Below are 72089 nucleotides of genomic sequence, written 5' to 3'. Positions count from 1 at the left end.
GTGCCCCCACCCCACCACACCGATCGCCCCCCAGCCCCCCTATCTGTCCGGTACACTGCTCCGGCTCCCCTCCGTCCTGTGCTCCGCTCCCCCCGTGCTCATGTCCGCTCCCCCCGTGCTCCAATCACCCCCCGTGCTCCGATCCACCCCCCCTGCTCCGTTCCACCCCCCCGTGCTCGGTTCCACCCCCCGTGCTCCGTTCCACCCCTCCCGCACTCCGATCCACCCCCCCATGCTCCGATCCCCCCCCCCCGTGCTCCCCCCCACCCCATCATACTTACCGATCCTGCCGGGGTCCGTCCGTCTTCTCCCTGGGCGCCGCCATCTTCCAAAATGGCGGGCGCATGCGTAGTGCGCCCGCCGAATCTGCCGGCCAGCAGATTCGTTCCAAAGTGCATTTTGATCACTGAGATATAATCTATCTCAGTGATCAAAATACAAAAATAATAAATGACCCCCCCCTTTGTCACCCCCATAGGTAGGGACAATAAAAAAATAAAGAATTTTTTTTTTCCACTAATGTTAGAATAGGGTTAGGGGTAGGGTTAGTGGTAGGGTTAGGGCTAGGGATAGGGGTAGGGCTAGGGTTAGGGTTTCGGTATGTGCACACGTATTCTGGTCCTCTGCGGATTTTTCCGCAGCGGATTTGATAAATCCGCAGTGCTAAACCGCTGCGGATTTATGGCGGATTTACCGCGTTTTTTCTGCGCATTTCACTGCGGTTTTACAACTGCGATTTTCTATTGGAGCAGTTGTAAAACCGCTGCTGAATCCGCACAAAGAAGTGACATGCTGCGGAATGTAAACCGCTGCGTTTCCGTGCAATTTTTCTGCAGCATGTGTACAGCGATTTTTGTTTCCCATAGGTTTACATTGAACTGTAAACTCATGGGAAACTGCTGCGGATCCGCAGCGTTTTCCGCAGCGTGTGCACATACCTTTAGAATTAGGCTATGTGCACACGGTGCGGATTGGCCGCTGCGGATTCGCAGCAGTGTTCCATCAGGTTTACAGTACCATGTAAACCTATGGAAAACCAAATCCGCTGTGCCCATGGTGCGGAAAATACCGCGCGGAAACGCTGCGTTGTATTTTCCGCAGCATGTCAATTCTTTGTGCGGATTCCGCAACGTTTTACACCTGTTCATCAATAGGAATCCTCAGGTGAAATCCGCACAAAAAACACTGGAAATCCGCAGAAAATCCGCAGGTAAAACGCAGTGCCTTTTACCCGCGGATTTTTCAAAAATGATGCTGAAAAATCTCACACGAATCCGCAACGTGGGCACATAGCCTTAGGGTTAGGGTTGGAATTAGGGTTGTGGTTAGGGTTAGGGGTGTGTTGGGGTTAGGGTTGTGGTTACGGGTGTGTTGGGGTTAGGGTTGTGATTAGGGTTATGGCTACAGTTGGGATAAGGGTTAGGGGTGTGTTGGAGTTAGAATTGAGGGGTTTCCACTGTTTAGGCACATCAGGGGTCTCCAAACGCAACATGGCGCCACCATTGATTCCAGCCAATCTCGTATTCAAAAAGTCAAATGGTGCTCCCTCACTTCCGAGCCCTGACGTGTGCCCAAACAGTGTTTTACCCCCACATATGGGGTACCAGCATACTCAGGATAAACTGCGCAACAATTACTGGGGTCCAATTTCTCCTGTTACCCTTGTGAATCAAAAAAAATGCTTGCTAAAACATAATTTTTGAGGAAAGAAAAATGATTTTTTATTTTCACGGCTCTGCGTTGTAAACGTCTGTGAAGCACTTGGGGGTTCAAAGTGCTCACCACATATCTAGATAAGTTCCTTAGGGGGGTCTAGTTTCTAAAATGGGGTCACTTGTGGGGGGGTTTCTACTGTTTAGGAACACCAGGGGCTCTGCAAACGCAACGTGACGCCCGCAGACCATTCCATCAAATTCTGCATTTCAAAAGTCACTACTTCCCTTCTGAGCCCCGACGTGTGCCCAAACAGTGGTTTACCCCCACACATGGGGTATCAGCGTACTCAGGAGAAACTGGACAACAACTTTTGGGGACAAATTTCTCTTGTAACCCTTGGGAAAATAAAAAATTCTGGGCTAAATAATTATTTTTGAGGAAAGAAAACGTATTTATTATTTTCACGGCTCTGCATTATAAACTTCTGTTAAGCACTTGGGGGTTCAAAGTGCTCACCACACATCTAGATAAGTTCCTTTCGGGGTCTAATTTCCAAAATGGGGTCACTTGTGGGGGGTTTCTACTGTTAAGCCACATCACGGGCTCTGCAAACGCAACGTGACGCCCGCAGAGCATTCCATCAAAGTCTGCATTTCAAAACGTCACTACTTCACTTCCGAGCCCCGGCATGTGCCCAAACAGTGGTTTACCCCCACATATGGGGTATCAGCGTACTCAGGAGAAACTGGACAACAACTTTTGGCATCAAATTTCTCCTGTAACCCTTGGGAAAATAAAAAATTCTGGGCTAAATAATTATTTTTGAGGAAAGAAAACGTATTTATTATTTTCACAGTTCTGCATTATAAACTTCTATGAAGCACTTGGGGGTTCAAAGTGCTCACCACACATCTAGATAAGTTCCTTTTGGGGTCTAGTTTCCAAAATGGGGTCACTTGTGGGGGGTTTCTACTGTTTAGCCACATCAGGGGCTCTGCAAATGCAACGTGACGCACGCAGAGCATTCCATCAAAGTCTGCATTTCAAAACGTCACTACTTCAATTCCGAGCCCCGGCATGTGCCCAAATAGTAGTTTACCCCCACATATGGGGTATCACCGTACTCAGGAGAAATTTGACCCCAATATTTGTTGTCCAGTTTCTCCTGTTACCCTTGGGAAAATTAAAAAATTCTGGGCTAAATAATTATTTTTGAGGAAAGAAAACGTATTTATTATTTTCACGGCTCTGCGTTATAAACTTCTATGAAGCACTTGGGGGTTCAAAGTGCTCACCACACATCTAGATAAATTCCTTTCGGGGTCTAGTTTCCAAAATGGGGTCACTTGTGGGGGGTTTCTACTGTTAAGCCACATCAGGGTATCTGTAAACGCAACGTGACGCCCACAGAGCATTCCATCAAAGTCTGCATTTCAAAACGTCATTACTTCACTTCCGAGCCCCGGCATGTGCCCAAACAGTGGTTTACCCCCACATATGGGGTATCAGCGTACTCAGGAGAAACTGGACAACAACTTTTGGGGTCAAATTTCTCCTGTTACCCTTGGGAAAATAAAAAATTGCAGGCTAAAAGATCGTTTTTGAGAAAATTAATTTTTTTTTTTATTTTCATGGCTCTGCGTTATAAACTTCTGTGAAGCACTTGGGGGTTCAAAGTCCTCACCACACATCTAGATTAGTTCCTTTGGGGGTCTAGTTTTCAAAATGGGGTCATTTCTGGGGGATCTCCAATGTTTAGGCACACAGGGGCTCTCCAAACGTGACATGGTGTCCGCTAATGATTGGAGCTAATTTTCCATTTAAAAAGCCAAATGGCGTGCCTTCCCTTCCGAGCCCTGCCGTGCGCCCAAACAGTGGTTTACCCCCACATATTGGGTATCAGCGTACTCAGGACAAACTGGACAACAACATTTGGGGTCCAATTTCTCCTATTACCTTTGGCAAAATAGGAAATTCCAGGCTAAAAAATCATTTTTGAGGAAAGAAAAATTATTTTTTATTTTCATGGCTCTGCGTTATAAACTTCTGTGAAGCACCTGGGGGTTTAAAGTGCTCAATATGCATCTAGATAAGTTTCTTGGGGGGTCTAGTTTCCAAAATGGGGTCACTTGTGGGGGAGCTCCAATGTTTCGGCACACAGGGGCTCTCCAAACGCGACATGGTGTCCGCTAACAATTGGAGCTAATATTCCATTCAAAAAGTCAAATGGCGCGCCTTCCCTTCCGAGCCCTGCCGAGTGCCCAAACAGTGGTTTACCCCCACATATGAGGTATTGGTGTACTCAGGAGAAATTGCCCAACAAATTTTAGGATCTATTTTATCCTGTTGCCCATGTGAAAATGAAAAAATTGAGGCTAAAAGAATTTTTTGTGAAAAAAAAGTACTTTTTCATTTTTACGGATCAATTTGTGAAGCACCTGGGGGTTCAAAGTGCTCACTATGCATCTAGATAAGTTCCTTGGGGCGTCTAGTTTCCAAAATGGGGTCACTTGTGGGGGAGCTCCAATTTTTAGGCACACGGGGGCTCTCCAAACGTGACATGGTGTCCGCTAAAGAGTGGAGCCAATTTTTTATTCAAAAAGTCAAATGGCGCTCCTTCCCTTCCAAGCCCTGCCGTGCGCCCAAACAGTGGTTTACCCCCACATATGAGGTATCAGCGTACTCAGAACAAATTGGACAACAACTTTCGTGGTTCAGTTTCTCCTTTTACCATTGGGAAAATAAAAAAATTGTTGCTAAAAGATAATTTTTGTGACTAAAAAGTTAAATGTTCATTTTTTCCTTCCATGTTGTTTCTGCTGCTGTGAAGCACCTGAAGGGTTAATAAACTTCTTGAATGTGGTTTTGAGTACCTTGAGGGGTGCAGTTTTTAGAATGGTGTCACTTTTGGGTATTTTCAGCCATATAGACCCCTCAAACTGACTTCAAATGTGAGGTGGTCCCTAAAAAAAATGGTTTTGTAAATTTCGTTGTAAAAATGAGAAATCGCTGGTCAAATTTTAACCCTTATAACTTCCTAGCAACAAAAAAATTTTGTTTCCAAAATTGTGCTGATGTAAAGTATACATGTGGGAAATGTTATTTATTAACTATTTTGTGTCAGATAACTCTCTGGTTTAACAGAATAAAAATTAAAAATGTGAAAATTGCGAAATTTTCAAAATTTTCGCCAAATTTCCATTTTTATCACAAATAAACGCAGAATTTATTGACCTAAATTTACCACTAACATGAAGCCCAATATGTCACGAAAAAACAATCTCAGAACCGCTAGGATCCGTTGAAGCGTTCCTGAGTTATTACCTCATAAAGGGACACTGGTCAGAATTGCAAAAAACGGCAAGGTCTTTAAGGTCAAAATAGGCTGGGTCATGAAGGGGTTAAAGTTTGCAACAAGCCACCTGGGAGACACACCAAACATGTGAAAGAAGGTGGTCTGGTCAGATGAAACCAAAATCAAACTTTTTGGCAACAATGCCAAACGATATGTTTGGCGTAAAGGTAACACAGCTCATCACCCTAAACACGCCATCCCCACTGTCAAAAATGGTGGTGGCAGCATCATGGTTTGGGCCTGCTTTTCTTCAGCAGGAACAGCGAAGATGGCCAAAATTGATGGGAAGATGGATGGAGCCAAATACAGGACCATTCTTGAAGAAAACCTGTTGGAGTCTGGAAAAGATCTGAGACTGGGACAGAGATTTGTCTTCCAACAAGACAATGATCCCAAACATAAAGCAAAATCTACAATGGAATGGTTCACAAATAAACGTATCCAGGTGTTAGAATGGCCAAGTCAAAGTCCAGACCTCAATCCAATCGAGAATCTGTGGAAAGAGCTGAAAACTGCTGTTCACAAACGATCTCCATCAAACCTCACTGAGCTCGAGCTGTTTGCCAAGGAAGAATGGGCAAGAATTTCAGTCTCTCGATGTACAAAACTAATAGAGACATACCCCAAGGGACTTGCAGCTGTAATCGCAGCAAAAGGTGGTGCAACAAAGTATTAAATTAAAGGGACTGAATAATATTGAACGGCCCACTTTTCAGTTTTTGATTTTCCACAAAAATGTAAAATAACCAATAAATTTCATTCAACTTCACAATTGTGTTCCACTTGTTGTTGATTCTTCACCAAAAATTTACATTTGGTACCTTTATGTTTGAAGTGTTAGAATCTGTTTAGTTGGTGACTATCCACCATTTTCTTGTGGAGTTCAGGCTGCCGGTCTTTTTCCTCTGGTGCTGGGTTTGTCTTGGGTCATGTGTGTGTATCACTCTTTATTAACCAGCACCTGCCTCCCAGTCCTTGCTGGACAACAGTGTTAATCTGCTTGAGCTCTAGCTTGGTGCTTTGCTTTGTGTTCTGTGTGTGTTATTTGTGCAGTGCTGGTACCTCTGGTTCTGGTAGCCTTAGTTTCTGTTTTCTATTGGTTTCTGCAACCTTCTCTATGTTTTCTATTAGGAAGTGACCCGTTTTTGCACCCAGTCCTTAGGTCTTTTAGGGAACCCCTTCTCCTTATCTATAGGTCTTTGCTTGAGATTAACCTAGGATCGTCGGTGGGTCTATTCGCAAGGAATGGATCGGCCACTCCATCATAGGGATCCAGCCTAATCATAGTGCAGGGTCAGTTCCCCCCTTCTACCTTAGTCCTGTGTTGCAGATCCGTAACATGAAGCATGATATGTGAGAAAAGGTTGAAAAGTTCCCGGGAGCTGAATACTTTCGCAAGGCACTGTATAAGGTGCACATAAACATTCTTTACGGTGCACTCATGAAAGGAAATTGCCCACCATAAGTAAAGAGAAGAAAAAAACAGATATTATTACTTATCTCAGGAAAAAGTCTTCACAGTTAGATGACCAATCTCTTTGTCCAACGTTTTTCTCCTCACCACTCCTGGGGTTCGTCAGAAGGACCTTGATGGGTCAGCAAGGGCATTGTTCCCTTGTGGTTAGGGGGAGCAAAACACTGGATTACTGGCCCCCTGACCTATCAAGGTCCTTCTCTACCAAGAGTTCCCTGATGAACCCCAGGATTGGTGGGGAGGAACGCATTGGGACAAAGGGATTGGGCATCTTATCTACAACTTATTTATTTTTCTATACATAAAAATCACTAATGAAAGACTGATGGTAAAAACGAAATACTGATTAAACTCTGATTCAAAACACTGACAATAGTACCTTTTTTGCATAAATGAAAAGTCACTGATATCTGTACGAGGTCTACGACTGTGCTGGAATCCTTAATATAAAGCTTTTGTGCGGGTTTATACTCGCACAATACATGTACATCTCTAAACCTTTTCTGCAACCTGAATTTTATTACCGACGAGCTTTAGCAGGAAACAGAATACCAGCGAAAGATATCACAAAAAGTCATGTCAAAAGGTATATATTCTTTCTTAGAAGGGAGCATGGAGGTTTGCTGCTAAAACAGCGTTTTATGCCAAGTTCACGTTCAACACATGTCAGCGTATTATAGTGCACCTATCCATCACTCTGGACCTTTTGTGAATGTACCAAATCTGACAAGTACAACATTTTTCTGAGACAAGACTCTCTAATCCTATTACTCATTCATCAGCGTGTGGATGATAGGGGGAAACCAGATCGAACTCAGCCAAAAAGAGCAGCCAGGAGCTTTCTCCAGCACTGTGATGCTCAGCTTAGCCGGGGCACAATAGGTGTGTAATTTAAGGTTTTTGTTGAGCTCAAATCCAATCACATACTTGAGTGGAGGATCATAGTCAAACACACGCAAAGGGAATGAGATAATTCCTGCCTCACACAACCACACAAACCAGCCTTTGATTTGATCAACCTTCCACTCAGAGCTCCTTTCTATCTCCGTTCCTCTCTCGTATTGAAATCTTTCTTTAACAGTCTCAGGAAAGCATCTCTGGGGTAGCGTGAAATGAGGTGACTCTGTTGTATGTTCATTATTTTTCTCTAATCCTGATGAGACGTTTTCAGAGAATTTAGAATTGAGATCTATTTTTTTTTTTCAGTTGGTTTAAAAATAAGGTATTTTTTAAAAGGCAATAATCAAAACATTTTAAAACACCTCCAGATCCATTCTGGACATTGCAATATCATCATTTTGGTTACTAATTTCAGTGCTTATTACATATTATATTTGACGTAATGTGGACCTAAACTCTTAATATTGGGATATGAGTTTTTCTAAAGAAAGTGAAGCATCCTAAAATTTTGTTGCTTATCACTGTCTTTTGATTTAACTTTTAAAAATAATCTGCCATGCATGTGTCCATTAGGAATAGCTCTATTTCTGGCTATTATGTGACTTGCAGCCTGAAATTTTCACAAATTTTGCTCTCTTAATTCTTAGTTCTCTCCCAGCTAACAGGTGGAGACTAGCTTTTATGAATTTTCCATACTAATCACACTCGGATACAAAGGTTTCCAGCTCTCGTTCTGTTTAGGAAATGTTCAGGAGCAGCTTAAAGACTACATACGATAGTACTAAGCACTGTAGCTGTGAATCAAAATCACTAACTAACTGTAGCTCAATCTGTCGGTCCCTTCTTGTTTTCTCATTCATTTCTTTACTTTTCCTCCTCTTCCCCTTTTCAAAGACTTTAATTGCTTATTGTAACTTGATACCTCACTTTGCATACTTTTGTTTGTGTGTTATTTTTTTTTACTTTATAAGTAAGAGTAGACTGCTGCACCTTACTACTTAGTGGGACATCCTGAAAAACATATAGATCGTTTTATATTCTATTGGAACATGTGCCACTATGGCTTTTGGCTCAAACGTTGGGAGATTTTTCTATATACCAAACATAACAGAAAAACACAAGGAAGAGAGCCTTAAAGTGGGTATATACCTTAATTATCCATTGGATAACAGTTAGTCTTCCCTACCCTCTTATAAACAATCACTTATTTTCCTAATGGAGAAAGGGTCATTAGTAGAGATGGACAAACCCAAACAGCAAGTTTGAGGTCCGTATTGGACACTTAGTGTCTGTGCACGGACCCCGAACACTGATTTCTCAAGGAAGTTTGTGTTACTGTTTAGGTTCGGCACCCCAAACATTAGCTGTTTCCCATCTGTATTACAGCATGAGAAACACCTGGTGCTCTGATCAGTGGTAAATTAGTTATCGCCAGTCAGAGAGCTGCGGTTCCCATGCTGTCAGATGACAGCATGAGCCAGCAGCTGTGATCGGCAGTAAAAAGGTTATCACCAGTTACAGGCATCGGCTGATGAGCGAGTACCATGCAGCTATTCCTGAGACTAAGTCCAGGTTTTGCTCTACTGAGCATGCTCTTGGATCGACTTCTCGTTGGTGGTTGTCCGTCACATGGTCAGGTCCTGGTCTGGCTACGGATTGGCTGGTGAGCAAGGTTCTGTCAGATTGACAGAAACTATAAAAGGATTCTTGGCGCACCCTTCTGTGCGCTAAGATCATTCACGTTTGGTGTGTGTGTGGAACCCCACGGTAGTATGGACTCTGCTGTATGAGCTCAGGGCAGGCTCAGTGTCTTTAGAATTACGGCTTATCCGGAGAGGAGCTTGTGTGTATGAATTCAGGTCAGGTGCTAGTGCCTTTAGAATTCCAGCTCCTCCGGAGAGGAGTTCTGTGTGTGATTGGAGTCCTCTACCGGTTCCCTTGCCTCAGTGAGATAGCAAACTCCTGTGAAGTCAACAGGGATCTTGTTGGCATCTAATCACTCTGCGGCTGTATGCCTATAACACAGCTCTGCTGCATAACATCTTTCCGTCGCTGTGTGAGATGGGCACAGCCACGTGCTTCTCCACTGAGTGACGCTAACTCTGTCACGCTCGCTGCAAGTCTCGCCATTGTCCTTTTAGATGCAGTTTATCATCTCTGCACAGTGGACCCCGGGTGGCAAGCGCACTTCATTATTATAATTTATTTAATATGTTCCGCCCACCCTAACACCCCCATCCTAAAAATAGCAACCCGCAACTGCCTCAGAAAAAGCGCATATTTTAAATGCGCTAATTTTGGCACTTTGCCTGTCTCTTCACACTTGCCCTGGTGCAATGGCAAGTGAGGTAATAGACACACCCAATACTAACCCCATAGTTAGAAAAACGCATGTAGAATAAAATCCTTTAAGTGAAATAATGACACAAACTCCTTTATTTGAAAAAAAATAAATAAAACAGCAGTTATACTCACCTCTACACCTAATCGATTGAAGCCTATGTCCCCTGTAAAAGAATAAAAGTAATAAACAACCATATTCCCCACCTGTCCATTGTGAAGAAAATCCATATCTGTCCCACGAAGATCCAGGATGATTTGCCGGTGCAGTAGCAACGTGGAGCTTGTCAACAGTTACTATTGCGCATGCGCAGGCGGCGCCATCTTTGTGGAGGACATTTTTTTCTTCTCCAGCAAGATGGCACGGCCGATGTCAGCGCAACAGCAGCTATCGGATCGCTATACAAACCGATAGCTGCTACTGCGCAGGCGCCCTGGGTGCCATATTCAAAATTACTTTTTTTTTCTCACTCAAGTAAATCTTCAAAAGGGATTATTAAGTGCATAGTAACCTTGCGATTATGCTGCAGCGCAGGTGCCACAGCTGGCTCTTGCCTGCAGAAGCATTTTTGTTATATTCAGTATGTGATGGTATTCATTATGCAAACTAGGGGCAGGTCAATGAGGGATCAGTGACCTGTCAGCAGCCTGTATTATGAATACTTAATTAGAGCACCACATACACCAATCCCGCCTTAGGACACGAGCATATCATTAGCACAAAACTCAAAATAAAGATTAAGAAGCAACAACAAGACAATTTCATCAATCAAGGTATCATTGTAATCAGTAACACGGCGTCGACCTGACACTGTGGGTAGGTTACTATGCACAACCCTGCTGACAGGTTCCCTTTAACCCATTTGGGATGGACAATGGCCCCCAGTTCACTAATATCTGAGGTTTGCAAGTTAGCCATCAGCATCAACTCCCACCAAATATTTTTTTATTCAGTTCAAATCAGGTGACTGTGATGGCCATTACAGAATCTTCTAGGACTTCTGAAACCAAGCCTTTAGGATTATTGTCCTGTTTGACATTCCAATTACGCCCTAGCTTTGGCTTTTCACAGAAGACATTATGTTTTCTCCTGATACTTGATTGAATCTATCTAGCCCTCCACATTCTGCAAGTTTCCAATACCCTAGGACATCACAGAGCCACCGTCATTCTTCACTGTAGGCAGGGTTTATTTTCAGTATATATTTTATTAGTCATTATCAGGCAAATCATTGATCCATAGTCCCAAAATGTTTAAGTTTTGCTTCATCTCTTAAGTCACAGAAATGTTGGGGTCCTATATTTACATGGTTTTGAGCATATTGGAGAACACCTTTCTTGTGTTTTTAAGTCAGAAGAGGTGTCAGTCTTGAAGTCCAGGAATGAAAACCTTTAGCATTTTGTATGCACCTTAGGGATCATGCAGATGTCAATGAAATTTGGTCCGACTGCAATGCACAGACTGTCCACAGGTTTCTTGACTTGAACTCAAAAGCATCATATATACCCATAATGTTGTCAAGCTCGGGAAGGGAGAGCCGCGGACAGTCTGTGCTTGGATCCAGTTTCTCGGACAACTGTATGAACCTTTATTGAAACCTCAGTGCCATCTGCCACCAGATCTTGCTCCAGGTCTTTTGCAGTTATTCGAAGGTTTTTTTTCCACCTGTCTCTTCAGAAATCTCCTGGCAGCCAGTAATAGCTTCCTCTTTCTGCCACATGCAAGTTCTCCTTTTTAACGTTCGCCTTTAACGTCTTTTAGATCTCTTTCCTTATACTGTATGTACAAGACTATGATCTCTTAACTTTTTGGACCACTCTCTTCACTTATTTTATTCATCTATTTATAACATGCAAAAGTCAACAAACCACTTATCAGGCCACGTAATTGTGTTTTACCTCAATCATATCTCCTAAAACTAATAAGACCTTTCATCGTTCGAGGAGACAAATGTGCGCTCTTAAGAGGCATTTCTTTTTCGGGGGTTGAATAATTCCAAGACTACAGTAGTAAAAGTGGCATTTTGTGTTGAATTTCGAGAAACCACTTGTTACAATTTATATAGATCATAGTACGAAAAAATATTTCTTTACTTTGGTGAAGAAACGTTGTAAATTTTGCTAATGCATCAATAATATTTATTATTATTTTATAACAGGTTCTCTTTAATATATTTATAAATGGATATTTTATATTAATATAAAACCATTATTCATATTTCCCAGATGAGTCAAAATCAGAGTGAGACATGACGACACGTGAACATGTAAGAATTCAGTATAATGTATGTATCAATGTCAAACAAGGTACAAGGCGAAACCTGAAGTTCAGCTTTAGTAAACAGCGTGGCATTGACAATTCCCGTAGGCGTAGTCAACGAGGACGGGTGTTTAGGTTATGGTAGCCATTTCATAATTTATCATTTTATATTTAGAATGGCTATTATTATAACAAAACTTTTATTGACTGACTGGTCAACAGAATTTTTTGAGCTCGGTCCGATTTTTGTGGACTCGCAAAATGGAGAAATCTTGTTCTTCATCTTTTCCGCCCCCGAGCTTCGATTCTTATGCGAGCGGAGTGGATGACATTAAGCTGAAACTCAGAACAGACCATCATTAACATAATAAATCCAATTCATCGGAGTGGGTTCGAAACGCGTTGTCGATCCACCTTTGGGGTATGGAATCCGTTTTTAACTTCTTCCAATAAAAATTTTGCATTTTTAAGGAGTTGGATTTACCCTTTTCTTTTGGATGACCACACTTTGGTCATAACAGAATCCCTTGCTCCCGCACGCCTTGAGCCTCAATGGTGAGCTGGTTTCATTAACCCTTTTTTTCAGCATTTTATGTCAGTACAGCATCAAATAGGAACATGTTTGAAGGGGCTTCTAGTTCAATATGCTTATTGCAACATATACAAGTTACTGGTACTTATAGTTCTAAAAAGTGATATTATGTGAATATATGTTTAAGGTGCAGGTCCCGGCAATTCAAGTTCTGCTCAACGTAGCACAGCGTTTTCTCTGTCACCATGTCATCGGTGCTGAGGGTGAAGGGGGTTTGCTGACTGCAAAGTTCACTAGCTAAGCCAGCCCCCTTTTCTGTCTATACATTAGTTGGGACAGAGAAAGGGGATAGCTGACTGCTCGTTTTGTTGACTAACCCAGCCCCTTCTGTCTATACATCAATTCTGACAGAGAAGGGGGCTAGCTGACTGCTCGTTTTGTTGACTAGCCCAGCCCCTTCTGTCTATACATCAATTGTGACAGAGAAGGGGGCTAGCTGACTGCTCGTTTTGTTGACTAACCCAGCCCCTTCTGTCTATACATCAATTCTGACAGAGAAGGGGGCTAGCTGACTGCTCGTTTTGTTGACTAAGCCAGCCCTTTTTGTCTGTACGTCAATTGTGACAGAGAAGGGGACTAGCTGAATGCTTGATTTATTGACTATGCTAGCCCCTTCTGTCTATACATCAATTGCTGCAAAGAAAGGGGGCTAGCTGACTGCTCATTTTATTGACTAAGCCAGCCCCTTCTGTCTATATGTCAATAGTACCAAAGAAAGGGGCTAGCTGCTCATTTTATTGACTAAGCCAGCCCCTCCTGTCTATGCATTAATTGTGACCGAGAACGAGGCTAGCTGAATGCTCATTTTAATGACTTCGCCATCCCCATTCTCTATTACAACATAAGGGGGCTGGCATACCTATTAAAATATATATGTAGCCTGTCTCCTTCAAGCACAGTTCTAATCACATGGTCCCAACCCTGGAGTGAAGCTGCCGACACCTGGGGCAGGAGTGGATATATAAAGATAGGGGCGAGGCGCCTTTTGATAACTAAAGTTATTTTGCTATTACCTGTGGGCGAAAAGACGCCAAGGACCCCCAAAAGAGCAGTTTAAGTGCAGGAAAGGGGGAGAGAGAGAAAGTTGTCTGCAGCAAGGAACACGCTGGGGATTCTGACGTGTTCGTACAGGCTTGGATGGAACAATTGTGTCCTAATGTGCCCTTTTATTACAAGAAAAGAACATTCCGGGAGATATGACAAATATATACATTACTCGGGGATGGAGAGTATCAATTATTAAATGATCCTGGTCACTTTCTAACCTCAGCAAGACATTACATGTATGTACACTCGAGAATAGGGGGAAGGTGCTGCAAAGCCATTGGCAAATTCCTGGAGAGCCAAGCTGAAGTTTTCGCTGAAGATGATATGGTTATTATGAGATTAGAGATGGATTTGAGAAAGGTGAAAGTCACAATAATTCTTCAGCCCAGTAATCCAAGAAGATGCTAAAACTTGTCAGCAGTTTACTCTCTACACAATGCAGAAGAAAGAGCCAGTCTTAAGTGAACGAGGACGTCACCGGATAGAAAGACATATTTACTTTGGTTTTCAGCTTTGTTTTATTTTTATTTTTTTTGTACTTGATATTTTGGATATACTTTAACATTAACGGATTCTCGTGACATGTGTCCCTTTTTTAGGCAAATGGAATTAATATAGAAAAAAACGGATCCATTGCCTAAATGGAAGCAGAGGGTCCCTTTGATCATAATGGGGTCAGTCTAGGATCTCTTGTTTTTTTTTAGAATGTTAGAAAAAATTCTGGGGGGTTTCCATAAGTGGAAACCTAACGAAACCCTAAACGGCCCATTTTAATAATTATTGTAGTCAATGGGGTCCCTAGTTCAATTTTAATGAAAGCCATTCTACAGGGAATTCGATCGCATCTACTCATTGCAAAACATGCTGCACCCCGTTTATCTCTTCCACGCCCCATTAAAGGGTAATTCTCATAAAGATTAATGGCTACAATTGTAAATTGCTTGTAAAAATAGTATCTACTTGTTAGAAATCTGTTATGTTTGCTAATTACAGGTGTTATGAAGGCAATCCAGAAACACAGTGTGCTTAGCGATCAGAGCGCACACAGTGATCTGACAAATACCCAAAAATACAAGAACGAGCTCTGAGACGTGGAAACTCTGTAGACTGCACACCTGATCCTATCCTAAACACAACTAAAAGCGGCTGTGGATTGCGCCTAACAACTACCTAGGCAACTCGGCACAGCCTAAGAAACTAGCTAGCCTGAAGATAGAAAAATAGGCCTGACTTGCCCCAGAGAAATTCCCCAAAGGAAAAGGCAGCCCCCCACATATAATGACTGTGAGTAAGATGAAAAGACAAAACGTAGGGATGAAATAGATTCAGCAAAGTGCGGCCCGATATTCTAGGACAGAGCGAGGACAGTAAAGCGAACTTTGCAGTCTACAAAAAACCCTAAAGCAAAACCACGCAAAGGGGGCAAAAAAAACCCACCGTGCCGAACTAACGGCACGGCGGTACATCCTTTGCGTCTCAGAGCTTCCAGCAAAACAAAAGACAAGCTGGACAGAAAAAAAGCAACAAAAAAGCAAAAAGCACTTAGCTATACAGAGCAGCAGGTCACAGGAACAATCAGGAGAAGCTCAGATCCAACACTGAAACATTGACAAGGAGCAAGGATAGCAGCATCAGGCGGAGTTAAGTAATGAAGCAGTTAACGAGCTCACCAGAACACCTGAGGGAAGAAGCTCAGAAGCTGCAGTACCACTTGTGACCACAGGAGTGAATTCAGCCACAGAATTCACAACAGTACCCCCCCTTGAGGAGGGGTCACCGAACCCTCACCAGAGCCCCCAGGCCGACCAGGATGAGCCGCATGAAAGGCACGAACAAGATCGGAAGCATGAACATCAGAGGCAAAAACCCAGGAATTATCTTCCTGAGCATAACCCTTCCATTTAACCAGATACTGGAGTTTCCGTCTAGAAACACAAGAATCCAAAATCTTCTCCACAATATACTCCAATTCCCCCTCCACCAAAACCGGGGCAGGAGGCTCAACAGATGGAACCATAGGTGCCACGTATCTCCGCAACAACGACCTATGGAATACATTATGTATGGAAAAGGAGTCTGGGAGGGTCAAACGAAAAGACACAGGATTGAGAACCTCAGAAACCCTATACGGACCAATAAAACGAGGTTTAAATTTAGGAGAGGAAACCTTCATAGGAATATGACGAGAAGATAACCAAACCAGATCCCCAACACGAAGTTGGGGACCCACACGGCGTCTGCGATTAGCGAAAAGTTGAGCTTTCTCCTGGGACAAGATCAAATTGTCCACTACCTGAGTCCAGATCTGCTGCAACCTATCCACCACAGAATCCACACCAGGAGAGTCCGAAGACTCAACCTGTCCTGAAGAGAAACGAGGATGGAACCCAGAATTGCCAAAAAATGGAGAAACCAAGGTAGCCGAGCTGGCCCGATTATTAAGGGCGAACTCAGCCAACGGCAAAAAGGACACCCAATCATCCTGGTCTGCAGAAACAAAACATCTCAGATATGTTTCCAAGGTCTGATTGGTTCGTTCGGTCTGGCCATTAGTCTGAGGATGGAAAGCCGAGGAAAAGGATAGGTCAATGCCCATCCTACCACAAAAGGCTCGCCAAAACCTTGAAACAAACTGGGAACCTCTGTCAGAAACAATATTCTCAGGAATGCCATGCAACCGAACCACATGCTGAAAGAACAAAGGTACCAAATCAGAGGAGGAAGGCAATTTAGCCAAGGGCACCAGATGGACCATTTTAGAAAAGCGATCACAGACCACCCAAATGACTGACATCTTTTGAGAAACGGGAAGGTCAGAAATGAAATCCATCGAAATATGTGTCCAAGGCCTCTTTGGGACCGGCAAGGGCAAAAGCAACCCACTGGCACGAGAACAGCAGGGCTTAGCCCTAGCACAAATCCCACAGGACTGCACAAAAGTACGTACATCCCGTGACAGAGATGGCCACCAGAAGGATCTAGCCACTAACTCTCTGGTACCAAAGATTCCAGGATGACCAGCCAACACTGAACAATGAAGTTCAGAGATAAGTTTATTAGTCCACCTATCAGGGACGAACAGTTTCTCTGCTGGACAACGATCAGGTTTATTCGCCTGAAATTTTTGCAGCACCCGCCGCAAATCAGGGGAGATGGCAGACACAATGACTCCTTCCTTGAGGATACCCGCTGGCTCAGATAAACCCGGAGAGTCGGGCACAAAACTCCTAGACAGAGCATCCGCCTTCACATTTTTAGAGCCCGGAAGGTACGAAATCACAAAGTCGAAGCGGGCAAAAAATAACGACCAACGGGCCTGTCTAGGATTCAAGCGCTTGGCAGACTCGAGATAAGTAAGGTTCTTATGATCAGTCAATACCACCACGTGATGCTTAGCTCCTTCAAGCCAATGACGCCACTCCTCGAATGCCCACTTCATGGCCAGCAACTCTCGATTGCCCACATCATAATTACGCTCAGCGGGCGAAAACTTCCTGGAAAAGAAAGCACATGGTTTCATCACTGAGCAATCAGAACCTCTCTGTGACAAAACCGCCCCTGCTCCAATCTCAGAAGCATCAACCTCGACCTGGAACGGAAGAGAAACATCTGGCTGACACAACACAGGGGCAGAACAAAAACGACGCTTCAACTCCTGAAAAGCTTCCACAGCAGCAGAAGACCAATTAACCAAATCAGCACCCTTCTTGGTCAAATCGGTCAATGGTTTGGCAATGCTAGAAAAATTACAGATGAAGCGACGATAACAATTAGCAAAGCCCAGGAACTTTTGCAGACTTTTCAGAGATGTCGGCTGAATCCAATCCTGGATGGCTTGGACCTTAACTGGATCCATCTCGATAGTAGAAGGGGTAAAGATGAACCCCAAAAATGAAACTTTCTGCACACCGAAGAGACACTTTGATCCCTTCACAAACAAAGAGTTAGCACGCAGGACCTGAAAAACCATTCTGACCTGCTTCACATGAGACTCCCAATCATCTGAGAAGATCAAAATGTCATCCAAGTAAACAATCAGGAATTTATCCAGATACTCACGGAAGATGTCATGCATAAAAGACTGAAACACAGATGGAGCATTGGCAAGTCCGAACGGCATCACTAGATACTCAAAATGACCCTTGGGCGTATTGAATGCAGTTTTCCATTCATCTCCTTGCCTGATTCTCACCAGATTATACGCACCACGAAGATCTATCTTAGTGAACCAACTAGCCCCCTTAATCCGAGCAAACAAGTCAGATAACAATGGCAAGGGATACTGAAATTTAACAGTGATCTTATTAAGAAGGCGGTAATCAATACACGGTCTCAGCGAACCATCCTTCTCAGCTACAAAGAAGAACCCTGCTCCCAGTGGTGATGACGATGGGCGAATATGTCCCTTCTCCAGGGATTCCTTCACATAACTGCGCATAGCGGCGTGTTCGGGCACGGATAAATTAAATAATCGACCTTTAGGGAATTTACTACCAGGAATCAAATTGATAGCACAATCACAATCCCTATGCGGAGGTAGAGCATCGGACTTGGGCTCTTCAAATACATCCTGATAATCAGACAAGAACTCTGGGACCTCAGAAGGGGTGGATGACGAAATCGACAAAAATGGAACATCACCATGTACCCCCTGACAACCCCAGCTGGATACCGACATGGAATTCCAATCCAATACTGGATTATGGGTTTGTAGCCATGGCAACCCCAACACGACCACATCATGCAGATTATGCAACACCAGAAAGCGAATAACTTCCTGATGTGCAGGAGCCATGCACATGGTCAGTATTGAGGTTTATTCTTGGCCAAAGGTGTAGCATCAATTCCTCTCAATGGAATAGGACACCGCAAAGGCTCCAAGAAAAACCCACAACGTTTAGCATAATCCAAATCCATCAGATTCAGGGCAGCGCCCGAATCCACAAACGCCATGACAGAAAACGACGACAAAGAGCATATCAAGGTAATGGACAGAAGGAATTTGGACTGTACAGTACCAATGACGGCAGACCTAGCGGACCGCTTAGTGCGTTTAGGACAATCAGAAATAGCATGAGTGGAATCACCACAGTAGAAACACAGACCATTCAGACGTCTGTATTCCTGCCGTTCAACTCTAGTCATAGTCCTATCGCACTGCATAGGCTCAGGTTTAACCTCAGGCAGTACCGCCAAATGGTGCACAGATTTACGCTCGCGCAAGCGTCGACCGATCTGAATGGCCAAAGACAAAGACTCATTCAAACCAGCAGGCATAGGAAATCCCACCATGACATCCTTAAGAGCCTCAGAGAGACCCTTTCTGAACAAAGCTGCCAGCGCAGATTCATTCCACTGAGTGAGTACTGACCATTTCCTAAATTTCTGACAATATACTTCTATATCATCCTGACCCTGGCACAAAGCCAGCAAATTTTTCTCAGCCTGATCCACTGAATTAGGCTCATCGTACAGCAATCAGAGCGCCAGGAAAAACGCATCGACACTACTCAATGCAGGGTCTCCTGGCGCAAGAGAAAATGCCCAGTCTTGAGGGTCGCCGCGCAAAAAAGAAATAATAATCAAAACCTGTTGAATAGGATTACCAGAAGAATGAGGTTTCAAGGCCAGAAATAGCTTACAATTATTTTTGAAACTTAGAAACTTAGTTCTATCTCCAAAAAACAAATCAGGAATAGGAATTCTTGGTTCTAACATAGATTTCTGATCAATAGTATCTTGAATTTTTTGTACATTTATAACGAGATTATCCATTGAAGAGCACAGACCCTGAATATCCATGTCCACACCTGTGTCCAGAATCACCCAAATGTCTAGGGGAAAAAAAAAAAAATGAACACAGAGCAGAAAAAAAAAAATGATGTCAGAACTTTTTCTTTCCCTCTATTGAGAATCATTAGTTAGGCTCCTTGTACTGTTATGTTTGCTAATTACAGGTGTTATGAAGGCAATCCAGAAACACAGTGTGCTTAGCGATCAGAGCGCACACAGTGATCTGACAAATACCCAAAAATACAAGAACGAGCTCTGAGACGTGGAAACTCTGTAGACTGCACACCTGATCCTATCCTAAACACAACTAAAAGCGGCTGTGGATTGCGCCTAACAACTACCTAGGCAACTCGGCACAGCCTAAGAAACTAGCTAGCCTGAAGATAGAAAAATAGGCCTGACTTGCCCCAGAGAAATTCCCCAAAGGAAAAGGCAGCCCCCCACATATAATGACTGTGAGTAAGATGAAAAGACAAAACGTAGGGATGAAATAGATTCAGCAAAGTGGGGCCCGATATTCTAGGACAGAGCGAGGACAGTAAAGCGAACTTTGCAGTCTACAAAAAACCCTAAAGCAAAACCACGCAAAGGGGGCAAAAAAAACCCACCGTGACGAACTAACGACACGGCGGTACACCCTTTGCGTCTCAGAGCTTCCAGCAAAACAAAAGACAAGCTGGACAGAAAAAAAGCTACAAAAAAGCAAAAAGCACTTAGCTATACAGAGCAGCAGGTCACAGGAACAATCAGGAGAAGCTCAGATCCAACACTGAAACATTGACAAGGAGCAAGGATAGCAGCATCAGGCGGAGTTAAGTAATGAAGCAGTTAACGAGCTCACCAGAACACCTGAGGGAAGAAGCTCAGAAGCTGCAGTACCACTTGTGACCACAGGAGTGAATTCAGCCACAGAATTCACAACAGAAATCCTCAAGAACCAGGGGAATTTGTGTGTTTGTTTGTCTAGGTTAATGGCCACCTCTGTAATCTGTAAGTCCGTCGGTACAGGCCGTCGCAAACCGTACCAACAGACAGTGTGCTAATGTAGCACAACGTGGGCAGCGGATGGTGTTTCACAACGCATACGCTGCCCATTGTGAGTTCTGGGGAGGAGGGGGCGGAGTTTTGGCCGCGCATGCGCGGTCGGTTATGGTGGACTCGACGCACAAAAAAAGTTACATGGAACTTTTTTTGTGCCGAGTGTCCGCCAAAACACAACACATCCGTCGCACGTGTGGCCATACGTCGCAATGCATCGTCTAATGCAATTCTATGGAGAATAAACGCATCCTGCTGGCACATTTGCAGGATGTGTTTTTTCTCCAAAACGACGCATTGCGACGTACAGCAAACAACGCTAGTGTGAAAGTAGCCTAACTCAAGGATCGTACTACTTAAAAACTCTTTCCAAAACAGCTTGTAAGCTCTGCTGTGAAGATCAACGGTACGACGATGCCATGGACTGAACTGTCAATCAAGCAGGAGAGTGCCGCCTCCAGGAATCCATGAGGCAGAGGAGCAGTTCGTTCTTGAAGGTTGAAGGTTTTAAAAAAACTTTTTAATGTGAGGCATCCTCGAGTCACCACACAAAAAAATCTTTCTAGTAGCACTACTGTCTGGAACTTTATGGAGTTCTGTCAACTCCTCCAAGATAGTTTCCCATTTCTCTGTAGGCCTCCTGGACAATCGATCAGAAAGTAATAGGATATACTAGTGGCATGCAATAGTTTCTATGTGAAGAAGTACAGATTTTATAGATTGACATTACAAGATCAAATGCTGGATCTCCTAAGGATTCCAGATTCAGACGGTCAATGACTTTCATTTTGTACATCCTAGGAGCATTATACCATGGGCCAACTTTAGAGAACACCAAAATGGACAATCACTATCCTTTAATTTTTTTCAAGCACTTTCCACAAAGTGATTGACAACTTTTTACTGATGTATTTTAACGTTTTTCGTGTTTTTTTCACACCTCCAATGCTCTATCTGCTCATACTGCTAACTGGATATTCAATGACACATAATAATGATAGGAAGAAATACAGTAGGACTTTTCCATAAATGCAAACGCAACTTGTAGAACCCTAGATCAGCGACCATGAGGGTATCCACAAGAACAGCCCTGTGAACCTTCTGGAATCCTTGGCTCTTTTTTTATTAGTAGACCTGATGATGCCATGCTGAGCCTACTTATCAGAAGAGGCATCAAAGATGCCTGCATGTATTAGAAGGTTCTTAGGTTTTTGGCCTGGAGCCCACAGTTTGCCGTGATCCTGTAAGTCATTTTGCTCAACTCTTACTCAACATCTTGGAACAAGCATGAAGTGGTCCTCTTACCTTGACATCCATGACATATTATATAACTTTTGAACGCCATCATTTGGATCCCTCTGTGCGGCAGAACATAGAGCTGCTCTGACTCAGTGCTTTCTACCCATCGCATGGCCCTTCCTTGCCACTTCAGGAAATGATGTAGCTTCTCTCAATGATAACAGATCCTGAGGGGTGAAGCAGTCTGGTCTGCATCAACAAAATGATGACTACAGCAGCTTCTTTTCTGCTTGACTTGACAAGTGTCATGATATAGTAAAAAATTGCTGCAAAAAATAATCACTGTTAGTAAGCATTTACATGGGACTGATCGTCTGCAGGAAAAACATTACAGTAGATTTAGTCCTTTGCAATACTAAAGGGGAAATGTGTGGCAAATCTGAAAAGTTCACAGTGTTAGGCTAACCTGGTGAGGTGGATCCTCCAAGCCTAAGGCCCTGGTGGACACCTGGGACATGGGGGTCATGCAGCAGGCAGGTGAGGCAAATGAGAAATGGGTAGCAGAGGTACTGGAGAAAGTAGATGGATAGGAGACCGGGAGGCAGGTAGCAGAGGTCCTGGACACTGCAGGTGGACAGTAAACTGGGAACAGGTAGCAGAGGTCCTGGACACCACAGGCAGACAGGAGAATGGGAACAGGTGGTAGCAGAGGTCTTGGACATCGCAGGTGGACAGAAGACCAGGCACAGGTTGCATAGGTCCTGGGCACTGCAGGTGGACAGAAGATCGGGAACAGGTGGCAGAGGTCCTGGTCACCGCAGGTGGAAAGAAGACCGGAAGCAGGTAGCAGAGGTACTCAACTACGCAGATGGACAGAAGACCAGTAACAGGTAGCAGAGGTAATGGACACCACAGGTGGACAGAAGATCGGAAACAGGCGGCAGAGGTCCTGCACACCACAGGCGGACAGAAGACTGGGAACAGGTAGCAGAGATCCTGGATACCACAGGTAGCCAGAATACTGGGACCAGGTAGCAGAGGTCCTGGACAATGCAGGCAGATAGGAGACCGGGAACAGGTATCAGAGGTTCTGGACACCGCAGGTAGACAGGAGTCATGAGTATCTAAACAATCTTAATATGAAGAAGACACAAGTGTGTGTCTTAGTAGGCCTCATCACACAGGGCTATCTACAAAGCCTGACATGAAGCACAACAGAGTTCAATGGAGTGGGGTGAGGGTAGCAAAGCCCAAATCCAGGACAGATGCGTCAGTCCCATGTTGGTGTGTCCAAAAAGACCACATTCTTTCCATGCTCATAATCCAGATCAAGTGATATATTCTTCTACATTCTTATCTAACACTCACTGTGTTTGCTGTTTCTATCACTTTGTGTAATTAATGTAAACCACAAACTCCAATCTCAATTTAGTGCTGGCATAAAAAGTTACAGAATAAACAATCTGCAGCAAATAACTTAATTGGCTTCACATTCCCCTCCAATGGGCCAAAGACAATCTTTGAGCTCGAAAGCATCTCCGACAAATGTTAACTCATTGCTCCTCATGAATATATGGAACCATTCCATCACATCGTCACTAAATAAATGCATCTAGGTTTACATATGCTGCGAATATAATTAAAAGTTCGGCACTGGCAGCAACTCTCTGACTTAATTATATAGAAGTAGATTTAATGATGACATTATACGGCAGGTTGAGCGATTTCAGCATGTCTCCACAATGTGCAAAGCTAATTAAAAACAGAATTGTGTGGGTACAAGTGTAAGTAGGAAAAGATTACTGATAACCGAGATACATTATGGGGAGGCTGAACAAATTGCTCGGGAAGGTAGGACTCGACTTTACAGCAAGGACGCTCCACCCTTTATTATACAACGAATGTTGCAATATGGATGCGTCCTTCTATTTTTTTCTGCTGCACATGTTATAACGAGTGTTAATTAAACGGGTGGACCTCTTCTGTGCCATGGGTATGGAAGCACAAGACACTAAACAGCTTGTACTTGGACTGATGATATATAGGAAGGGGCAAGGTGTGTCTTCTTATACCATGTAACCATATAATGATGATTTATATGCATCAGTAAGAAGCGGTATTTCATTCTTCAGTTTCGTTGACGATTGACAAACGTAATAATGTTTTGCACAATGATAACAGCTGCAGAAAGAACGAGTGCTTTGCTTGGCTCATGTCAGAGATTGTTTGGATGGAGATGCTGGGCATTTCAAATCCTTCGAACTTATACATGCTGCACCCCATTTATCTCTTCAAAATATACACACAGTGGGTATGGAAAGTATTCAGAACCCTTTACATTTTTCACTCTTTGTTTCTTTGCAGCCATTTGGTAAATTCAAAAAAGTTATTTTTTTTCTCATTAATGTACACTCTGCACCCCATCTTGACTGGGAAAAAAACAGAAATGTAGTAATGTTTGCAAATTTATTAAAAAAGAAAAACTGAAATATCATATGGTCATAAGTATTCAGTAGAAGCACCCTTTTGAGCTAGTACACCCATAAGTTTTCTTGGGAATGATGCAATACGCTTTACACACCTGGATTTGGGGATCCTCTGCCATTCTTCCTTGCAGATCCTTTTCTGTTCCGTCAGGTTGGATGGCGAACGTTGGTGGACGCCATTTTCAGGTCTCTCCAGAGATGCTCAATTGGGTTTAGGTCAGGGCTCTGGCTGGGTCAGTCAAGAATGGTCACAGACTTGTCCTGAAGCCACTCCTTTGCTATTTTAGCTGTGTGCTTAGGGTCATTGTCTTGTTGGAAAGTGAACCTTCAGCCAAGTCTGAGGTCCAGAGCACTCTGGAAGAGGTTTTCGTCCTAGATATCTCTATACTTGGCCGCATTCATGCTTCCTTCAATGGCAACCAGTCGTCCTGTCCCTGCAGCTGAAAAACACCTCCATAGCATGACGCTGCCACCACCATGTTTCACTGTTGGGATTGTATTGGGCAGGTGATGAGCAGTGCCTAGTTTTCTCCCCACATACCGGGTAGAATTATCACCAAAAAGATCTATCTTCGTCTCATCAGACCAGAGAATCTTATTTCTCATAGTCTGGGAGGCCTTCATGTGTTTTTTAGCAAACTCTATGAGGACTTTCATATGTCTTGCACTGAGGAGAGGCTTCCGTCCGGCCACTCTGCCATAAAGGCCTGACTGGTGGAAGGCTGCAGTGATAGTTGACTTTGTGGAATTTTCTCCCATCTCCCTACTGCATCTGTGGAGCTCAGCCATAGTGATCTTGTGGTTCTTCTTTACCTCTCTCACCAAGACTCTTTTCCCATGATTGCTCAGTTTGGAAGAACCCCAAGGAAGACTTCTGGTGGTTTCAAACTTCTTCCATTTAAGGATTATGGAGGCCACTGTGCTCTTAGGAACCTTGAGTATTGCAGAAATTCTGTTGTAACCTTGGCCAGATCTGTGCATTGCCACAATTTTGTCTCTGAGCTTTTTGGCCAGTTCCATTGACCCCATGATTCTCATTTGGTCTGACATGCACTGTGAGCTTGAGGTCTTATATAGCCAGGTTTGTGCCTTTCCAAATCAAGTCCTATCAGTTTAATTAAACCCAGCTGGACTCCAATGAAGGAGTAGAACTATCTCAAGGAGGATCCCAAGGAAATGGACAGCATGTGACTTAAATATGAGTGTCTGAGCAAAGGGTCTGAATACTTATGACCATGTGATATTTCAGTTTTTCTTTTTTATTAAATTTGCTAAAATTTCTACATTTCTGTTTTTTTCAGTCAAGATACTTGATACTTTGTGTTGGAATATAACATAAAATTCCATTAAAATGCAATTCCGTTTGTAGGTGTATTGTGAACAAAATGTGGAAACGTTCACAAGGTATGAATACTTTTTCAAAGCATTGTATTTGATAGCTAAGTGTCCTCCACTGTTCATGAAAAGGGTGGTACATTGTCCCTGTATGAATGGAGCAGGGGACGCACATGGATTACAAGTTTTTATTCCTGGCAAAGTTTCTGAACACAAATATGTAATTCCCATCCTCGATGGCACTAAATATACTCGATCATAATGTAATTTAAAAAAAAATCTGCTAAATATACAACCAGCAAGTACAAATAGCATCCTGGAATACCACACATAAAATCTTAGCAAAGTTTAATTTCTTAAAAACTATTTGTTGTAGAAGAAGGCAAACCTCAAAGCCTTGGCCCGGGTCCAAACTCTATTACTGGTGTTTTAAGAATGCTATCAAACTCCACAATGAGGTCATTTTAGAGGGTGTGTCTGGCTAAGTCAAATTCTCGATCATTACCGAGCTATGTTTTTCTCTCTTACACTATAATCAGTGCAGCTGGGATAATTACAAAAGACTATTCAATTAGTACTGATTATTATAATGGATTTCACTGTTTCCACCAATGACACCATGAATTATGCAAACAATTTGTATGGTAAATATTAGCTCAGATAATGATGTTGTCATTTGTGGGAGAACTGCTGATGTTGTTATATCGCCGCATCACGAATCCAGTTTGGATAGAATAAAATATTTGTAACACCTATAAAATATATGAGGAACATTTGTTCTTGCAGAGATCACTCCCTTTATAATCACAAGCAATCTTATTCGAAAACTGGGACATTGTAAGTAGAGTTGAGAGAATATGTTTGGATTCGTCGCCAAATCTGAATTTGCCATATTCGTACTCTATTTGGGACAAATTTATGCTTGATGATCGGTTCTGAACATATTCGGTCATTTCTACTTCCATTGACTCCGATTACGTTTGGTGAATATTGAAAAAACAATACCGATCACAATCATAGCCGAATTTTGAAAAATTAGATCAACTCTAATTGTAAGGACATAAATGCCTGTTGGTTTACGCTTCAGACCATTGGTATAGAACAACCAGTGGTGTAACTTGAAGGTCTTGGACCTCAATGCAAAATCTCCAACTATCTCACGTCTTTAATGGTATAGGTCTCCTCATGTGAGCCAAAATTAACTTTTGGGCCCCCTTATGCTCCATGGCCCAACACACAGTAATTATGCTCCTGTTGACAATTTGTAAAGGAAGAAACAGACATATATAATATACATCTGTATCTGTATCTTCCTACTTGCATCTGTATTCTCTTTTTCTCAACCCTTCGCTTTCACTGAAGCAGACTGACTTTACTCTTCTTAGCCATTGACTTGTTAACAATGGATCCTTAAAAAACAGATAAAACTCGTGTTTTCAAATAGTACAAAGTTTGTCTTAACTGAAGTATTTTATATGGATCCTTGTTGACTGTAATGTCTGAGTCTGATGTGCAAAATGGATGAGAATTGGACAGGCTGTGAGTCTCACGGACCGAAGACATGGATCCATTTTTAAACTGAAATATGTATGGAACAATAAAACTTTCTGAGTCCGTGTGTTGTCTTAAATAAAAACGGACAGCACTAGGATGTGTCACACAGTTGTGCGATTGTAGAGATTGTAATTAATGAAATGAATGCTTGTATTCTGTTGAAGGATTTGCAAGGGAACTTGAGTTCCTTACTATTGCATTTTTTGTTTTATGCTCCTGTTCATTAATTATAATAATAGATGTTGCTTTTTTACAAGCAATGTGTCACAGCCTCTAATGACCCTCGGCTTGTCTGCCACATTTGAGCCATAGCTCATTAACAGCTGACACAGACAGAAGAGGGCCCCTGTGCAAAAACAATACATGGGCACTTTGCAGTTTAATAGCTCCTCGTAATGCACAATTCCACCTGCTTTGCAGGTAGAAGTGGGCCGCATACCCTTAAGGTACCGTCACACTCAGCAACTTTGCAACGAGAACGACAACGATCCGTGACGTTGCAGCGTCCTGAATAGCGATCTCGTTGTGTTTGACACGCAGCAGCGATCTGGATCCCGCTGTGCCATCGCTGGTCGGAGCTAGAAGTCCAGAACTTTATTTCGTCATCAGATCGGCGTGTATCGTCATGTTTGACATCAAAAGCAACGATGCCAGCAATGTTTTACATGGAGCTAACAACCAGCGAGAACGATAAGTGAGTCGCCGTTACGTTACTGGATCGCTCCTGCATCGTTCTGGAGCTGCTGTGTTGACGTCTCTACAGCGACCTAAACAGCGACGCTCCAGCGATCGGCTCGTTGTCTATATCACTGCAGCGTCGCTGAGTGTGACGGTACCTTTAGGCTCCTTTATGGCTTCACAGGTTGCACTAATGGTATTTTCGTCCCTGGTCCAAAGTAACTTGCCCCAGCATCCAGGTCCTTTAACACTAGTCCTAGTTGCAGACCTTTGTCAAATGCCTGTAGTAAACTTGAGTTTCTGCTCTAGATGTGAAAGACCTGTATGTGGATTTGCCCCATTGTCATTTTTTGAAGATGTGCCACATCTTTTCCATTATAGCAACACCATGCGAGAGTGGGCAAATCACAGAGCCAAAGAAGTAACTATCTCAATAGAATCATAAAATATAAATCTTTATTAAATTTAGTTTCTTAATATGCAAGTTAAAAAAAGTGCCTCACAAAAATCAGGATGCAGAAACAAAACCTGGTAGTAGTGATAGTAGAATTTAGGAGTAATAAAGTAAATTTGATAGTGTCAACGCCCCCTTGATGAAACAAGGTGAAACGCGCATCGGGGTGGAGAGATGCAGCACCCAGATCTATTGAGATCTATTGTGGCTTTCACTAACTTCATTCTAAGGTAAAACTTTGTTACTTTTACTATTGTTTGTATTTTGCGATAGTGCAATGTCTTATGTAGACTAGGAAAAACTGGTAGTCTCAGACTGGCCCACAGGGGAATAAATGAATCCACTGGAGCCCCCCAAACCCTATAAAAGCAGTGTTTGGCAAAGTACACATATGCACAGCATCTCACAATTCACTTAACAAGCTACCCAGTTTATTAGTATATAGAGCAATAGACAAAATAGTGAAGAAGGGGCAGGTAATTTTGCATGAAGCTGAACAGTGGGCCCCAACCAATCATTGTTGTTGGTGGGGCCATGGCACTCCAGTCTAACAGTGATCACTGGGTTAAAACACTGGATGATCATGTATTATACAATATCAGATTTATTTTATTACTCCTAGGCCTTAGTTCTACTATCACTACTGCCAGGTTTTGTTTCTGTGCCCCGATTTTTGTGAGGCACCTTTTATATTTTTATATTAAGAAATGCATTTAATAGACATTTATATTTTATGATTCTTTTGAGTCCACTTTTTTCTTATCAGATGGTATTGCTATAATCGAAAATTTTGAACTGAAACCCTTATAGGCTTTATTTTTGTGGATGTTAATGCTCAAGTTTCCTATGCAGAATCCTCCCAAACAAGAGCATGTTCCAGAGTAGTAAGAAATACCCTAACTACATGGACTTGATGCAGAATGTCAGCAGATTTTATGAGAACTTACATACCGAAGCCGCAATTCTTTTCTATACAAGTGAGCATATTCCAATCGTGTGAACTAATGCTAAAAAGTTGAACTTCTTACAATTATTGGTTGATCTGATTACTGCCAATTCTGTCTGTGGTAGCGTAAACACCAAATGTAGATTTTTGTACTTTTGATGTCCAAATATGTTGACGAGAACGATACAATGGAAAGTGAACATTTGTAGGAAAATTCAGACAAGAGTAATGGATGACTGCTAGAAATGAATCAAAAGGAAAATGAATAAAGCATAAATTCTGTTTCCAGAAGCTAAAATAACACATCACTTAGAGATGCCATTATTTTATTATCGTGGGGTTTCTCCTCTGGGACCTTCTCCTCTGGGACCCCCATGAATCTTGAATTACTATTATAGCCCTTTGTCTTTCTTGCTCCCAAAGCTGTGCTCTCGGCCACCCACCCTTTGGTCCTTAATAATAAATCTTCATCTTGTTTTCCACAATGACATATACTTGATGATCTAAGTCAGTGTTTAGTATTTGCAAAATTAGAAACCCATTGGGAATGGGTAGGTGAAAAAATCTCCAAATATGTGGACAACCACAGTTTGCCTTCTTTTCCCCATCCAAGGTCCTGGCTAGTATGGAAAAAAGTCATGGCTATACTAAAAGTACAGTTTTCGTGGTCTGTAACTGCCGGAATAATGAATAGGACTGCTAAGTCCCTAGACAAGCAAAGGTCCACCAGAATCGGAGCTACTTGCATAGCAAGGTCAAGCACAATAACTAAAAGCCAGAGCCAGTTTGATCCAACGGACATTTACACTGGTTGCTGTATGCCCACTGGGGCACCAACAATCCGTTCTGCTTTAGCCATGGTATTTAGCTATAGATCTAGGGCCGTAAACTGAATTTTGAGAGGGTTGAATATAAATTACATCTACAACATAAATACATTTTTCTGCAAGCTCTCAATACATTTCTCAGAAGCCAATTGACCTCTCTGTCAGGACAGTTTACAACTCTTAAAAGGATCGTATAAAGAAATGATCAGTCACCTAACAACTATGTGATCAAAATCTTTTGTCCTATGAGTTGTAGAAGACAAAGTAGAAATTCGAGTTCAGCGTTACTCCACCCTTTTCAAAGGGATGAAATGACTTTAGATACATAGACATCAGTTTAACAGGCATTAAAATCTGTAACAACAACATTTACAAAACCACAACATTACTCAGAAGTAATCAACACCCTCTTATCGGCCGCTTAGGTAACCAAAGCAATTTGTAGATTTTGTTTCCTTCTTGGAGTAGAAGAATGCACCGAGTATTGTGCTCTTTACATGTATAGATAGTCTAATTTATTCAGTAAACATGACCTTCCCACAAAACCGGCTGCTCAGTCCATAACAGCATATTAATACACTTGTTAATCTTAAAAAAATATCCACACCATGGCCTTCTGATGCTCAAATGTCCTCCGATGGTCACTGTTTCCCTCTCCCTTACAGAGTAAATGCTGCTCAACCAATCACTGTATGAGCAGGTCACCTGCAACCTGTGGTTGGCTGAGCAGGCATTTCCTGTTTGTCAATAAACAGGAAGTAGAAGCCAGTGGTAGACCCAGAGAGCTAAGAGCAGCCCATGGACAATGGGAGCATTAGGAAAACTAAAACTTTGAGTTTTGACGCTCAGTTTTATTTCTTTCATTTTTAAGAGCTAAAGCAAAAAAAAAAAATTATCAGCCAGAAAATGCTTTAAGCCAAGTCAAAAATTTTAGGTATAAAAAAAATATCTCTTTGAAGTGCAAAAATCAGCCCTATAGTTTTCTTTACGGTTGACCCCTATATTGGAAATTGTGTTGGAAGATGGACTTGTGATAAAGCGCCACAATGAATAAGTTCTCTTGGTTCATTAGTAGATGAATTGCCTATGGTTTCTGGCTTACAAATCCACAGACACTTAATTTGTTGCAATATGGTGCTTCAATAAAGAACTGTATTGTCCCAGTGATTCTAATGGCCCTCATACACATGAACATTAGTCAAATCCAATGTGTCGTGGTGTAACTTGAAACTCGGGAGTCTCAGTGCAATGTCTTAATAGGACACCAAACTATTACAGTTCTTTCATAAAATTAGTTTTCTCAAATGGGTCAAATTAACCTTTTGGGCCCCCCTAGGGTCCAGGACCCGAGTGTGACTTCAATCCCTATACTGACTATAGTTATAGCATTGCTCTTGTGGATGGTCAGCACAAGGGAGAATACATTAGGCCCTGTTCCAGTTGCGTAACTAAACTCCAATGGGCCCTGGTGCAACATTTTATCCTGAGCCCTCAGCTGCATGTTGGGCAGATGTATGGGCCCATTATGCATTCCAGATTCTATAAAGTCACATGTTCACCGGTCTTGGTATAATGATCCCTTTTCTGGGTCCTTTGCTGGTGTGATGTCCTCCATTCTGCCTCTCTTTTCTAAGGGGTATCGTTTCTCCTTGAGGAGAGTGACATACCATCTCTGGCTTGTCAAGGTAAGGAGGCTTATTCGCCATGCAACGCTCCTCTGGGAAATTAAATTACCCAGAAATTAAATTTAATTTCCCAGAGGAGCGTTGCATGGCGAATAAGCCTCCTTACCTTGACAAGCCAGAGATGGTATGTCACTCTCCTCAAGGAGAAACGATACCCCTTAGACCCCAGCCCAGAGCCTCTCACCTAGCCAAATCAGTTCTCATGCTTCGCACTGACGAGGGCCAACAGCCCGAAACACCGTGTCTGTGAATTGAGATACTGATTTGGCTTTAATCCTAAGTCATATTGCACGACTCGTTAAAGAGTTGATTGTGACTTGTAGGATCGCTACTTCCAATAGGTGGCGCTATAGAGTTTAAGTCCTCTTTTTCTCAGAAGAGGCAATTTGCATATTCTCTTTTCCAACACATTTTAAAAAGAAATAAAAGATTCTTCTTGCTTTCCTCTGCTCCCATGACGTGCTGCATCCTCTTATAAAGCTTGTGCCGATCAGGCAGCTGACTTCTCTGTTCCGGCCATGGGTGGTGTATAACGTCATTACGATGTGCCACCCGTTACTGGCATGACAATGTCAACTGCCCGCCTTTGATTGTACTGTAGCGTGTTTGTAGTGCAGGGAGCCGGCAGGCCTCTGCACCGCAATATATTTTAAAACATTGGGCAAACCCGGCTAGGACCGGTGTGGTTTTTTGTTTTTGACTAAAGACAAGTCACTAAATTTTTTGCTCAACTTTGAGTTGCTTAAAAAATTTGTGACCTTTGAAGGTGTTTTACTCCAGTAAACGGATGACACGCCATCGTGAATCAGGCCCTCTGTATGTGAAGAAAGCTCCTGATGTACACAATAAACATGTCTATAGAGCTCCATTTGGCTGACGGATGATAGAAGAGCATCCTGTAGACTCCATCTGGCAGGCATACATGAGTATGGAATAGCATAGTAGGCTGCACAATTCCATCCCATGGAGTCCAGTAAAAAAAAAAACACTTCAGTATACATTTTTCTTCTACATGATAGACAGTTAAAAATGCATCTTTTTTTTAGAGATTTTTAGGACCTCAACTCTAAGAGAATGCCATTACAGCTGATGGTTGACGGATGCCTAAAAGTGACCCTTAATGTCAGTGATAGGTGAGATCTCAGCACTTCTTTCCCCATTCCCTCAAATCAAAATGTCTTACATGTCACTATTATCATGCTAAATACATTACATATTTCTTATCGGCCAACTTACCACCATAAGTTTTGGTCTTCAGGATTAACACATCAGTGCGAATTTCCTTGGCACATACAATGCGCTTGCTCTGTCAAACGCCATAACCAGTGCCCACAAGAGTGGGATAACATCAATATGACAGCCTATAAACTATAAAATTAGTGTAATGGGCCCATCTATTCCATTTAAATAGAAGTTTACCCATTTCATTTGATATGATAGAAAAGGTCTGTTGTTAAAATCATGGCCAGCGATAACAGATCATAAATGTTGAGTTAAAGATCCACCAGTTAGACACTTTGTAAGCCCCTGGGAGCTATATTTTAATGGGAGAAGCAGCTTGAAGGAGACAGATTTATGGAGGAGCAGCAATTGCGGATGAGTTGTAGCCATAGGTGTGAAAAGATAAGGAATTTAGAGAAATGAGAGCTGGGGAAGAAAATGAAGAAATGCATTCAATTTTTAGTTACAGAGACACGTAGACCAAAACATCTCCTTGATATTTTTCATACTGTCAACAACTGAAAGAAATAAAGGCTACTGTTGATCCGACAGAGACCCCCACCCCTATGAAAACTTACATAGACCAGCCATAATATTAAAACTACTAGCATAATATTGTGATGGCACCTTGTGCCACAAGATCTATAAAAGTGTCCCGTGGTATCTAGAGATAAGCAGATCTTTTGAAATTTGAATTTGTCAGCTTCAAAAATTTTTCCTAAAATATGAATTGTGCTGAATAAATTTGCCATGATGCACAATAATAAACAGCCTCAGATTGCCCAGAAAATAATTGCATAATACTCCGCATTCTCCTAGGAGTGTATTGAACCAATTTTAATTCCAACATATCCTTATTAATGTCCAAGTGACCTCAATCTATCAGTCTATGTGTAAATAGATGGTAAGTGCTGGTGTTAGGCGCCAGGATTCTCCCGCGATGCAGGATAGATCCCACGCCTTATCTGCCTCTGTTGCTCCCATTCGGGCTCGGCTGCTGAGGGTGCTGCTCAGGAAAGACGTTGGTATGTAGGGAATTTAGATCAGATTAGGAGTCCCAATGGGGACAGCGATGAAAACGTCTGGAAAGCTCTGTAGAAGATGATGTCGCTATAGTAGCAAGCATAAGATCAAAATTCCTGCTCACTGGCCATTTAGATGGACATCCACATAAGCTATCGTCAGTCAGTGGCACATTCCCTCGAGATGTGCAGCAAGTTATATGTAAGCTATATGGAGACAAAACAAAGGTACTGACCATCATTGGTCTCCTTACAGCAAATGTCGCCCATCTAAAATGGCTTTAAACGAGAGCTGAAAAACTGGTTATATCACTGATTAGTGTTCACCATGGGCAGACATTTGCTACCTTAAAAGTTTGCCCTATTCTGAGAAAATATAAAATGACTAAACTTTGTATGTGTGTGGATCTGCATACAAGTAAAAAGCTCAGCTACTGATTTAATTTTGGAAGAATGAACAGTTTGTATGATTTATGTAACTGCGAGAGAACATTGCCCCACCTTTTTGAAATTACAAGGAGTACTTTGGAAAATGGGTCAGGAATGTAAAGGAAGCAGCTTTATAGGGATGTAATCCTTGTCAAACATTGCCACAATACATCCAAAATAAAAAACTTTACGATCATTTTGGTCTGCAGCTTTTATGCAAGCTTGTGTCTCCATGGTAACAGACAACAAACTCTGTGTAGTCAGACCCTGCTGTCATACTTTTTCCCCCTATGTCCTGTAATTCTTGCTACTACTGTGTAGGTTAAAAAAAAATCAGAGGACAGTTAAAACAAGAATGACTGTACTACTAGGCTACAGAGTTTGTAGTTTGTTACCATGGAAGCATAAAGTTCTGCAGATGAGCTGTAGGCACAAATAAAGTATTTTTAAATAAGACTATCTAGAAAGTTGAAAATGCTAGCACAGTTGGCCATGCCTTTAAATCACAAGACTAGTACAGGCCTCGACCAATCAGAGACGCGGGATTTCCAGGGCAGACAGACAGAAAGACAGACAGACAGACAGATGGAAAAACCCTTAGACAATTATATATATATATATATATATATATATATATATTATTCACACATGTGTAACTAGAGTCCTTTAGGCCCCCCTGCAAAATTTGGACTTGGGCCCCCACCTGCATGTTCATCAGATTTATAGGCCTTTGTAGTAATCCATATCTTCCTGTGAACACATACATGTTTATCCCATCCCCCATAAATGAATGTCCTGTAATAATGTCCCCTCTCTGTAATAATATCCTGTAATAATGTCACCCATCCTTGGCCCCTTCCTGGTAAAATGCCCCCTATCTTGGGTCCCTTCTCGTATTATATGTCTCCCATCCTAGTATAATGTCCCCATCCTTGAATTCTTCCAGTCATCTATGTCCCCCATCCTAGTATAATGTCCTTGACTTCTTCCAGTAACATATGTCCCCCATCCTAGTATAATGTCCCCATCCTTGAATTCTTCCAGTAATATATGTCCCCCATCCTATTATAATGTCCCCCATCCTATTATAATGTCCCCCATCCTTGACTTCTTCCAGTAACATATGTCCCCCATCCTATTATAATGTGCCCCATCCTTAATTTCTTCCAGTAATATATGTCCTCTATCCTAGTATAATGTCCCCATCCCTGACTTCTTCCAAAAATATATGTCCACCATCCTAGTATAATGTCCCCCATCCTTGACTTCTTCCTGTAATATATGTCCCCTGTCCTAGTATAATGTGCCCCATCCTTGACTTCTTCCAGCAATATATGTCCCCTATCTTAGTATAATGTCCCCCTTCCTTGACTTCTTTCAGTAATATACGCCCCCATCCTAGTATAATGTGCCCTATCCTTGACTTCTTCCAGTAATATATGGCCCCATCCTAGTATAATGTCCCCCATCCTTGACATCTTCCAGTGATATATGTCCCCCATCCTAGAATAATGTCCCCAATCATTGACTTCTTCCAGTAATATATGTCCCCCATGCTAGTATAATGTCCCCATCCTTGACTTCTTCCAGTAATATATGTCCCCCATCTTGGGCTTCTTACTGTAATAATGGCCCTGTTGGGAGGGGTCTTTTTCAACTTATCTTAAAAAATAAAGGATCCTACTCGCCTTCTTCCACTACTACCACATGCGGTGTCCTTTTCTATATCTGGTAGAGAGGCCATCAGCTAACTTCAGTGTGCCAGTGATTGGCACCACACGATGTCATTGCCATGCACCGCCAGTGATTTGCATGCCGATGTCAACTGTGGTCCTCTGTTGGCTGGCAGTGTGTACTGCAGTGCAGGGACCCAGGTGGTCTCTGCACAGCAAAACATTGCAGCTGAATGTGCTACATTGCAGCTGAAATAGCTACTGGAGTTGGCGGGGTGCCCCAAGCACGGGTCCAGTCACCCATTTGTGTGTATATTTTTGTCTTATTTTAACATCTTTACACACCATGCAAAAAGAATAACATTCTAATCCCATCTGATCTTTTTTGTTAGTCTGCCTCTGGTCTACAGTTTCAACCCAAGATATTTGATAATAGTGACAGCCTACAGTTTTTCGATGAGGCGTATGACCTGCATGAAGAATTACAGGCAAATGCAATCTGAAAACGAGAAATTAATTTACACCCTGGGTAATTGGGGCTGTTGCTTTAAGAGGTAGGGATGGGAAGCGGAACATAGGCCAATTTCACTTTAAATCAAAGAATACATTCTGAGGAGCAGATATGTGGCCATGATTTCAACGGAGACACTAATGGGTATTTAATGCGCCCATCAATGTTTGTAAGTTTCTGGCATAAGGAACACACACAATAGCCTCGAATCCCTCTTTAACACTTATTTGAGATGACAGGAAAAATGAAACAGTTTGTGCTTTCAATGGAAAAGCAATCATTGCTACATTATATTTCTGCTTGCCCTATCATGCTAATGCATGGTAAAAATGTCACCAGATGTATTTAAGGACCTGATCGAGCTCTAAGGCTTCATTCCTTTTACTTGGCTGATTAGTTAAGGGAGGAGAGAGAAAAAAAATCTTCAATTTGTATGTAAATGCAGCACGGTTTGCTATCGGCTGTACACCTGCACCTGTAAAAAATAATAAACTGGAGTTTAATGCTGTAATTATAAGCATTTATGGGAGTTTTAAAGAGGCTCTGACCAGTGAGATGAGATATTTGCGTAGGGATATTACTGATGCCCAGACAAGAGGGGGATAGGCGCCTACTGCAGATTAAACCTCTCTATCCTGCTCACTTTCTATGGAAATGTTTGCTGAAACTTATACGTTTGTAAGTGCGGGCGCTACTCATTCTAAATAGATAATTCACACTGTACCGATAAGGGGGCATGTAGATGAGACGCTGCCCCTCTGAAGTGGGAATTACCATTATATCAATGATGCATAAAATACACAGTGAGATGGTTTTCCAGGTATTCTGATAGCTAAAGTTGGTTGAACAACGTTAAGGCGTTTGTCAATTGTTGGCCAAAACCAAGTGCAGGTTTGGAACCATGTGGATGACACCCAGAAGATGGGAGCAGATGTCTAGGTGCTCCTACCTACCATATGCCCTTTAAAACGATGCTGTCTTTTCAAGTATTGAGTCAACCAGGACTTGTGTGCAATGTCTACATTTGATCTCCAAAAATAGTTTTTGGCATGAATGTGGATCATGCCAGTAACTATGCCCCCTTTCTGGCAGGCCATGGTCCTTCCATTACCCATTCTCATACTCTTGAATGTGCCTCCCGACCCTGGAGCTTGTTTTTCCACAGCAAAGAAAACGTTGGGAGAGCATAGCTCTCGGGTAGAATTTTAGGTGGCTTTTGCTTCGCGTTGGAGTTCGGGAGGTCTCTACTTTCTAGGAAGCCATTCGGGCATTGGCAATTGTGGAATATGGGGGCTATGGATATAAAATAAATTTACAGAATATATATGTAGAATTAGAAGCCTATCAATCATAGAGGACTCGGAGCGGAGCGACCCAACTGACACTTCTCCCCAATATGGCACACCAACCATGACAGTGTTAAGACAATAGGAAATATTTACTATGCCAGAATTGTGGGTTTCGGTGCCTAAATAAACTGTAGCAAATGCAGTCTGCTTCATTTTATTATTTATTATTATTTAGAAACGTTTTGTGTTTTCACTAGTCACTCGCCTGTCCTGGCTCTAGCACCTGGTGTGTTGTACACTTCCTGCCATGGATGACTACCTTGCATATCAGGTTACTATGCTAGGCAGGGTTCACGTTGCATTGCTGCAGTCCGTTCAACACATGCGTTAAATGGACCACACCAACACTAGTGCCTTGTAAAGATAGCGTTATGCGATCGCGATAGCGTAGATACTCTATCTGCGCTATCAGTGACGGACCCGGAAATGCTGCAGCGTACGTCCGAGGGTCCATCACAGAATGACGGCACATCGCTAACGCATGCCGATTATGACATGAGTTAGCGATGCGCTACATAGTGGCAGTCAATGTTTGCGCTTATGCATCCGTTACATAGCGTTAGTGCCGCTGTGTAACGGATGCCGTCAGCGCATTGCCTTTGACGCAATGTAAACCTGGCCTTAGCCTTGTGCTCTCTTGTGATGTAATATGTTTGGTTTTGGAGGCCCATCAGGTGGCTGGGTGCCACTTGAGTATTCAGGTAGTTGATTTCCATAGTGCACTGCTGTTAGCTCTGCTTTGGACACTGTGACAAACTGCGGCTCTTCTGACTGCCTTGTCGAGGATAAATCACACCGACCATGGTTGGTTTGATGGTTTCTTACATATTTAGTGGTCTTCTCTATGGGGTCCATCTAAAAGTGATGCACCTAAGCAGCTCTTTTGTGACTGCACAGGCTTTAAACTGGCAGGATCCCTTTGTGATAGTCCAAGTGCGAATATTCCGTGCTTCGTGCAAGTATATTAGTGGGTAATATACGGATGTATTTTAGTTATTGATACAATACCTTCTAGCATACATTATATATGAAATCTTTTCTAATATTTGCCAGTGATTTCACAAATGCTGCAAAATATGCGCAAATTCTTAATGTGCAGTGATCAAGTCAAACAATCACACTCCACCTTACAAGCACAGACGCGGTGCAAAGACAATCGTAAAAGTTCTCCATGGATCCGATTCAATAAAACCAAGAGATAAATCTTCACACTTTTACGATATTTTTTTTTTGTCTAAATCATATCTATTCTAGAGCCAGGAATAATAATGATATTCTTTTTAGCATTGTTCAAAATAGTTTTCCATGAAACCGTCTGATGAGTGCCACACTCGGGGTCAGGGACAGTGAATTCATTTCTGCTGTCACCATGCCATCTTCATCCATCATCATTAATTATCTTCAACATCCTTTTTCCTACCTCTTCTCCATATCATTAGTAAATGCTTTTCAACCACTCTGGTCTTAAGTCAATTCCGTTAGCCATAAACAGTACATAGTAGAATATTCTGATTTTTAATGGTTAGGGGTTTTGAATTGTTTGTTTTTTGTAAGACCAATGATTTTCTATGTTATTGTGGAAACCCAAAACAATGGGGCATGATGTCTTAAAGTATTAGTAATAGCTCAAGGGATTTTTTATAAACAGTGCCGATCTTGTTCATAGGCTGTTACTGATATTGTAATTGATTTCCATTTAAAGCACCACTCCAGTGTTTTGGTTTTTTTTTCAGTGCTGGAGTGGCGCTTTTAATGTAAGCCCCCTGGACCTGTTCTTATACTCACATTCTGGTGGCTTCACCTTTTACCGATGCTGCTCTATTTCCGCTTCGTCACCTTGTGCCCGTAAGTTCTGACTAGCCATGAGTCAGAAGTTACGTCACAAGAGCTCAATGCAAGTCTACGAGAACCAAAACAAAGCTCTCATAGAAATGGATTGAAAAACAACCTACGACTCGATCCGTGAAACACTGGAGCTGCCGGCAGGTCACTTTTTGCCGGGGAGCAACACTGGAAAAGGATGAAGGCGGTGGCAGATGAGTATGAAGCAGGGGTCAGGGGAATTACATTTAAAGAACCACTCCGTGTTTTGGGGGTTTTTTTAGTGCTGGAGTGGCGCTTTAAATGGAAGTCCCCTGGACCTGATCTTTTACTCACCTTCTGGCGGCTTCACCTTTTACCGATGCTGCTCTATTTCCGCTTCGTCACCTTGTGCCCATAAGTTCTGACTAGCCATGAGTCAGAAGTTATGTCACAAGAGCTCAATGCGAGTCTACAAGAGCCAAAACAAAGCTCTCATAGAAATATATTGAAAAACGACCTACAGCTCGATCCGTGAAACACTGAAGCTGCCGGCAGGTCACTTTTTGTCGGGGAGCAACGCTGGAAAAGGATGAAGGCGGCGGCAGGTGAGTATGAGGCAGGGGTCAGGGGAATTACATTTAAAGAACCACTCCAATTTAAAGAACCACTCCAACAGTGAAATAAAAAAGCTGGAGTGGTGCGATAAGGCAGCTCATGAACAAGTGAGACGGTAAGAAAATTTGCCTGGGGGCATACACATGAGAAAAAAATTCAGTGGGAAGCAAAATTCTGATGTGGATTTTGCTGTAAATCTGCATTAAAACATGAAACAAATTTGTGGCAAAACCCATGAGTTACTTGCATATTGTTTATGGATTTCACTTTTTTGCATTATAGAAGAGTAAAATCTGCTATGAAAATCCGCACCCAGAATTTACATCATGTGGATATAAAATCCACTCCATGGATCAATTTCGATTCAGATTTCATGCAGATTATTCATGCAGCATATATATATATATATATATATAAAAACTGGGAAAACTGGGTAACAGCACTTTGCAACTATTAAATACAGAAATTCCACTATTACTACATACGTAAAAAAAAGTTAACGTTTTTTATAGTAAGTGTGTAAGCTATCCTCCAGAGATGAGGTGATCTCATAGGATGGACCCTAACTCTATTGACCCTAACCAGCACTCAAATGAACGGAGGAAGTGGCCTATATTTTCTGCATTGTAGATAGGGGGTGTGGATGCCCCCTGGGACAGGCACCCTTATTTGCCCATCTTTTCCAGACTACTTTCAATTAGAACCAAATTAAATACCACTATTGAGAAGAATGGAATCCTTTTTCCCATCACATTTGCAGTATCAGTCTGTATAATATTCCCATAAAGGTACTGTACTAATGCATGATTGTATCCAGTAGTTCGTCCGCCATAAACAAAAAAATGAACATGGGGCAGCACAGCTTGACAAATTGTTTCCAACAACAGTTTTATTCTGCTCACAAAATTCAACTTTTAGAATCATATAAAAAATCATAAAACAATTCTGACTCTGTGTTTCGCCTGTCGGCTTCTTCCTGGGTCAAGCTCCAATACTCAAATGCCTATATATAAAATAAAGTCTAATATTGTACAAACTAAACTTTCAAAAAATTACTATACTATCAGGTCTCTACACAAAATGATCATTAATTTTTTTCTGAAAACAGGCTGCATATTAAAACATGCCACTAACATCTCCACCCCCCCTTTCTATACTAAATTCCCTGGATTCCTCTCATATTCTATCTGTTGATTCACACATACTCTCATACGCTAAAGCCCCAATTCATTAAGGTTTTTTGCTGCCACTTTCCTGTTGCACAACACCTTCAAATGTCACAAAATTTTTGTGCAACTTTAAAGTTCTGACTTTTGGTATTTTTGCAATGGTGCTGCCCATAGCATGAGCGAATCAGGACATGGCTAAGCCAGCCCCCCTAATTTACGAATAGATATGCCAGTGTAATTTATGGCAGAAATATTCTCCAGCCCCACTGGCAAAGATGTCTCTTGAAGGGAATATCCCTCCTAAGCCATCTATATGGGCATGTAGGTCTTAGAAAGTTGAATAAAATGTTATCTTGATATCTGTAATCCAATATCTTATTCCCAAGAAAGCCACACTTTTCTTAATATGTAAATGAGCTGTTAAGATCTATGGGCCGGACATAGATCTCCCTGAGAATCTGCCTCCAGAGCTTTTTGTAAATTAAAGAAGGTGAGACATGTAATGACTGACAGTCTGCTCTCTTGTGCTACATGTCTCACACTGGTAATATCAGGTTCTGATCCCTTTCATGGGACCCCCATCCCTCTAGCTTCCGTTCCTGCATGAGATCCCTTGCCGTACACCGCACACTTATCTGTCTGCTTTGTCACTCCTAAAACGAGTGTCACCATTACTGACATCACAATAGCGCACGTGGTTTTCGTAAGGTTTAAAACATAAAGTTGCCCGAAAACAAGTATAATAAATTTAAGAAAAGTTCTTTCACAAAAGATTGGATAATCTTTCATACGGACAATGTTAATTTTAGCCCTCTTGGTATATTATGATTTATGAATTTAAAAAAAAAATGTGAACGATAATCTGTAATTTGGATACATGACTGCGCCATTTTATCTACTGGAACATTTTTTCAATCAGTGCATGATTCAATTCTTATCTGTGGACTTTATATCAAATTTTATTAGCGGCATAATAAATGTATCCAACTGCTTGATTGGAAAATGTAAACTACAAAATAAATGAATAATTGTTTCAAGCGCACATGCGTGAGCACAAACACCCTGTCACTTAATAAAGAACTGTGCCACAGGTGCTGCTCTTCACAAACAATTATGGAAAATCATTTCAGAGTAAGATTATCATTTTTTTTAATCACTTTCGAAAATGTGTTGTGTTGTTTTCTTTTCCATTTTTTTTATTTTGGCTCCATTTTATTCTGGCATTGTTGTCAGTGTTGTTGGGCTAGATTTGATTTTATGTGTTATAAAAAATGCCAGAAAACAAAACCACTTTATATACCTGCTCGTTTCATAGACCCAACCTATGGGTATTCACTTATGGCAAAACTACGCATCACAGCATGCCATGCCGGTTGAAATTCGGACTTACAAAACCATGGCTGGAATGTATATTGCTATGTATGGGTAACACTGGATTATATTAGCCAGGATGTTAATTAAGGCCTATACACACATTGGGGTGTGTGCACGATGAGTCTTTTTAATGAGTTTTGGAGTGGAAATTAAGCAGAAATCTTATGTTCTGGAGGAGGATTTGGCGAGTTTCTGTTCAAAAGGTCTCAATCACACATCTGTTTTTCATGTACAAGTTCTATCTGTATTTGTCAGATCACATCCCTCCTGCAGGACTGCTCACATTTCCATCCATTTTTTATGGACAAAGTTTTCCACACAAAATCACAGAACCATGTCCAAGTCATGGATTGCCAATTCAAGTCTACGGAACTGTTTTCCAACTAGACCAAATTTGGCCACTTGTTTCTCATGCTTCTGTGAGCAACCTGCACGGCCTAAACCTGCTACCATGGCCTGCAGTGTCTCCTGACTTGTCTCCCATCTAGCACATCTGGAACGTCATTGGTCAGTGATTGGTCAGAGCTGCCAGAAGCGGATCTTGATGATTTGCCCAAGGGCATTGAGAGCAGCAGAACATTCCTTAGACAACCATTATTATCCTTATTGATAGCGGCCAAGTGCAGGGATATCTGCACATGGCGCTTATACACCATACTGAATAAACTAAGATGTTTTAAGAATTTTGATTCCATTTTTTCATTATTAACATGTGTCTATCCATCCTGTGATTTCCATCATTCGAAGACTTTTCTTCTTGGAGTTAACATTTTAATTTCGAGTTTATTTTAAAGTAGAAAACAAATGAATAAACTAAAGAACGGATACATTTTACTAAACTATGAGGCCGTTTATAATAATTGCTTATTGAATCAAGCCGAACCCTTGAAATAATAGTGATTAAACTGAATATAAAAAGTTTGTATAACTTTGTGTTATGTAATGAATAAGCAATCTTTCACTTCAAGGCAGTCCTATACATATGTATGCATCTGAAGACCGAAAACCCATATAGAGTTTATGTTTCATTTTTAAATCTCGTATATTCGCGGTTCAGGCTTGCTTAGAAGAAATCTTACATGTGATCTTGCACTGACATATAATCATGGCGCATATCATGAGCAGATTAAAGACCAGATGCCTAGTATGCGCCATAGTGAAATATTCAAAATTCCGCTCAACAAGTCATAAATAAACCATACGTTTTGTAAAAAGACGGGATCCAAGAAATTGACAGATTTGCATTCAACTGGCTAACTTTCAGGGTTGTTGTGTTTATTCTACTAATTTAGCTTGTCAGTGGGCTAACTGACAACATACACCCAGCAGCATAATGCCTTCTATGTACAAGCGGAAACCTTGGCAAAAATTAACTCTTACAACATAGGACTGGGCGCAGTGCATGCAAAGCAGGAGTGCCGTCCAATTCTTCATAAATGCCAGAGTAGAGTTGTAGTGAGGAGCTGGTAAATAACACATGTCTTATTAGTTTGTTCTCGGCGGCGCATCTAAATGTCATGTTTTCCTTACTAAGTATTGATTTGTTTCATAACCCGCGCAAAATAAAATAAAACGAGTGAAGGCTTGGAATTAATAAGAACAATATTGGAATATTCCCGTTTACATGGTTTCAGTTCATGGCGCGAGTGACGTGCATTGGTCAAGACTAATTATTAGTAGCCAATAGTAAAATCTCAATTTGTCGTCTTTTTTTTGTAAAATGAAATGTAATTTGTACAAAGTATAAAGACATAGACAAAAAAGGAATTGGAAATTTGTAAAATTCTGTTTGTTAAATTTTGAAAATTGATTTCTAAGTAGAGATAAGCAAATTTAGAAAAAAAAGCATTTTTAGTTCGATTTATTCGACTTGCCCCCAAAAATTAATTTCTACCATCTTGTTTTGATCAGAATTGAAAATGCCCCAGTAAGACTTTATTTTTTATTTTAGTATCTTTAAGACTTCAAAGCATAACATATGGCCAAAACAAAATTCTGAGTTTGATTTGTGTGAGTCGCTAAAAAAAAATTAATTTTAATTTGTCACAAATTTAAAGTGCCCAAATAAGTCATTTTTTAGTGCTCTCCAGACCCCAAAGCATAATGAATGGCCACCATTTTTGTATCTTCTGGCCTCTCTGTCCTTTGGGTCATTTGGTGCTGACTAGGCCTTACATGGTGATATGCTTCATGCCCAAGATGACCACTTAAGGCATAATCAGTAGTCAGCGCCGGTGGACCCGAAGGTCATGGAGCCCGGATGATCCCTATGACCCAAGGATAGCAGATGTGGAGTGAAGACCAGAAGAAAGGTGCGGCAGTAGAACATGTGAGTAACGGCGCTTATTATTTTTAACCCATTCTCAGCCCTCAAAAGAATCATACAAATTTGATAATGACACATTTGGATTTGTCAGAAGCATTATAAATCAATTAACTCATCTATATTCTTAAGTCTTTACTCACACTGGAAATATGATCATTATGAGAGTGAAAAAAAGAAAGTCTCACTAAAGGACATAAATTCAGAAAACATACCAGAAAACGAAGCAGCCTTACCAACACCAAGTCATATTACAAATGCACTAGTAGGATGCAGCAGACCCCCCAAATAAAGGCGGGAGCAGCACAGGCGCAAAACTGATGGAAACAGACACTCACAAATCTACCAATTCATGGAAGGGGTAGCCGCCTAATAAAAAATGCACAGAGATGAGGCTTGCATAGGACGACAGTCACACAGATAGGTGTGATGCACAGTGTTTGGCTTACAGCCTATTAATGATGCCCATAATATTATATCAGGCGGGCTGCCCAGCACTATATAAGTGAACCCCACAAGAACAGACGCCCCAGTTTACCAACCAGCACTAAAGGGCCTGGCTGCATCCTGGAAAAATGTGCAATAAAATATGAAAATATTTTTCTGGTATATTTTTTTGAATTTATGTCCTTTAGTGAGCCTTTTTTGATTTTGGTGTTAGGACTCGCAAGCCTGAGGTCCCTTGATGTGGGTTGCGAACTTGTGTATTTTGGCCAAAATATCATCCAATACCTTACATAATGTATTTATCGTATACATTATTTTACATTTTTTATTGCACATTTTGGCAGGATGCAGCCGAGCCCTTTAGTATGTCTCACAAGCTCACGGTTTCCGGTAGGGTGTAGCTGTCGGCCAGATGTGCTACTATCTAGAAAGCAATCAGTTGACCATCACAGGATTGGCTTCTTCAACAACAATGATCTGTTGTTATCACAGGGGAAGGTTGTGTCTAACCACACCAATGAATGGCTGAATTAAATGTAGGAACAGTTTAGATCCAATCAAAGTGAGGGCATCTCTCGCTGTCCACTACTTTTCATCAAGTTTAATCCACTTCACCTGGGAGAAGTGCCAAGTCGGACTACAAGAAGTTGAGGCTGATCTTTGTCTGAAAGTAGACACAAACTAATTTCAGGCATAGAAGAGAGGCAGGATTACTGTTGGGCCTGGCAATGGAACAAGAGAGGAATGAAAGTTCCAGCACAGTGCTGGCAGAATGTTAATATAGAGAAACCACCCAAAAGTTGCAAAGTATAAGAATTGGATACTTGCAGGATATATTTGACTGATAGGTGAAATAAAATCTATTTTAACCTGTGGGGGGTGAGTGCTCAAGACCATGCTTGTCTATAGATTTTGTGCATAAGGATAGGTGCATTATAATATAATAATGAAAGAATGGTATCTGCACCCTAAGATCCAGTGTAATGTGAGTTCCCATTAGTGGATGATGTAACTGCTTCTTGCGCCTTTCTCGAATGTATCCGTTAGCTCCTAAGTTTCTTTCCGAGCTATGGACAAGTGGTGGTTACAGCATTTAACATCAGCTATGACCTGGAATATGACACCATTTACCGAGTCTGTAAAAAAGTGCTCGGAAAGCTGTACCAATCATGTTATTAATAGAAGCTTTCAAAACTAAACCTAGAAAATACACATTTGGGCTGTCTGAATGTCAGGAGTGGAGCCAAAATGGTTCTACGAGTCTGGGAAAAAGCTAATAAATTACATTAAATGCTTGCTAACAAATACCTGGGGCTGTTGTGGGGGGCTGCTGCTGCAACAACTAACAATCCCATATTTTGTTTTAAACGTTCTTAATTATTTGATATTTTACATGGGTCTTATTATTTTACATGGGTCTGGGTGTTTCGTGATGAACAAGGGCAAAGAAGCTGGAGTTTTGGTACTTAGTTGTCTACACCGAAAGTATTACCCCCCCATTTTCTCTAATGGCATCCTTAAATATATGAGTATATACCAGTAATTTAAGTTTAACGTCTTAGTAAGTGATTGTATTCTGCTAGTGATTTCCCTTGGAGACCCTAAAAGTACTGTAAGGGCCAACGCTAAGTCTTCTGTGTCCATTTTTCCCTTCTTTTTAACTATTTTTCATTTCATTTTTCACTATTTTTATTATTACTGAATCACAGTGGGCAACTGGGAAAACGTACGTTGATTCCTCCCCTACATTACGAGGATCAATGGGAGTCCCAGTGGTCTGTCCCCCTCCAGGTATCATTAAGTGATGGCAAGTCCTAGCGAAATGCTTTCACTACGTTGGGAAGTAATGACACATCTGTATTACAAATTAGTGGCTATCATAAAAAAATTACCTATTTTTTAAATCAAGCATGTATTTTTTTCAAAATGTGGCCTTTTTTTCTAGAAAAAAATAAAATTAGTCATCTTGCAATTTTCACACTGGCCACCGGGGCTTTTTTTAGATTCCTACTTCCTGTTCTTCCAGGAAGAGTTTACAGCAGGCTCATTATCAGCAGAGGCAGGGTTGCAATGAAAGAAACGGGCCTGATAACACAGGAACCACCAATTAAAGTAGATGATTTCACATCTGAACTCTCCTCTCCCTTCTTTCCTTCACCATGATTTTTGTACAAAGCTAAAAGATGTTTCTATACAATAGTTGGGGTCAGAATCTGTTCATTGCTGCTATTGACCATGTGTTGTTTCCTGAAATAAGAAGTCCGAGTCTAAAAAAAAAAAAAAAAAAAGCCCCATTGGGAAGTGAGAAAATTGTAAGATTTCTCATTTTCCATTTTAGTAAAACTGATACAGGTTTGGAGAATGATTAATTTATGGTGTGATTGGAGCTATGTTGGATCTTTGGACCGTAATAATTAAAGGTTAGGTTCTTTATATAAAGGATTAGTGCACCAACCGAAATGTTAAATGGAATTTGTAGCAACATGACAAACAGCATGATGTAGGGATAGAGACCCTGATTCCAGTGATATGTCACTTAGTTTACTGGGTGCAGCAGTTGAGATAGCTTCTCTGCTGCAGATCCAGCTCTAGATCCAGGTGTATTTAACCCCGCCCACACCACTGATTGGCTGCCTTCTGTGTACACTCTATATTCACAGAAAGCTGTGGTGGGGGCGTGATTGGACTAGGAGGCACGAGACACCTAGTCCTGCAGTCCTGATTTTCAGTTGATAAAACATTGATTTTATTGAAATAACAAAACACAGCCAAGTAAGTCATACATCCCTGGAATCAGGATTTCTGCCTCTACACCATGGTGCACTATTACATAGTGAAAATCCGCTGACAGATTCTCATTAGAGGTTTGCAGTGAAAATATCCTCGGAAAACTACATATTTAAAGTCGGTCACATTGTAAACTTTTTATTTTGTTTTTCTTTTTACATTTAAATCTGTTTTTTTATTACAATGACCACTAGAATTTTTTTGTCCGCTTATCTGCATATCCCAGGGCAAGATAAGCAGAGTCACAACATCATCATTGCTGCCCTTAGTGATGTTTTTTTTTTATAAAATAATAATAAATAATAAATAAATAATAAATAATAAAATATTTTTTAAATAAAAAAATGCTACACTGTTGGACAATTATAGATTTTTCTTCTAACAGATTTACGTCTTGTAAATGATAATAAAATGAAAATGTGAGAATACCGTTATTGCTCTCATAAATGATCAGTAAAAAAGTAGTAGAAGTTAGGGTCAGCGGACGATGGTTTCTCCAGAGTAAATTTAATTATACAAATGAAGAACCTGTAAATATTTGAGCTCTACTAAATTTTGATGCATTTTTTAAAATATTTTTTAGCCCCTTTTTTTTGTGTTGACCCATGCAAATTGTGGCCATCCCCATCTCTTCTATTTTTTTGACCAACAGGACCGCCACGTACATGAGATTTTAGAGCATCGGTCAAGAAGACACCCACTAAACAAAAAAAAAAGTAACATAGAAGAAGATAACAAAGGAGCATTAAAAGTGTTATTCTGCTACCGATTAGGAAGTCACAACCTCCAAGGGCAAGGCTAACAAGGTCAGATACTAGAAAGTAAGGGAGCCAGGCAGAAAATGAGTCTTCAGATAGAGGAATTAGTCCACAAAAGTGATTGATAACAAATATTACCAAGGCTGAAAGCTGAAAAAACAAAATAAAAAAATACACCAAAAAAATCTTAGCTGTTAGCATGACTATATATATATATATATATATATATATATAAACACTAAAATGTGTATTTCACAATGTATGGTACTCTAGTGTTCGTGGGCTAAATATAGCCAGCACTTGTCACATTTTTCCAAATATATATATATATTGAAAAATAGATTTTTATCAGGAATGATCCATCAGAAAATGACGTATTATTTAACCCAGATGTTATTATCATTATTTTTTATTTTCCTATTTTAATATTTCAGTGCATTTTATAAATATCCATATGTTACAATGGCCACTAGAACACTTGTCAGCTTTTCCGTATAGACCGAGGCAGAATAAGCAGAGTCACCTCGGAATGTTTTTCTACCTACGTCTATATTCTGTATAATGAAAGTAAAGTAAGTCCAGTTAATTAAAAAAAAGTGATAAAAGGATTGCAGGTCCAATACATCGGCATAAAAAGTACATACAGATATATCATTGATCGAGGCTACGTATTTGGAGCAATGGTGCCTTGATTAATCTATTAGCCCCGCTATGAACACTCGGTATCGAGCTGCTCCGTCGTCAGCAGAAAATACCAATTGACAAAACACTGAGTTAAATCCTGTGGCAGGAGTTCACCTTATCAAATTGCTGGTTATTGAGAGGCGGAATGCAATGCTAAGTGGGAATATGATTTCTAAGCACAGCTGTCGCCGGACACTTAGTTATCCATTTCTATCAAAACAGCTGGGAATTGACTATTTTCATGCAACAATGCAAAACCCTCTCATTACCATCTCCTAAATATACATGAATAAAGCGCCAGATAATCGCTGCTTACAGACCGCTCTTCTGGTGTCCGGCCCGAGACATATTTATCTTTTAGATATATGACATAATAAAGAAGGGGAGCCGGGCCGCGCTTTTTTTTTAAGGCTAAAGAAAATGCAAAACAGGAGAAAAAAAAATGTTCTTCCGATGAGTGACATTTTGTGCATCTTAACTATGAAGGCATCTTACTGTCAGAGAGGGTGAAATGAAATGAATCGCCATCATACATAGTGATTCCAGAGACGCCCTCGTATTCAGCGCACGTGAGATCCGTAACATAGTTCAGCAAATCAATTAACTCCCGTTTAATTTCAACCTTTTCTGAGCAGCTTTGGAATTGCGATAGCTCCATTACCGGGAGAAACCAGGTATGTTGGGTTCTAATGGAAGACGACGTAGACAACCTTGACGAGGATCACAAGAGCGTTACTACTGCTAGTGAGATATTAATAATTATTCCAGTATATTTATGATTAAAGGATGATGATAGTAGTCTAATTACGAGATAATCTGATAATATAAATACATATAATATTTGTTAATTACACCACTTTATGGATTTTCCTTATTTTTTATTATTATTGGGTCCTAGGCAATGTTTAAAAATTTAACTGACTGGTAGCTTAGAAAAAAAATATATATATACATTTATATATGTATATATATATATACAGTATCTATCTATCTATATATACAGTATCTATGTATCTAATCTATATATAGCTATATATCTATGTATATATAGATATATATCTACGTATATAGAGAGCTACATAGATATATATCTATACATTCATATATATGTATATATATATATATATCTATATCTATCTATATATACTAGATGGTGGCCCAATTCTAACGCATCGGGTATTCTAGAATATGCATGTCCACGTAGTATATTGCACAGCTCATGTAGTATATTGCCCAGCCACGTAGTATATTGCCCAGCCACATAGTATATTGCCCAGCCACGTAGTATATTGCCCAGCTACGTAGTATATTGCGCAGCCACGTAGTATATTGCCCAGCCACGTAGTATATTGCCCAGCCACATAGTATATTGCCCAGCCACGTAGTATATTGCCCAGCTACGTAGTATATTGTGCAGCCACGTAGTATATTGCCCAGTCATGTAGTATATTGCCCAGCCACGTAGTATATTGCCCAGCTACGTAGTATATTGCGCAGCCACGTAGTATATTGCCCAGCCACGTAGTATATTGCCCAGCCACATAGTATATTGCCCAGCCACGTAGTATATTGCCCAGCTACGTAGTATATTGTGCAGCCACGTAGTATATTGCCCAGTCATGTAGTATATTGCCCAGTCGCGTAGTATGTTGCCCAGTCACGTAGTATATTGCCCAGCTACGTAGTATATTGCCCAGCCACATAGTATATTGCCCAGCCACGTAGTATATTGCCCAGTGATGTAGTATATTGCCCAGCCACGTAGTATATTGCCCAGTCACGTAGTATATTGCCCAGTCGCGTAGTATATTGCCCAGTCACGTGATATATTGCCCAGCCACGTAGTATATTGCCCAGCCACATAGTATATTGCCCAGCTACGTAGTATATTGCCCAGCCAAGTAGTATATTGCTCAGTCGCGTAGTATGTTGCCCAGTCACGTAGTATATTGCCCACCTACGTAGTATATTGCGCAGTCGTGTAGTATATTGCCCAGTCGCGTAGTGTATTGCCCAGTCACGTAGTATACAGCACAGCCACGTAGTGTATTGCCCAGTCGCGTAGTATATTGCCCAGTCGCGTAGTATATTGCCCAGTCATGTAGTATATTGCCCAGTCGCGTAGTATATTGCCCAGTCGCGTAGTATATTGCCCAGTCATGTAGTATATTGCCCAGTCATGTAGTATATTGCCCAGTCATGTAGTATATTGCCCAGTGATGTAGTATATTGCCCAGCAACATAGTATATTGCCCAGCTACGTAGTATATTGCCCAGCTACGTAGTATATTGCGCAGCCACGTAGTATATTCCCCAGTCATGTAGTATATTGCCCAGCAATGTAGTATATTGCCCAGTCGCGTAGTATGTTGCCCAGTCACGTAGTATATTGCCCAGCTACGTAGTATATTGCCCAGTGATGTAAGCTTAACCTCTACTGTGGGTAAAATACTGGAGGGCATTCTAAGGGATGCTATACTGGAGTATCTGAAGAGGAATAACCTCATGACCCAGTATCAGCACGGGTTTACTAGGGACCGTTCATGTCAGACTAATTTGATCAGTTTCTATGAAGAGGTAAGTTCCAGATTGGACCAAGGGAACCCAGTGGATGTAGTGTATATGGACTTTTCAAAAGCTTTTGATACGGTGCCACACAAAAGGTTGATACATAAAATGAGAATAATGGGGATAGGGGAAAATATGTGCAAGTGGGTTGAGAGCTGGCTCAGGGATAGGAAACAAAGGGTGGTTATTAATGGAGCACACTCGGACTGGGTAGCGGTTAGCAGTGGGGTACCACAGGGGTCAGTATTGGGCCCTCTTCTTTTTAACATATTTATTAATGACCTTGTAGGGGGCATTCAGAGTAGAATTTCAATATTTGCAGATGACACTAAACTCTGCAGGGTAATCAATACAGAGGAGGACAATTTTATATTACAGGATGATTTATGTAAACTAGAAGCTTGGGCTGATAAATGGCAAATGAGCTTTAATGGGGATAAATGTAAGGTCATGCACTTGGGTAGAAGTAATAAGATGTATAATTATGTGCTTAATTCTAAAACTCTGGGCAAAACCGTCAATGAAAAAGACCTGGGTGTATGGGTGGATGACAAACTTAAATTCAGTGGCCAGTGTCAGGCAGCTGCTACAAAGGCAAATAAAATAATGGGATGCATTAAAAGAGGCATAGATGCTCATGAGGAGAACATAATTTTACCTCTATACAAGTCACTAGTTCGACCACACTTAGAATACTGTGCACAGTTCTGGTCTCCGGTGTTTAAGAAAGACATAGCTGAACTGGAGCGGGTGCAGAGAAGAGCGACCAAGGTTATTAGAGGACTGGGGGGTCTGCAATACCAAGATAGGTTATTACACTTGGGGCTATTTAGTTTGGAAAAACGAAGACTAAGGGGTGATCTTATTTTAATGTATAAATATATGAGGGGACAGTACAAAGACCTTTCTGATGATCTTTTTAATCATAGACCTGAAACAGGGACAAGGGGGCATCCTCTGCGGTTGGAGGAAAAAAGGTTTAAGCATAATAACAGACGTGGATTCTTTACTGTAAGAGCAGTGAGACTATGGAACTCTCTGCCGTATGATGTTGTAATGAGTGATTCATTACTTAAATTTAAGAGGGGACTGGATACCTTTCTGGAAAAGTATAATGTTACAGGGTATATACACTAGATTCCTTGATAGGGCGTTGATCCAGGGAACTAGTCTGATTGCCGTATGTGGAGTCGGGAAGGAATTTTTTTCCCCAATGTGGAGCTTACTCTTTGCACATGGGTTTTTTTTGCCTTCCTCTGGATCAACATGTTAGGTTAGGCTATGGGTTGAACTAGATGGACATATAGTCTTCCTTCAACCTTAATAACTATGTAACTATGTAACTATGTAACTATATTGCCCAGCCACGTAGTATATTGCCCAGTCACGTAGTATATTGCCCAGTCGCGTAGTATATTGCCCAGTCATATAGTATATTGCCCAGCCACGTAGTATATTGCCCAGCCATGTAGTATATTGCCCAGTGATGTAGTATATTGCCCAGCCACATAGTATATTGCCCAGTCATGTAGTATATTGCCCAGCCACGTAGTATATTGCCCAGTGATGTAGTATATTGCCCAGCCACATAGTATATTGCCCAGTCACGTAGTATATTGCCCAGTCGCGTAGTATATTGCCCAGTCACGTAATATATTGCCCAGCCACGTAGTATATTGCCCAGCCACGTAGTATATTGCCCAGCCACATAGTATATTGCCCAGCTACGTAGTATATTGCCCAGCCAAGTAGTATATTGCTCAGTCGCGTAGTATGTTGCCCAGTCACGTAGTATATTGCCCACCTACGTAGTATATTGCCCAGTCGTGTAGTATATTGCCCAGTCGCGTAGTGTATTGCCCAGTCACGTAGTATACAGCACAGCCACGTAGTGTATTGCCCAGTCGCGTAGTATATTGCCCAGTCGCGTAGTATATTGCCCAGTCATGTAGTATATTGCCCAGTCGCGTAGTATATTGCCCAGTCGCGTAGTATATTGCCGAGTCATGTAGTATATTGCCCAGTCATGTAGTATATTGCCCAGTCACGTAGTATATTGCCCAGTCATGTAGTATATTGCCCAGCGACGTAGTATATTGCCCAGCCACATAGTATATTGCCCAGTCACGTAGTATACAGCACAGCCACGTAGTATATTGCCCAGTCATGTAGTATATTGCCCAGCCACGTAGTATATTGTCCAGCCACGTAGTATATTGCCCAGTCACGTAGTATATTGCCCAGTCGCGTAGTGTATTGCCCAGTCGCGTAGTATATTGCCCAGTCAGATAGTATATTCCCCAGTCACGTAGTATATTGCCCAGTCACGTAGTATATTGCCCAGCCACGTAGTATACAGCACAGACACGTAGTATATTGCCCAGTCACGTAGTATATTGCCCAGCTATGTAGTGTATAAAAAATAAACATATGCTCACCTTTCGAGGGCCCCTTGTAGTCCTGTCACCTGTGTGCGATGCACGCAGCAGTTTCCGGTCCCAGGGTTGGTATGAGCGCAGGACCTGTGATGACGTCGCGGTCACATGACCAGTGACGTCATGGCAGGTCCTTCTCGCATAGCATCCTTAGCACCGGAACCTGCCACTTGCACTGCCGAGGACAGCGCGCCACGTCAGAGGGTGAGAATAACCTTTTTTTTTATTATTCTTATTCGTAAAATTAGATCTTTTTACTATTGATGCTGCATACGCAGCATCAATAGTAGAAAGTTGGTCACACAGGGTTAATAGCTGCGTAACCAGAGTGCATTACACCGTGCTTTGGTAACGCTGGCATTAACCCTGTGTGAGGGCTGACTGCATGACTGGAGGGGAGTATGGAGCAGGAACTGACTGCGGGGAGGAAAGAGCAGCCATATTGCTGCCTGACTGTGGCCGTCGCTGATTGGTCGTGGCAATGGTCATGGGCGTTTTGCCATGACCAATCAGCGACTTGGATTCCATGACAGACAGAGGCCGCGACCAATGAATATCCGTGACAGACAGACAGACGGAAGTGACCCTTAGATAATTATATAGTAGATACATATATATAGATAGATATACAGTATATCTATGTATGTATATATATATATATATATATATATATATTAATGTAATTAATACTATTAATATATATCTCATAAGAATATACAGTTAGGTCCATATATATTTGGACAGAGACAACATTTTTCTAATTTTGGTTATAGATATTACCACAATGAATTTTAAACAAAACAATTCCAATGGAGTTGAAGTTCAGACTTTCAGCTTTCATTTGAGGGTATCCACATTAATATTGGATAAAGGGTTTAGGAGTTTCAGCTCCTTAACATGTGCCACCCTGTTTTTTAAGGGACCAAAAGTAATTGGACAGATTCAATAATTTTAAATAAAATGTTCATTTTTAGTGCTTGGTTGAAAACCCTTTGTTGGCAATGACTGCCTGAAGTCTTGATCTCATGGACATCACCAGACGCTGTGTTTCCTCCTTTTTGATGCTCTGCCAGGTCTTCACTGCGGTGGTTGTCAGTTGCTGTTTGTTTGTGGGCCTTTCTGTCTGAAGTTTAGTCTTTAACAAGTGAAATGCTGCTTAATTGAGTTGAGATCAGGTGACTGACTTGGCCATTCAAGAATATTCCATTTCTTTGCTTTAATAAACTCCTGGGTTGCTTTGGCTTTATGTTTAGGGTCATTGTCCATCTGTAGTATGAAACGATGTTTGGCTGCATTTGGCTGGATCTGAGCACACAGTATGTCTCTGAATACCTCAGAATTCATTCGGCTGCTTCTGTCCTGTGTCACATCATCAATAAACACTAGTGACCCAGTGCCACTGGCAGCCATGCATGCCCAAGCCATCACACTGCCTCCGCCGTGTTTTACAGATGATGTGGTATGCTTTGGATCATGAGCTGTACCACGCCTTCACCATACTTTCCTCTTTCCATCATTCTGGTAGAGGTTGATCTTGGTTTCATCTGTCCAAAGAATGTTCTTCCAGAACTGTGCTGGCTTTTTTAAATGTTTTTTAGCAAAGTCCAGTCTAGCCTTTTTCTTCTTGATGCTTATGAGTGGCTGCACCGTGCAGTGAACCCTCTGTATTTACTTTCATGCAGTCTTCTCTTTATGGTAGATTTGGATATTGATACGCCGACCTCCTGGAGAGTGTTGGTCACTTGGTTGGCTGTTGTGAAGGGGATTCTCTTCACCATGGAGATTATTCTGCGATCATCCACCACTGTTGTCTTCCGTGGGCGCCCAGGTCTTTTTGCATTGATGAGTTCACCAGTGCTTTCTTTCTTTCTCAGGATGTACCAAACTGTAGATTTTGCCACTCCTAATATTGTAGCAATTTCTCGGATGGTTTTTTTCTGTTTTCGCAGCTTAAGGATGGCTTGTTTCACCTGCATGGAGAGCTCCTTTGACCGCATGTTTACTTCACAGCAAAACCTTCCAAATACAAGCACCACACCTCAAATCAACTCCAGGCCTTTTATCTGCTTAATTGAGAATGATATAACGAAGGGATTGCCCACACCTGTCCATGAAATAGCCTTGCAGTCAATTGTCCAATTACTTTTGGTCCCTTTAAAAACAGGGTGGCACATGTTAAGGAGCTGAAACTCCTAAACCCTTCATCTAATTTTAATGTGGATACCCTCAAATGAAAGATGAAAGTCTGAACTTCAACTGTATCTGAATTGTTTTGTTCATTGTGGTAATGTCTATACCCAAAATTAGAAAAATGTTGTCTCTGTCCAAATATATATGGACCTAACTGTACTTCTGGGATATTTTAGACATTCACCTTTCCGTAGGATTTAATTTTCGCGGGATCCAAGCAAGAGTTTTTAAGTATCTTATTCCCATTTTCTGTTCTGTTTGCTCATTCTTCTACTTTTATATTTTCTTTTGTATTTTTCTATATGTCCGTTATATACTTACGTGAATGTATAAAGGGTGTAATTATAATATTGAATTTATAGGATCAACACACAAAAAAAAAATCCCAAAAACACACACTAGCGCCTCAAAGGACATAAAACTGCCGCCAAGGGGTTAGATACCAATCTCGCACAAAACGGATCAAAAATGGACCAAGAAGGAAAAGTAAAAAAAAAAAAAAAAAAAACCTTAGACCCCAATTCATCATTTGTGTTGGGGTTTTTTTTGCGAACGTTGGCGCCGACATTTATTGCACCAAATTCATCAACCAAACGTACGCAGTTCATGAGTTTTGTGCAAAGTCAAAAACTGGCTCTCTTTATTTTTCTTCCAAAAACTTTTTTTTTCCAAAGTCACATTTTTTTGAAAAAATTAAGCGAAAAAAAATGCATATTTATAATTGACCCTTGAGGCTTTTAAGAAATCGAAAATACTCAGCCGAAAACATCTGGAAATGCTAAACTCCGCCAACATTGCAAAATGCAAAAACATAAAACAGGCGAGCACATATATAACTTAGGCTTCCGAAAAGGTGCAAGTCAAATAATTGGGTGCAAACAGAAAAGGTACAAGACATATTGATTTGGCCATTTTGGCTTGGTTTTGGGGTTTCCAAATAGTTTCATCTAATCATAAATGTGCATAATTTTGGCACAAATGTACTACGGTTGCTGTATCTAATTAAGGGTCTCTACAGTGACAGGCGCATGTATGTCATGTGACCACTTAGGCCTGTAATTGGCTGTCAGGTGAATGATAGACTTGACATCATCGCTATAGGTTTAGTGAGGACCATTGAAAAGGTGACTCAAGAGGAGAGGAATTGAACAGATTAGTATTGATTATTTTATTACTTTAACACATTTCCCATTTAAAAAAAAAATCCATCAACCCCCTTAAAGAGAAGTACTTATCATAAAATGACCTATTGTTTAAATATTATTTTTGGGTTTAAGTAAAAAAAAAAACAAGGTTAATTTTTTTTTTCAAATTACAGGCTCATTATCATCAGAGGCAGGATTAGAATGACAGAAGCCTCTATACACAGCTGATAACAGAGGATTCACCAACACAATAGGTATTGTCACACCTGACTCTGCTCCCTTTCCTTCACAGTGACTTTTGCACACGTTCATTAGATGCTTCAATGCAAAAGGTGGGGTTAGATATTGCTGCTAATGTACAGAGAAAACGGTGATCAGAGTGTGATTAGTATAGTCAACCTGATTCTCTCGGATGAGAGAAAATATACTGGTGTGATGCTAGCCTTACACATGGCACCAGGATTGCCAGCCATCCAGTAATTTCTGGACAATCTATAAAAATTGGGTACTTTTCCCGTACGTTAAAAAAATTGTTGCTTCTGTTATTTATTTATTTTTTTAAGCTGTAGAAACTCATACAGATAATTTTGATTGTAAGGGCTCGCTTACTCTAGTGCATAAAAAGTTGGTCCCATTGTCATCCAGGATGATTTTTTCTCGCATGTCATCTGTACATAATGTTTTTTTTAGGCCGGGGTCACACTTGCGAGTGTGATGCGAGAAACTCGCGGGAGTCTCTCGCATCAATACCCGGCACTCGGGACCGGGTTTTTGATGCGAGAGACTCGCTTGAGTTTCTCTCATCACACTCACAAGTGTGACACCGGCCTTACTCAGGAGATCTTAATCTTTTTCAGGACCATTGCAGAATTGTAATGCATCCGTAAAAATCGGATGCCATACTGATGGTCCGTATGATAAGGGATTTTTTTTCTCACACTGTACCGATCGTGGAGTGAAATCGCAGCATGCTAAGAAAAACTACGAAGATCCACACTGCCTCAGTGAATAACATCGGTAATATTTTTTATCGAATTGCAATTGTCCAATTTATACACCAGTGTGAGCGAACCTTAATTATCATCCTTTTACAGTTCAGATAATGTCTTCGTATCAGAATTATGGGCTGTATTTTATGCTTTGTTTTAGTGTTCTACAAAAGAAAAGTTGGTGGTCCATGAATTTTTCAGGAGTTGTCTATAAAGAATAATAAAAAAAAAATTGGCAACCCGGCATGGCACATGGTACGTTAAAAAAAAATGTTGTCTTGGTTATTTTTATTTTTTTTAGCTGGAAAAACTCTTACAGATAATTATGAGTGTGAGGGCTCGCTTACTCTAGTGCATGAAAATCGGTCCCATTCTCATCCAGGACGACGATTTTTTCATTTTTTTATCCGTGTACTATCTTTTTTTTTTCTCGGCAGCACTTAATCATTCACAGGACCATTACAGAATTGGCAACCCTGCATGACACATGGTACGTTTAAAAAAATATATATATTGCTTTAGTAATTTTTCTTAATTTTCAGCCAGAGAAACTCATGCAGATAATTATGAGTGTAAGGGCTTGCCTACACTAATGCATGAAAAATCAGTTCCATTCTCATCCAGGATGATTTTTTTCTCACTTGTCATCCGTGTACAATCGTTTTTATTTCTCAGGAGCTCTTAGGCTAAGTGCACACGTTCAGGAATTCATGCAGAAAATTCCTGTGAAAAACCGGACATTTTCTGCATGAAATCCGGAAGAAATCCGCATGCGTTTTGACGCGTTTTTGACGCGTTTTGACGCGTTTTTTTCCGGACACTTCCCAATGCATTTTGCAGTGGGAAATCCGCATAAAAACCGCAAAAAGAATGAGCATGTCCGGATTTTGTGCCTGATGCGTTTTTTATGCGGAAAAAACGCATCATGTGCACAAAACATGCGGAATTCATTCTAAATGATGGGATGCTTCTTGTATGCGGTTTTTTTGCAGTTTTATAGCGTTTTTATCGGGAAAAACCGCGAAAAAACCGCGAAAAAACCGGAACGTGTGAACGCAGCCTTAATCTTTTTACAGGACCATTACGGAATTGGCAACCCTGCATGGCACATGGTACGAAGGGGGTCCTGTTACAGACTTCCTATCGGGGCCATATTATTTTTCAGAATAAAGGTGTCTAGAACTTTAAATCCCCATCAACCATCAGAAAGCAGAAGAAATCAATTATCCGGTAGGAGAAAGATGACGAGTTTCTTCCGACAAGTCCCTGAGATCTGTTCTCCGTAGGATCAGCCCAGAGACCTCTCTCCCTCCACATCATGTTCTCGATACCTTGCAAGCCTCAATCCATCCACGACGAGACAGGTTGTGTTTTTTATCAAACGCAAACAACTGGGCAGCCCTGTCATTACAATGCAATGTCAAAAGCTTTCATACGGCCACTTACTAACATGACACAGTGTGAAAAAAAAAAAATCTCAGCTCAATTTAAGTCTCATGCAAAGAGCTTACAATTGTAATTAAATCATTAAATTCTTGTCTACGCTTCACAGAGCGTAGAGAAATTAACTTCCCACCAACCTCATTTTCTATTTGAACATGAAATAATGATTTTCTGCCAGTCTAATTACAAAGCCAACATCTGATCAAGGCAGCATCCAGTAGGGATTATCAAATGCTCGCGTATTAGACCTCATTACCAGCTTGAGTGCAAAATTATTACATCTTGTAATTGGATGGTGAGATTTATATACAGATCTGCCTGGTTTCTGTAAGATTGTAATTACAAGCTTGGTTGGTTAGCTACTTATCAGAACTTTGCAGGAAAACAAAACAATATGGCTCAGTGAAATGAGCATTTCATTAACCTCTCACCTTACCATGGGGGGAACTGGTGTAACATTCATGTATGCATTAAGCAAAATGGGTTCATCCATTTCTCTGCCGGGTTGTGATGGCTGAGCATAAGAGTCTGTTTCATTTATTTAACCTGGGTAATCTGTACTGAAAAACTATATAAATGAGCTGTCTATTCTGGCAGGATAGGCTCAATGTATCTTTTACTTACAGCTAACTAGCTGTGAAACCATCATTCCTCCCTCTCCCGCCTCCAACAGACCAGCGTTTTTTTCCGAGCCGAAATGGAAAGCCAATTTTAATTTATACATATATATATAACTTATATCTATATATAATTTATTTATATACATATATAACCAAAGACATAAGCTGGAGAAGATATTAGATAAAGATCACCTTGTTGTTGCAGGTTCATTCAGTAGCGGTAGGACCATCCTGACAGGGTTCGCCTTGTCGCGGTGGGAAGACATTTATGCTTTTTTTTAAATCAAAATAATGTTAAACTAAGTATCTTACATGTACAATTAGTGTTCACTGATTTTCTTACTGCAGGGTATTTGTTAATTTTGTTTTGTTTTTTTTTAATCCTAGGTTGTATATATATATTAATTCCAAAAATCAAAACTAAATACAAGTAGAAAGAAAAATCCCAATTTTTGTTATTTTATTTATTTATTTTCTTCCCTCTGATGCAGGCGTTTAATCAATGCTTGGATGAGCAAGAAGGAGGGAGAGAGAAGAGAGAGAGAGAGAGGAAAAAAAAAAAAAATTGTTCAATTACCGAGCAAACATGATTTTTCTTCGTCTTTTTTTAACAAGTGATTTCACAGAGCAAATCAATGTTGGCAGGTTAGGCTGACTGCCACTAATCTTGGCATTAGGAATCTCCAATCAGAACTGCGCAGGTAATGAAGTTGTTATTTGGGCTTCATAGTTTAGATTAGATTCTCAGTGAGGATCAATGCCGCACTAAAATAGGATTGATAAAACCTTGATAGGAATCTGAATCCCTGAAGCCACTGAGTTTACCGTTGGCTTTTATTCTGTAAATAGAAGAGAGAGGGCCACGGCAAAAACCCATTACTGACTGGTCCTCTAAAGCTTATTGCTACCGGAGAGACAAGGGTATTGCTTCGGAAAGAGGCGACGCGCATCGAGGCCCTCCACCAGTGAAGGGGTTAACCTTGAAATTAATCCACCAAGGAGCTAATCGCTTATTTGATTCATGCTGCAGTGATAGCGTAGAAATAAAACAATATATATATAGTAATAAACAAAAGCACCGAGCTGTTGGCTTGATGAATGCACATTGTGCATTGTACTATGTAGGTTAAACAAATTGCTATACGCGTTTTGAAAACATTACTCAATCTTTTATGGAACAGTTTAAATTTCCTGTTTGGCGACTTCGTACACAAAAGACAGAAGTGGCTGTGTATCCAGACAATGGCGGTCTATCATCATGTCATAATGCAACGTATTGTATGGGAATCAAACGAGTCTCCATCCTTTTACAGGATGGGAACAGGGATGGTTGGGGTACAAGGTGTTCTCATTTATGATAGCCAGGTTTGTACGGAAACATAGATCAAGACTTAAGCTTCCAAGTATCTTCAGAAAATGTACTGTAGGATCCGTGAGCTAAACATGGTATTCAAAGTCTAAAAAAGTTTATAAACTTTTTGGTGGTTTTAGTCTTTCATCTTCTGGCATCAATATATTGTCAAAGATATTGTATTTAGGCTATTTCTAGTATGCTTACATATGTGCCCTTCCTTAACCTTTCCATCTGACTTGAAATATCCCAAGGTGTGTGGTGCCAGATGGCCAGCTTGTTTTAAAAGTCGGTAATTCTGCACTACTCATTTTGGAATATCTCAAGCCTAGAGAACAGGTAAGGTGCAACACATTTGTATGTTCTAATGATGAAACAACTGTTCTGTTAGAGTCGACTCTTAGAAAGTGGGTCCACTATGACCCACTATCGCCAATCCCACCTCTAGCTTCACGTATATGCAGCACTTTTATGAAGATCCCTATGGCCCTCTCTCTTTTCTCTAAACCTTGACATCTGCCAAGCTTTACCTAGTGCTGATGCCAAGCTGCCTTCTTCTAAAACCCCTATTTGTGGGGTAATCTACAGGGACAATTTATCAAAGGGGATGTAGGAGAATTGAGAAAATAACCTTTAACAGCTGAAAATGGCCAAGAATTGAACTGATGTTTTGGTGGACCACCACCGTTACATCTGCATGACTACTGCATCCAATTGTTGTTCTCATGCCATACATGCAAACCACACCACAGTGACCACATTTCGTGTTAGACCACCTAGAAACAATCAAGCACCTACAGGAAAGAAAACCAGTGGCTTCCATGTCCTACGCAAGGCTTTAATACTTAACCAAGAATCATTTAGAACAACGAAAGTATATACCAAACTATAATAAGATTATCTCGTGATCAAGCGAGGCGAAACATGCTTTGGGGTGTTCCACTACCACAAGGTCTGTATGGATGTCCTACCACTGAGACATTTCTGACTGTTTTGGGATCATAATTCTGACCATCTTCAGTACTGAGGTGATTTTCACTTTTCAGTTTTTTTTGGCCAAATTCGCACTACTACACACATATCAAAAGTGAGTACGTCCCTCACATTTTTGGAAATATTTTATCATATCTTTTCACGGAACAACACTGAAGATATGACACTTTGATACAATCTAAAGTAGTCAGTGTACAGCTTGTATAACATTGTCATTTTGATATGCCCTCTAAATAACTCAACACACAGGCACTAATGTCTAAACCACTGGCAACAAAAATGAGTGCATTCCTAAGTGAAAATGGCCAAATTGTGCCGAATTAGCAATTTTCCCTCCCTCTGTGTCATGTCACTCACTAGCGCTATGCGGTCTCAGGTGTGAATGGGGAGCAGGTGTGTTACATTTGGTTGTTATCGCTTTCACACTCTCGCATAATGGTTACTGGAAGTTCAACATGGCACCTCGTGGCAAAGAACTCTCTGAGGATCTGAAAAAAGGAATTGTTGCACTACACAATGATGGCCTAGGCTATAAGAAGATTGCTAACACCCTGACACTGAGCTGCAGTAAATGGATTTTAATGGATTTTATTCTATTTTAGTATCGATGACTGTGGTATGTTCGTTTGGGGGAGAACCATAAGACGACTGCTCTATCTTTGGATCATCGTCAAGGATGCAGATGTTCACACTTCTATCAACTTAAGGATGCGCATGTTGGTGTGCAGTATGTTCCAGCTACAAGGAATAAGATGCTTATATATATTGATATATCTACAATGGACTATTAGTATTGAAGTGTAGACATACTGGGGACATATGTGCACCTGTATGTTCGTGCATGTGTGTGTACACACAGTGTATATATTTATATATGTACTTATGTGCATGTTATTATAATCAATAATTGAATAAATATATGATGTACTTTTGTGTTTGTATGTATGATGTATCTGTGTGTGTATATATTTTCGTGCATGTATTGGTGTCTAATGTGTTATCTGTAGACGGTAACGTTTGCCTACTTTATAAGTTATTATCATTGATCTCCTTCCTCTTTGCAATATTTGGTGGATGATAAGTAATTATTTGTGTTAAATTTGGTCAATCTTTGGGTGCTTCTTGCTCTTTTAGATGTTATTGATATATTTAGTATGTATTTGGGTTTCCATAGTCTGCTGCTTGGGCTAGATGGCTGCACCTTTATTGTGTCATTTATATGGCATGTGTATGCTTTCACTGTATTGCTGCTGGCAGATGATATACCCTTTACCTGTTGACCATGCTGCAGTGTTCACACTGGTCTTTTGTTTGCTATCGGCATGTGTCTCTGCCCTCCACCAAGATGGCCGCGCTGTACTCTTTGCGCAGGCCCGTTGGTACTACTTCCGGTCTCGGTTATCGCGGTACTTTAGGTCCTGGATCACATGGGCCCGTGTGTTTCCGGGGTTGCGGTGCCTGGCGGGCTGATGACCGGTAACTGGTACGATCTAGACGCTAGGTGCAGCCACTTCCGGCCCTGTCAGTATATATGTTGAGTCCATGCATATACTGCCACGCCCCTTGAGGAAGGCATTTGCCAAAACGCTCATCGGGGTGGACAGGATCCTGGTGCTTGTGTACTTATAACATTCTGCCTATCGGTATGTATACTATATATATGTGTATATGAACTTGACACCATATGCCAATGCTGTATGTAATACTTTGATGTGATTACGTGTGCCCTTGTCATGGTCGACCAAAAAAGTTGAGTGCTCGTGGTTAGCATCATATCCAGAGATTGTCTTTACAAAATAAATGTATGAGTGCTACCAGCATTGCTGGAGAAGTTAAAAGGGTGTGGGGTCAGCTTGTCAATGCTCAGACCATACGCCGCAAACTGCATCAAATAGTTCTGCAAGGCTGTTGTCCCAGAAGGAAGCCTCATCTAAAGATGATGCACAAGAAAGCCCGCAAACACTTTGCTGAAGTCAAGCAGACTAAGGACATGGATTACTGGAACCATGTCCTGTGGTCAGAGGAGACCAAGATAAACTTATTTGGTTCAGATGGTGTCAAGCGTGTGTGATGGAAACCAGGTGAGGAGTATCAAGACAAGTGTGTCTTGCCTACAGTCAAGCATGGTGGTGGGAGTGTCATGGTATGGGGCCACATTAGTGCTGCCTGCTGTGGAGAGGAACAGTTCATTGAGGGAACCATGAATGCCAACATGCACTGTGACATACTGAAATAGATCATGATCCCCTCCTTTCAGAAACTGAGCAGCAGGGCCATATTACAACACGATATCGACCCTGAACACACCTCCAAGATGACCACTGCCTTGCTAAAGAAACTAAGGGAAATGGTGCTGAACTGGCCAAGAATGTCTCCAGGCCTAAACCCATATGTGAGGCATCCTCAAACAGAAAACAGAGAGCAAACGGTCTCTAATATCCACCAATTCCATGATGTCATCATTGAGGAGTGAAAGGGGATCCCAGTGGCAACCTATGAAGCTCCAGTGAACTCCATGTCCAAGAGGGTTAAGGCAGTGCTTGAAAATAATAGTGCCACAAAAATATTGATACTTTGGGCACAATTTGGCAATTTTCACCTAATGGTGTGCTCAGAGGTCAAAATGCATAAAATGGGTATACAACAGTATGTCCTACTTGTGACGAGTAGGAGAGAGTGTTTGAGTGATACCACCAAATTACCACACCTGCTCCCCATTCACACCTGAGACCTTATAACAATAATGAGTCACATTACTCCGGGGAGAAAAAATGGCTAATTGGGCACAATTTGGCCATTTTTGCTTGGAGGTGTACTCACTTTTCTTGTCAGCACTTTAGACATTAATGGCTGTGTGTTGAGTTAATTAGAGGACACACCAAATTTACACTGTGATACAAGGTATACACTGACTACTGTACATTGTATCAAAGTGTCAGATCTTCAGTGTCGTCCCGTGAAGAGATCTAGTATAAGATTTACAAAAAGGTGAGGGGTGTATTCACTTTCGTGAGTTGCCATAAAGCAACGTCTGATCACGCGTCAACAGTTGCGGTTCACGCCGGTTCTCTTACCGCGCGACTTAGACAAACACTGCGTACAATCCAAGGCGGCAAAAGCCCTAAGGAAATCAAAAAATGGCAGAATCTGACGGCTCACTTACCCTTTTTAAAATGTCCTATAGGCAAAGTTATAATGAAAATTCTAACTAAACTCCCATTGATTTATCTGGTGGAAGAAAATGCACAAAGTATCATTAACTTTACTGCCACAGCCGGCTTTAGCAATAGTAATATTTTCCGAGCCGCTCTACGTAAACTCCATTTTTTTATTTATTTTTGATTTGCAAGGCGAGTTATTCCGAGATATAATTCAGCGGCAATCATCCGGGAGCAGCGCTGCTGTTTAACACATACCACAGCTGGGTTAGCAGGAATCAATATTGGATCAATACCGTAGGCAAATCAATCACCCGGGGTTTTCTTTTTGAAATATTTAATTAAATGTGCTGGCAAATAAGTTGAGGATTTATTGTTTGATGCTAAGAGCATTACTGATTTTTCTTTGCTAAATTTCCACAAGGGAACCCCGGTCCGTCCTTTCTCTGTGGATTATAAGAGGCTGGGGAGTAAAGCGGACAGTTTTTCAATATATAATAACGTGTATATATACATGGTTACGGACACGCACGGTGCTTTAAATAATCTACTGTGCCGATGACTCATTTCACAGCCGCGAGAAAGGCAGCCCTGACGTTAAGAGATGTTTTTTAGTAAATTATTCCTTCTTACACAAAATCTATTCAGCTCCTTATGGCTGACAAGGGGGAACAATTTCTATCGATTTTACGTTAGAAGGTTCTCTGCCTACTTCTCTTCTTATCTTTTTTTTTTTCCCGGCCGCGAAGAATTAACCCTTCCAGAAGATGACGGGTCGGGGCGATTAATGGTGGGCCTCCTGCGGCGGAGAGGCCGTTAGCAATGCAGACACACATTATGTCACCCTATTACACACAGAATGAATGATACCATTTATAATAATTAGAGTTAAATATTAATAATCTACCTTCATATGTTTAGCCGCGACCCTGTAATTAGACCGTTGAGAATGATTGTTAATAATACTAATAATTTGCTTTGATAACATTTGATAAAACGAAAACAATTTTTTTCATTCATTTTAATTTATTTTATTTTTTTTACTATACCCGGTCTTGAAATATGCCTTCATTTTCTTAATGCATGCTTTATTCTCTCTCTCTGGTCATTAATCTCTGAGTCAGACAGAAAGTGCAGAGTGGGTATGGCTAATGATTCCGGGGGTCCGCCCCTGCTAATAGCTCTCATCGTTATTTATTTCCCGTCATACCAAATAATTCAGGGCAATTTTAGATCCGCTCCGATGATTGGCGCAGTACGGAGCGGAGCAGGAAAGGTAACGCTTCTTAGGATTGTAAGCAGCAAAGAACACATTGATTTTCAGGTTCAAAATTGGATAATTAATAGCGCTAAGTGAGATTTGGGTATGATTATTATCGACTGGTTCAAGATTTTATGCTTTTTTTTTTATTTAGCTTTTGTCTGTCCAGATAATATAGGGGTGTCCAGGTTTACACCCGTTGCGCTTCTGTTGCGGATTTTACACATCATTTCTGCAACAAAAATCTCGGCATATTTTCCCCACTTAGGCTGGTTTCACATTGGCGTTTTTTGGGGTGCGTTTTTGCGGTAAAAAACGCATGGTGAAAAAACGCATGTAAACGCTGCGTTTTTTTGACGTATGCGTTTTTGCATGTGGTGAAAAAAATGCGGCATTTTGACGCGTTTACATGCGTTTTTACATGCGTTTGCGTTTTTTAAACGCATGCTGAGAAATGTGTGACAGCTGCCAATCATCACAATAAAGTAAAAAACCCACTATAAACAGAAATAGTTAGGGTTAGGGGTAGGGTTAGGGGTAGGGATCATAACCCTAACCCTAACCCTAAAGTGATCCTACCCCTAACCCTACCCCTAACCCTAACCCTAAGGGATCCTAACCCTACCCCTAACCCTACCCCTAACCCTAACCCTAACCCTAAGGGATCCTAACCCTACCCCTAACCCTACCCCTAACCCTACCCCTAACCCTAACCCTAAGGGATCCTAACCCTAACCCTACCCCTAACCCTACCCCTAACCCTAACCCTAAGGGATCCTAACCCTAACCCTTAACCCTACCTCTAACCCTAACACTAACGGATCCTAACCCGAACCCTACCCCTAACCCTACCCCTAACCCTAACCCTAAGGGATCCTAACCCTAACCCTACCCCTAACCCTACCCCTAAGGGATCCTAACCCTAACCCTAACCCTAACCCTAAGGGATCCTAACCCTAACCCTACCCCTAACCCTACCCCTAAGGGATCCTAACCCTAACCCTAACCCTAACCCTAAGGGATCCTAACCCTACCCCTAACCCTACCTCTAACCCTAACCCTACCCGTAACCCTACCTCTAACCCTAACCCTAAGGGATCCTAACCCTACCCCTAACCCTACCCCTAACCCTAACCCTAACCATAAAGGGATTAGGGTTAGGGTTAGGGTTAGGGTTAGGATCCCTTAGGGTTAGGGGTAGGGTTAGGGTTAGGATCCCTTAGGGGTAGGGTTAGGGGTAGGGTTAGGGTTAGGGTTAGGGGTAGGGTTAGGTTCCCTTTATCACCTTTATGTTGGGGGGTGGCATATCAGTGTGTTTTCTGGTTTTTTAATAAAAAAACGCATGCGTTTTTTACCGCAAAAAACGCATGCACCAAAAAACGCATGCGTCCCCATTGACTCCAATGTATTTTTTGACCCCAAAAAACCGCATGAAAACGCATGCGTTTTTTTTGGGTCCAAAAAACGCTTCTAAAAATACTACAAGTAGCATTTCAGAAAATGAACGCATGCAGTAAAAAACGCATGCGTCAAAAAACGCGACCGAACGCGTACACAAAAAAACGCATGCGTTTTCAATGTTAAATATAGGGAAAAAAAACGCATGCGTTTTTTTGAAAAAAAGCGCTGCAGACAAAAATGCAAGTGTGAAACCACCCTAATTCTTAGTTTTTTACGTGCTTTTTTGTTTTGTTTTGCACAAACCCCCCCAAAAAGGCAAAAACACAATGCAGACCTGGAGTTTAACATAGGATATTCAGGTCACCAACATGAGATGGGTCAAGAGGAGATCGGCTCTAGCAGTTGCCGCTTGTATGCAATGAATGGCACGGAACAGCACAGCGCCGTAAATTGTTTACTGGCCACTGCTGGGTACTACAGTTTATCTCCTTTTCAAGTGAATTTAAAAGGGTTTTCCAGGGCTTTCTAAAGTGACGTCACATCATCAGAACAGTTTCTTCTCTTCAGCTCTTCTGTCAACTTGGTGTCACTGGTGACGTCATGTTGATTGACACCCAGCCTAACCGAATGCAGTGGGGAGCCGGCTGTCAGTCAATCAACATGACGTCAGTAGCGGAACCCCTTCGACAGATGAGCAGAAGAGAAGGAATAGCGCCATAAACAGGATTTCTTAGGAAATAAGAGAATAGCCAGCAGGAGCCTTCCATGGCCGCTCTGAGCCATGAGACAGCATCACACGACAGAATAGGCAGGTAGGGAAAAAAAAAGTCCCAGATGACCCATTTGACTGAATGTGAAATAATCTACAGCACTAAACAATATAAACGGTGGTGACGTTTCTTTCCATATATTCCGTACAAGCAGCCAGATCCGATATCAGTTGAACTTTTGACCGTGAGGGTGATCAGTGAGTGGAACAGGCTGCCACGAGAGGTGGTGAGTTCTCCTTCAATGGAAGTCTTCAAACTGGACAGACATCTGTCTGAGATGGTTTAGTGAATCCTGCATTGAGCAGAGGGTTGGACCAGATGACCCTGGAGGTCCCTTTCAACTCAACCATTCTAGGATTCTATGATTGGTGGGAGTGTCGAGTGTTAGACCTCAACTGATCACAAGCTGATGTCCTTTCCTTTGTATAGGTCCTCAGTATGTTATTCCTGGACAAACCCTTTAATAATAATGAAATATATTTAATTTTTTAATTCCTTACCATTTTTTTAATCTCTGCTTTCTGACTCTGGCAACGAAAGTTTAGATTTTCTAATATTGTCATAAAGGGTCAACTTCGAAAATCTCGATGTACCATATCGATCACAGTTGACCAGAAGTTTGGAGCACCTTTCTCTATTATAACCTGCCGAGAGAAAGGAAAAGATATTATACCTGAATAAGGAGTTGATCCAACTCCAAAACGCGTTGTTTTTTAATAAATCCATTTCCTCCATGCCTTGGTTATCGCTACATCCTTGGCCCAGACAACACCACTGTTTCCTTTTCATTTCCTCTATAATAATCTGCAGGGCTTTCAAGAATCTCATTTTCATGTCAATGAACCTTGCAGACACAATTCAGTTATATCCATAAATATATTCAAATAACGTTTTTGAATGTGATGTTTTTTCCGTATTACGAAAAATAAGCAAATTAAAAAGTCTGACCTACGTTTGCAGGGGTCAAAATGCATAAAAGGGGCATACAAAAGTAAGTCCTACTCCCAACCACCAAGTAGACAGGCCTGGACTGTTCAGTATCGTTACTTTGCTATACTATTACTTCCAATTTGACACTTTTTTGCCTAATGCAGGAAACAAAAATGAAGTGAACAGGACGTCCACGAAACGCGTAGTTTTATAGCCTTGAATAAAGTATGCAATTCTTCTGAACTCTGTGGTTCCCTTGCTTGATTCTGGAGGAGCGCGGAATGGTCGGCATCTTGAATATTCTATCCAATACTTCTTGAAGATCCGTCGTGGGTCCGGTGCCATCTGCAGCCCACCCATCATACTCATTATATGTGTTGTGCATACTCACAACTTGTAAAGGTGAGAATTTTACCTTACAGCAAACTAATTGTTAATTTGGTAACTATTGCGCCCCTTTCTTTACCGTAGACCTAGACCTAGACGTAGACGAAGACGTAGACCTAGAAGGTCACGGAAAACGGCAACACAAGCGAAATTTGTTTTATAAATTTCCAATTTTTTTCCCACTACTTATATAAAAATATATATTTGGAATGGTCATATTTATATTGAACTGAATATTTCTAGGTCAGTTTTACAGCTCAATAAACACTTTAAAAATGAAATACAAAAATTATTGCGGTATTGTTTTCTTTTGTGCAATTTCACCACACTTGGAAGTCTTTCTTTCTCAGCTTTTCAATACATTGAATGGTAAAATAAGCAGTGTCAATCATATAGCTCATCCTAAAGAAAACAAGCTTCTGTACAGCTTTGTGGATGGAAAAGTAAAAAAAAGAGTTATAGAAGAAAAGAAGATGAAAGTGAAAAAACAAAACAGAAAATTGCCCTGTCTGTATTTTATTTATTTATTTTACTCACTTATATAGCGCCATGAATTTAACAGCGCTTTACAGTCATTATCGTAACTGTCACCATTGGCACTCACAATCTAGATTCCCTACGTAA

This window comes from Ranitomeya imitator, chromosome 9 (genome assembly GCF_032444005.1).
Source record: "Ranitomeya imitator isolate aRanImi1 chromosome 9, aRanImi1.pri, whole genome shotgun sequence".
Taxonomy (NCBI): Eukaryota; Metazoa; Chordata; class Amphibia; order Anura; family Dendrobatidae; genus Ranitomeya; species Ranitomeya imitator.
The sequence above is the reverse complement of the archived record's forward strand: the minus strand, read 5'-3'. Positions refer to the sequence as shown.